Here is a 72089-nt window from a genome sequence, read left to right as displayed (position 1 = left end):
GGTTGTGGTGTCGAAGTAAAAAAAATCCTATCTGGGCTAAGCCCCGGATCTCCTACAATCCTAAATCCGCCCCTGCTCAAAAGGGCACTTAAGTGCGCGTTTTTCAACCGTGGGGGCACCAATAGGGCACATCGTCTAATTTATTTCACTCAAAAGGGCACTTTAGCGCACGTTTTTCAACCGTGGGGGCACCAATAGGGCACATCGTCTAATTTATTTCACTCAAAAGGGCACTTAAGCGCGCATTTTCGACCGTGGGGGCACCAATAGGGCACATCCTCTAATTTCTTTCACTCAAAAGGGCACTTAAGCGCGCGTTTTTCGACCGTGGGGGCACCAATTATTATTATTATTATTATTATTATTATTATTATTATTATTATTATTATTATTATTATTATTATTATTATTATTATTATTATTATTATTATTATTATTATTATTATTATTATTATTATTATTATTATTATTATTATTATTATTATTATTATTTTTTTTTTTTTTTTTTTTTTTTATTATTATTATTATTATTATTATTATTATTATTATTATTATTATTATTATTATTATTATTATTATTATTATTATTATTATTATTATTATTATTATTATTATTATTATTATTATTATTATTATTATTATTATTATTATATATATATATGTGTGTGTGTGTTTTTATAGTGATAGGTTGTATTCTCTGTGACTTGATTGATTGATTGAAAACGTTATTAACAGATTGCAGAATGGGTACAATACAGTACGGCTCAATGCACACAATTGTTAAGGGAATGCAGACCAGAGAAAGACTTTCGTCTTGTTTACATCAGGGTCCCCCATTTTCAATTCATCATGACATTTATGACATACACGACATACAGATAGATATACTGTTACATCCAGACATTTATGACATACAAGATATACAAATATACAGTAGATCAGTAGAAACAGAGATCCTAAAATAAAATATATGTTAGACTTCATTGAAGGAAATAGGAAATTAATTTGAGCTTGGTTTGTAATTACGATCAAATCAGTTTGAAATCAAACATATTTTGAAACCAATGCTTTAGAGCCCAAACAGTATTGATTCATGGTGTAAGATTGAAATGCACGGGCTCCAAGTTTTTAAGAGTACAAATACCTGACTCTTATCAGCAGGACAATCCCGTGTCCTATTGTGTAATTGCCATGGGTGTGTGTAACATCACGTCATATGATTACTGTCCATTATGTGTACTGCTGTACTGCTGTACTGCTCAACGTCATTGTAAATGAGAGCTTGCTTGATTGATTGATTGATTGATTGATTGAAAAGTTTATTAACAGATTGCAGAATGGGTACAGTACAGTACAGCTCAATACATACAATTGTTAAGAGGATGCAGACCTGAGAAAAACCTTCGTCTTGTTTCCATCAGTCAAGTCAAGTCAAGAGTTTTAATTGTCACGGCATACAGGTATACAATGAAATGCGGGTGGTCTTGCCCGCAACGATGTGCAATACAGTGGTACAACATATAATAGAATCAAAAATGAAAAAACAACATTGTGCAGTAACAGGTAACAGGTAACATGGAGTGACATCTCGGTGTCTGTACATAGAGGATGGACAGTTCGGTTCATCCATCGAGGAGATGTCGGCGGCCTGTAAAGCACAACTCCAAGCACTGCAAGACCCAGGCTTCCGCGCAACGTTCCACGCCCCGCAGCCAGAGGAAAGAGCACTGTCTCGTCAGCGTCTGCTGCAAGACCCTCGATCGGCGGCGCTAAGACCCCTGCCCCCAGGGCACCCAAGGGTGCAAGGTGCAAAGGAAGACGAGATGTGCAGTGGAGATCGGGGTAACACCCGTGTCCTCCACGTCTGTACAAATGTTTTATTTTCTGAAAAATAAGAAAATCCGTTCGGCCGAACGGCATTTGTGTTACAAACTAGCAGTCATTTCACGTCCTAATGTGTGCCCAAAATACAGACCCCGGCAAGTGTGTGTCTATGCAAACATGATGTGCATGGGTCTTAGGTCTTAGTGCGCGGGAGAGTAGATCAGCGCCTTCATTCCGCTGTGTCTGTTCATCGTTCATCCCCTAGTATTTTATACAATAAGGGCTCTGTTCTTCCTGTGGCACTGACGGGCCACGGTACTAACTCTGAAAGAAAACGTAGTAAGCTGCTCAATAAATCACCTCTCATGTCAGCAGGCCTTACACAGGTCCTTACGGGGACCCAGATAAAATCTGGTGACACCCCCCCCCCCCCCCCTCACCCCTTGTGAAGTTGAGTTGCAGTGGTTCTCGTGTCGGCTTGTTTGAACAGAACGTAGCCCGGGGACCACGACGACCGGCAAGTTCTGCGTCTGTTTTCAACGATAACATGCGCACTGTAACTGAGGGGTACAATTCCCTGACTGTATTAATAAGTATGGTATCATTAAACCACTACCGTCTTATGTACATTACTACTGGCCATACAGTACACGAGTATATGATGAGAACACCTCCACAATGATACGGTTCCACACAAATCTGGGTTAAGAATATTTATTAGCAGCAAGAATATATAATATACTTTACTTTCAATGCGCTTATAAGGCAAAGGAATGTGCGTAGGTAAATCAATAACGAATGTCCATTCTCATATTACGCATGAGATAATAATACAACCTGAATATTAGGAATTATATCTATGGTACTCTGGTAAGATAGCGGGAGATTCTGGTAGGGGGTTCCCACCGGTTGTAAGCCAGCAGGGGGAGGAAATGTTCGAATGCAAAGTCTGGATCAGCGGGGACTCAATAAGCTCCTGCTATGGGAGGCGGTATATTACTCCCTGATCGGCAGACGAAAAGCAGCAGCTGTAATCCCAGTATGCGTGCAGCACAGGTGAAAGCCGGCCAGCCTCTCCTTGAGACGGGCTCGAGTGATGTTCCTCACGTCACGGGAAATCCCACAGTAGTGGGGTGTAGACGATTCTTATCCGCTCCAACAGCCTGGTCCAAAGCAATATAATAATAATAATCCAGCCGGAAAGGGGCTCTGCATTCACCGTTGTAGATACTCCGGTGCGCGGTACTTCACATTAACTAGGTTGAACTTGACGTTATTCCACTAAGCTCTGACACTTTACTATCCTATTCGCACGCGGCTATAAGTGCTCTATTTAGACGCACGGTTGCTCACTTCACTTGGCCGTTGACTCGTGATGAAGGCTCCACTAGCAAGGAGCGAACGATACGTTGAACAAACGTATTAGGATAAGACAAGACTCTATTTTGGGGCAAAACGGGCCCTACTTCACCGCACGTCGTATCGTGGGTGAGGCTTCACTTGGGTAACTCGAACTACTTCTGTATTCACCTGCGCCATATTTATATGTTAGGCGAACAAATTAGTACCAGCCTTATTCCTGTCTCGTATTCTTGGGCAGAGCCGGGCATGTTCAGACAAGCCTTGACGGTGGCTTTGAACTCGACTCTGGGGGTATGGCACTGGCGCTGGTGGAACGCTATCCAATAAGAGAACGAAATATTATGGTCTGTACTAGGTTAAAGGGATATTCCGTGTATATGTACAAAGAATACACAAGGGATATCAGACGATATACAAATATTATGCAATATATATCAATCAATAAATATATATATTCGGTTTAATCTGACCCTTTGTAACACGCACTATGAGGCGCCGATTGGGACAAAAGCCTGTCGAATACAAGACACCACCTATCCAGTTGGTCCGCCCACGCCGCCCAGTTTTGGTCCGCGCGTGCCGCCCAGTTTCGGCGACCAGTGCGCTCAGGGAGTTTCATCCTCGCAGGTCGGTTACGGCGTGGGCCGTAATGCGCCGGCAGGATGGCATCTGCCCACTCCGTGGTCCCGCTCGACCTCCTCTTTATGAGGAAAATACAGTGAACCCTGTGAGAGGCAAGTGGAGGCGCCTGAGAGTCCCTATATCAGTAATAGGGGACGTCACCTCAACCACTGGAGGAAAGTGGGGACCATCACCAGAGGTGTCCCCATGGGCAGCATCACGTCTCACGTGACAGTCTTCTCCGATGCCTCCCTCACAGGCTGGGGGGGGGGGGGGGTAGGTCGGACCAACGCAGTAGGGGGCAGTTGGCCTGCTCTGTCTACCCTACATATCAATGTATTGGAACTGAAGGCAGTGCATTTGGTCCTCAGGGAGCTTATCACTCTCATGAGGAACAGGCATGTCCTGGTCGCGTGTAGTCTTTTACCAACAAACTTGCAGTTCCGCGTTCGGGTTCTGATTGGCCACTGACATACGCTCTCTCTACGCCCAAACAGCGCGTTACGCTAGTTCTGCCTCTAACCTCTAACAGCCTGCAGCCTGCTAGCATTATCCAATTCATATCAATCGAAATAACGTATTGTTTTCATGTTTTCATCGCTCTATATTAGCGTGATTCCATCAACACAACATAAATGTTCAAAACACAACAGTTTGCATCACTTCCCACGGTTCTCGGCACTTATTCTACCGGTAGTGCGGTAGTTGTTGCCATGGTATTGGGTCTTTGGGTGAATACTTCATTGGCGGGGAAGAAGAACACTGATAGCGGTGTGTGGACCGTCCTGCGAGCCCCAGGCCACCGTCCCGCGAGCCCCAGACCACCGCCCCGCGAGCCCCAGGCCACCGTCCCGCGAGCCCCAGACCACCGCCCCGCGAGCCCCAGGCCACCGTCCCGCGAGCCCCACGGGACAAGACCAGGTAGAATTTTAGGCGCACGGGAAACAAGTCTTGCAGGACGGTGGTCTGGGGCTCACGGGGCGGTGGTCTGGGGCTCGCGGGACGGTGGCCTGGGGCTCGCAGGACGGTCCACACACCACTATCAGTGTTCTTCTTCCCCGCTGTATTGGAGTCGGTATGTCGGGAACACAGGACTCTTATCCTGGTTGCGCCGGACCGGGGATCAGCCTGTTGGTCTCGGGGAGCCCTCTCTCAGGCACACGGCTCAGTGTTTCAGCCGCCTGTCCTGGGACAGCGTCTGATGGCCTGGCTGCTGAGAGGTTGAATTTGGAAAGGATACAGTAGGTATTAATGCCGCGGTTTACGCAGGGAAGTGGCGTATATTTCAAGAGCGGTGTCGGGCTGAGGGTCTGGATCCGATGTCATGTCCTCTAAACTCGGTTCTGTCCTTCCCTCAGTCTATCTTGGATAGGCTCTCGGCCTCAACAGTGAAGGTGTATGCTGCGGCTATATCCTCATGTCACATAGGCTTTGAGGGAAAGCCGCTATTCAGCCACACTCTTGTAAAACGTTTTCTGCTTGGTGCACAGCGTCTCAAGCCTGTTAAACTGAATTTGTCCCCAAGCTGGGACCTCCAATTAGTCCTGGTGAGACTTTTGGGTGCCCCTTTTGAACCTCTCAAGTGTGCGCCGTTGAATCAGCTGTCTTCCAAGACTGCGTTTCTCCTGGCCATCACCTCCGCCAGGGGTGCGTTGGTCATGGGACAGGGTTGCATGCCGTGCAACCGGGTCTGTGAGCAGAATCACGCGCGTGCACACAAGAATGCGCTGCACTCGACTGATGTGCCAACTCGCCAAGTACCCACCTGGCTACTTTGCATAACAGGTGTGTTCAAATACATCCTCAGATACATTCACACAAAACTTGTGAATGAAATGTGTTCCATTCCATTCCTAGAGGCAATTAGGCATTGTCTTTATTCTGTGTGCACGCGAGGGAACATTTATGCGCATGCGCGGGAGCGTGTGTGCACGTGGCATCATTAAAACACAGTGCAACCAGGTATGAAATCACCAACGAACCACTGACCTCCGCTAAACGTGTGGGTGAGTTATGCGCTCTTTCGGTTGCCTGTCTATACAGGGGGATAATAGCAGTGTTACTCTGAGGCCCAATCCAGCCTTTGTGCCGAAAAATATCCGGAACTCTTATCGCTCCAGGGATATTGTGCTAAAGGCTTTCCACCCTCCCCCTCACGCAGGTGAGGTGGAAAAGAGCCTTCACCTATTGTGTCCTATTCGTGCGCTTGCGATATATCTTAAGCACACACAGGACCTCAGGACTATCAGTCAACTATTTGTTTGTCACGGTGGCCCTAACAAAGGTAAGGAGCTGTCAAAACAACGCCTGTCACATTGGCTGTGCAAGGGCATTGCCCTTTGTTACACCTTGGCTGGACAGGTTCCCGCCGCAGGCGTCAGAGCGCATTCCACCCGTCCCGTGGTGTGGCGGTTTCTGCTGCCCTGCTTAGAGGGGTCTCGTGGAGGACATCTGCGCTGCGGCTTTGTTGTCCTCCCCGGGTCCCTTTGTCAGGTTCTATCTCATGGACATGACTGAGAGCTCTGTTGCGGTCCTTAGTGCTGGGACCTCTTCTGCATCCCGCTACTAGTGTGTTAGCGGGGAGGTGTGGTGATGTAGACGGTGGATTTTTACACACGGTGTTACAAAGGGTCAGATTAAACCGAATATATATATTTATTACTTGAGATATATTGTATAGTATTTGTATATCGTCTGATATCCCTTGTATATTCTTTGTACATATACACGGAATATCCCTTTACCTAGTACAGGCCAGACCATAATATTCGTTCTCCTATTGGACAGCGACCCCCTAGGCGCCACGGCCATACCCCCAATGTCTAGTTCAAAGTCACCGCTAAGACATGTCTCAACATGCCCAGATTTGCGCAGTAATACGAGACAGAAATAAGGCTGGTACTAGATTATTCACCTTACGTATAAATACGTTTCAGGTGGATACAGCAGTGTGTTACCCCAATAAGTTGAAGCCTTCACCACGATACAACGTGCTGTGAAGTGGGCCCGTTTTGCCCCGAAATAGAGCCTTGAGACCGCGTGCGAATTGATAGCTGAAGTGTCAGAGTTTAACGCTGTATCGTCGAGTTCGACCTATTCTATTATTAAGTAATAGTCTATTATGTATAGTGTATCGTGCGGCTACCGTTCTACAGTGACCAGCATTACCAACGTTTCATCGTACCGAGCTAGTGTGCTTATCCAGGCTGGGCGGCCTAACCTTGTGCCGTCATCCGAGGAGCCCTAGACGAGAACCGTGTGGATATGTACACTGGATAACCTACACCGACGACTACAGAGCCCGTTTCGGCTGGATTATATTGCTTTGGTCCTGTGGCTGCTGGAGCAGAGAATCGTCTACCCCCACTACCGTGTGGGATTTACCCTGTGAGGAGCACCGTCGAGCCCGCCTCTAGGACTCTGAGGCTGGCTAGCTTTCATCCATGCGGCAGTGCATACCGGAGAATAGCTGTTGCTTTGTCTACGGATCAAGGGATTATTGCACCGTCTCCTGTACCTGGAGTCTCCTTATTCCTCGTTGATCCAGACTTTTGCTACCGACAAATCCTCTCCCCTGCTGGCTTACAACCGGAGGGAACCCCCCTAGTATCTCCAGCTGACCTACGAGTGTACCTTATATAATTCTTATGCTACAGGTGGTATTAATTATCCTCTTTGTAATATGCTCATGGACTTACGCTCTTGACCTATTCATGCACATTCTTCGCCTTACAAGCGCAACTCTAATTCTTAATAAATGTAAGATAATCTTGGTGCTCTTCTAATAAATATTACAAACAGTACTTTCCTTGTTAAGCCGTGTTATTGTGTGGGTGTTCATCTCATATACATGTGTACTGTATGGCCAGTAGTAATGTACATAACTCAGTAGTGGTTTAATGATACCATACTTATTCAATACAGTCAGGGAATTGTACCCCTCAGTTACAATTGGTCCTTCGAGCCGGATGGGTAATTAGCGTAATATTAATATAATATTAATATTGACATGGCCAACGATGAACACTCCACAAACGGTTCTCCTAAGCTAGATCGCCCGCAGCGCAGACGGCAGCCACCTCCTTACCTAGAGGACTACGCTGCCAGTCTACTACCTAGCTTTATACAGACGTTAAACACGGAAAAAGCGGATAGTAAAAGTATGTCAAACCCTACCGACCAGGCGACCCTGCCAGTAGAGACCCTAGTGGGTTCTAACGTAACTGACCAAGCTCACGGGGGGGACCAGGAGGGACATGACATGACTTTACCCCCCGACAACGTCAATGGGATAGTCCCCGGAGAGCTCCAGGATAAAGAAAGCGCTCCAGGGACGGAACCCGACCCACCACCAGAAGAGACGCGCACCCAGGAGATGGACCTCCTCGGAGCGCGACAGGAGAACGGATCTCCAACGAGCACTGCCAGAAGCCGATCACCTCCATCAGTGTCTTCCCCCAACGAGGCGGACAAGATGCTGGCGCAGGCATTTATCGCCACCCTGGCAGCCTCCACTGAACGCGATCGACTCCAAGCACAGACGCTTAGCGAGCGCGAACATTCTTCCATGGAACAAGAGCGCCTCCGAGCGAAACACCAAAGTGAGCGCGAACACTCTACCATGGAAAGAGACCGCCTGCAGGCTCAACAACTGAGTGAGCGCGAACAATCTGCAGACCAAAGAGAATGCTTCCACGCGCAGCTCCAAGCGCAAGCCCTTAGTGAACGCGAACACTCTGCGACCCAGCGAGAGCGCTTCCAGGCGCAGCAAAGGAGTGAAGACGACCGCATACGCCTGGAGACCAGACGCCTCCAGACGGAAGAGAATATTGAAAGAGACCGCGCCGAAGCCCAGCGCGCCGCCGCCGATGCACAGCGCGAAGCCGCCAATGCACAGCGCGACGCAGCCCAAGCCCAGCGCGAAGCAGAGCGCAACCTTGCTCACATCAAGCGCGAAGCCGAGCGCGACCGATTACAAGCGCAGATAATGGAGCAACTGATTGCCAGGGCGACCCCCCCTCCCTCCACACGGAGCTCCAGGGCCTCGTCAAGACAAGGGTCTAGGGCACCCTCCCCTACCCGATCAAGCGACCCGGAGCCCGGCCAACAGAAAGAGCCTATACACGTCTCCGAACCCCCTCCCCGACCGGTCCATGCGAGACCTAGCAACAGGGAAGAACCGGCTTACGCCGCCGAGAGACTAAATAGACGATTACAGGATCTAGAAGACCTAGCAGAGGAAGAAGAAGAGGAAGAGGAGGAAGGTCAAGCCCACCAGCAGCATCGTACTCCACAGGACCAGGAGGTCCAGTACAGCCCAGACTTTACCCCCGAGGCCCTGCGTTACAGACCCCCGACTCAACTCAAGGGTGAGTTTGACGCACGACCAGCCCCGAGGAACAGCACCTGGGTACCCGGGCCTTGGTACCCACCAGGTACCAGCCCACAACGACACGGAAGGGGAGACTCGCCTAGGAGGCCTCTCCCCCAACGCTCACCGATGTGCCAGCCATCCATGGCATCGTACCTTGGCACACCGACGTTCCCGGATTTCACACACGAGGACAGAGCACAGTACACAGAGCTACGAATGTGCTTAGAGACAATGATGTCCGATGTCCCCGATGAAACGTACGAGTATGCTATCCTACTCAAGCACCTGAAGGTGCCCAGAGCGCATAATATAGCGCTGGCATATTCCAACTCAAGTACCCCATACACCGCGGCTCTAGTAGCCCTCAACCAACGTTATGGACGCATATGGGACTACGTAATACAAGAGATAAGGAATATTGACCGTCTACCCCCAGCCACAGACAATCGCTCATTAGATGACCTCTCTATCAAGGTACAATCCCTGGTAGGGATGCTGGGGGCACAAAAGGAAAAGGGTAGGCACGAACTGTACGCAAACTCTAATGTTGAAAGAATATTAGAGAAGCTTCCGCCCGCCCGACAAGAGCGCTTCAGGCGGCAAAGAGACCACCGTGATTCCAACGGTCCCGAGCCATCCCTCCTAGACCTAGCCGACTTCCTGGCGAGAGAAGTCAGCAGCCTACGACTGGATACGTTTGTGCGGAGTGTACCAAGCTCCAGAGAGGGACCTAGGAGATCAAACGATAACCGCAGGCTGGTGACCGTCATGCACCAAGCCGAATCAGTACCGCGTAACAAGAACCACAGCACCCCCTCGACGAAAGAGAAGTGGAAGATTGTATGCCAGTACTGCGAAAAGGAACACTGGCTGTCACACTGTGACACGTTCAAGAAGATGACCACCGACGAGGTGAGTCAATGGATAAAGTCCAACCGCCGCTGTTACCGCTGTGCGCGCAGTCACATGGCAGCCGAGTGCCTCTTAAAGAAGAGGTGTAGTCGGTGTGACGGAGCCCACTTGGACGTTTTACATGACAGTAACAGAAAAAAACCTGCACCCTCAAGCAGCACCAAAGCAAGCGTTATGTACATTGACCCCGCCAGCAGCGGGGGCGCCCGGGTGCTCTTGAAGGTGGTCCGCGTAACATTGAGCTACGAGGACAAGGTCATGGACACCTACGCCGTCCTTGACGAGTGGTCAGAAAAGACCCTCCTCCTCGCATCTGCTGCGGCCCAGCTAGGGCTGCGGGGGAGCGAAGAAACGATGACGATTCGGACTATAAGAAGAGACCTGAAGACGATCAAGGGTGAGAACGTCTCCTTCACTATCGCAGCAAGCGGGCAGCCAGAGAGACGGTATAGGATCACTAACGCTTTCACCAGCCAAGACATAGGCCTGTCGCGGTACACCTACCCCATCGCCAAGCTGATGGACAAATACGTGCACCTGCGTCAACTACCTATACCGCTCATAGACGGCGCCACCCCGACCCTGCTCATAGGATCCGACCACGCACACCTCATCGTCCCGATGGACCGGGTCCACACTGGGCCCAGAGGCTGTCCAGCAGCAGTCGAGACCCGCCTAGGATGGACACTACAAGGCCCCCTCTCCAGGTCTCCCAACCGAACAGCAGCCACTCGCTGCCTCCACTCCAGAGTGACAGAAGAAGACACCGCCCTCTTACAGCACGTCGAGAGGCTATGGACACTAGAGACAATGCCCTTTAAGAACGAAAAGAAACACATTCGTTCCAAGGAAGACATTTACGCCATAGCCCTCCTCGAGCAGGGGACAAAGAGAGTCAAAGTCAACGGAGTGATGAGATACGCAACTCCACTCCTGAGGCGAGAGGGTATGCCTACCTTCCACGCCCCAAAAGAAGCGACGGAGCGGTATCTACTGAACACAGAGCGGCGCCTAGCCAGAGACCCCGCTCAAGCTACTGTGTACCGCGCTGAGATTGACAAGCTAATCACAGCGGGACACATAAAGAGAATTGACATTAAAGAGGCCGATCAGACGACCGAATCATGGTACGTGCCGCACCACAAGGTCCACCACAACGGCAAGGATCGTATTGTGTTTAACTGCAGCTACCAGATCGGATCACAAAATCTGAATAAAGAGCTCTTGCCCGGCCCAACACTCGGCCCCTCTCTACTAGGCGTGTTGCTACGTTTCCGCCAGAACAAGGTGGCCAATAGCGGCGACATCAAAGGGATGTTCCTGCAGGTGCGACTAGTGGAAGAGGACAAGCCCCTGCTGCGGTTCTTATGGAGAGAGAGGATCGGGGATGAGCAACCATCCATCTATCAATGGGAAGTCCTCCCTTTCGGAACCACATGCAGCCCATGCTGTGCTACGTTCGCACTGCAAAAACATGTCACAGAGGACCCAGCAGCTGATGAGGAGGTCCGACAAAGTGTAGAAAAGAGTTTCTACGTGGACAACTGTCTGCAAAGCGTCTCGACGCCAGAAGAGGCCGAGGCCCTCCTACTCAAGCTCCACGCTTCCCTGATCAAAGGCGGCTTTGATCTCCGGCAGTGGGCCAGCAGCGACCCTCAAGTATTGCGCAGCCTCTCCCCAGAGGGCAAGGCAGCAAGCAGCGAGACCTGGATGGCGACCATCCCAGGTGAAGCCCAAGAAATGACATTGGGACTGGTCTGGCGTTTCAAAACAGACTCGCTCCATTATAGACACACACCCCTGACCAAGGAGCAGGGAAGGTCGATTTCACTACCGACCACAAGACGGAGTGTATACAGAACACTCGCCAGACAATATGACCCGTTGGGATGTATTCTACCTTACACCACCAGGGCAAAGATGATTGTACAAGCGCTATGGGACAAGGACCAGGGCTGGGACGACCCCATACCCGACCACCTTGCCTCCACATGGAGAGAGTGGGAGACAGAACTCAGCTCGCTCCCAGGTGTCAACATACGCCGCAGCTACTTCCCACCCACAGTGCGGCTGGAGACGTGTCAGATGGACCTGCACGTCTTCAGCGACGCCTCCGAAGTAGCCTACGGTTCGGTGGCCTACTTGCGGGCCCGAGAGGAGGGAGGAGAAATACATACTGCCTTCATCCTGGCTCGCTCAAGAATAGCCCCCCGCAAGCCACAATCGATCCCGCGTCTAGAGCTCTGCGCAGCCCTAGTAGGAGCGCAACTCGCCACGTTAATCCAACATGAACTCACCATCCCGGTGAAAAGAACAATCCTGTGGTCAGACTCCATGACCGTACTCACATGGATCCAGTCCGATTCGTGTAGATACAAGGTCTTCGTGGGAGTCAGAATCACAGAGATCCAAGATTTAACAGAAGCAGCATGCTGGAGGTATGTGGACACAAAACAGAACCCAGCAGATGTCATCACACGGGGAATGTCCCTGGATGACCTCACACGTCACAATCTCTATAGTGACGGTCCCGAGTTCCTCAAGCTCCCGGAAGAAGAGTGGCCTACACCCACCCCACGGGAGGCTAGTAAAGAGGAGGCAGAGATGAAGAAATCTATGTTCTGTGGGTTGACACACACACTAGTCCCCACAGATCCCAACATAGACGACTGCCCCACCCTTGAGAGTGCGCAGTTAAAGACATTCCTGTGGCACCACCCTGAGGTTCCCTCCACTACTGACATTAATGCAGCTAACTACGAAGAAGCAGAACTCCTTCTGCTACAGCGAGCCCAAAGAGACTCGTTCCCCGACGAGCTAGACTGTCTGCAGGGATCAAAGCCAGTCCCGTCAGACAGCAGACTGCTCCACTTGGCCCCTGAGAGCGACGCCCATAATCTCATCAGAGTGGGTGGTCGTCTGAGGAGGGCCCCAGACTTAACGGATGACGTCAAGTTCCCGATAGTCTTAAACAGCCGACACAAGGTCACAGAGCTCATCATAAAGAAATACGACAAGGACGTGCACCACGCCGGGGCAGAGAGAGTCTTCGCGGAGATCAGACGTCGCTATTGGATACTGCAAGGAAGAGAAGCAGTACGACGCTTCCAGCGGACCTGTCTAGAATGTCGCAAGTGGCGAGCACAGCCCAGTATACCCCGGATGGCTGACCTACCCCCCTGTCGCCTCCGACTCGGCGACAAGCCCTTTCACTCCACCGGTATGGACTGTTTCGGCCCGCTGTATGTGAAGAAAGGAAGAGGGACGGAGAAGCGGTGGGGTATTGTATTCAAATGCATGACCACCCGAGCGATACACATAGAACTCCTTCCAACCATGAGTACGGACTCATTCCTTATGGCCTTCCGGAGATTCACATCGCGGAAAGGAAAACCGTCTATATTATTGTCTGATCACGGGACAAACTTCAAAGGCGAAGAAAGAGAGCTGAGAGAGAGCTTCCAAGCTATGGGCCCAGAACTTAAGACCCACCTCGCTCCCTCTCAGATTGATTTCCAGTTTAACCCCCCGAATGCACCTCACTTCGGGGGAACTTGGGAACGAGAAGTACGTTCAATAAAGACAGCCCTGTACGCCGTGCTTGGGGCCCAGACCGTGGCGGAAGAAGTCCTCACGACAGTCCTCACGGAGATCGAGGGAGTATTGAACTCAAAGCCCCTCGGTTACGTCTCAAGTGATGTAGCAGATGTCGACCCAGTCACCCCAACACTCTCTTGATGGTGCGGCTGGACCCCGCGCTCCCACAGACAGTGTACAGACCTGAAGAAGCGAACGGCCGAAGAATGTGGAGGTACAGTCAAGTATTGGCTGACAAGTTTTGGAACAGTTTCCTCCTCCACTATCTACCGTCTCTACAGACCCGCCAGAAATGGGTAAAAGAAAGAGACAATTTGACGGAGGGCACAGTCGTCATGATTATCGACCAGTCACTACCCCGAGCTATGTGGCCGGCCGGCCGCGTAAGCAAAGTGATCACTGGTGCCGACGGAAAGGTCAGAGCGGCAGAAGTGCTCGTCCAGGGGCGGACATACACCCGACCCGTGGCGAGGCTGATAGAGTTGCCAAGGCTCCCCGACTCTCTTAATGACGACCATGACCCCCTGACTTTGTGAATTGCCCTACTCCTCACAACGGACATTGAGTAGTGGACAGTGCGGTTAATCTGTCTCTGCTTATCTAATTAGGTGCGGACTAATTAGGAGGCGGCTGTTACAAAGGGTCAGATTAAACCGAATATATATATTTATTACTTGAGATATATTGTATAGTATTTGTATATCGTCTGATATCCCTTGTATATTCTTTGTACATATACACGGAATATCCCTTTACCTAGTACAGGCCAGACCATAATATTCGTTCTCCTATTGGACAGCGACCCCCTAGGCGCCACGGCCATACCCCCAATGTCTAGTTCAAAGTCACCGCTAAGACATGTCTCAACATGCCCAGATTTGCGCAGTAATACGAGACAGAAATAAGGCTGGTACTAGATTATTCACCTTACGTATAAATACGTTGCAGGTGGATACAGCAGTGTGTTACCCCAATAAGTTGAAGCCTTCACCACGATACAACGTGCTGTGAAGTGGGCCCGTTTTTCCCCGAAATAGAGCATTGAGACCGCGTGCGAATTGATAGCTGAAGTGTCAGAGTTTAACGCTGTATCGTCGAGTTCGACCTATTCTATTATTAAGTAATAGTCTATTATGTATAGTGTATCGTGCGGCTACCGTTCTACAGTGACCAGCATTACCAACGTTTCATCGTACCGAGCTAGTGTGCTTATCCAGGCTGGGCGGCCTAACCTTGTGCCGTCATCCGAGGAGCCCTAGACGAGAACCGTGTGGATATGTACACTGGATAACCTACACCGACGACTACAGAGCCCTTTTCGGCTGGATTATATTGCTTTGGTCCTGTGGCTGCTGGAGCAGAGAATCGTCTACCCCCACTACCGTGTGGGATTTACCCTGTGAGGAGCACCGTCGAGTCCGCCTCTAGGACTCTGAGGCTGGCTAGCTTTCATCCATGCGGCAGTGCATACCGGAGAATAGCTGTTGCTTTGTCTACGGATCAAGGGATTATTGCACCGTCTCCTGTACCTGGAGTCTCCTTATTCCTCGTTGATCCAGATATTTGCTACCGACAAATCCTCTCCCCTGCTGGCTTACAACCGGAGGGAACCCCCCTAGTATCTCCAGCTGACCTATGAGTGTACCTTATATAATTCTTATGCTACAGGTGGTATTAATTATCCTCTTTGTAATATGCTCATGGACTTACGCTCTTGACCTATTCATGCACATTCTTCGCCTTACAAGCGCAACTCTAATTCTTAATAAATGTAAGATAATCTTGGTGCTCTTCTAATAAATATTACAAACAGTACTTTCCTTGTTAAGCCGTGTTATTGTGTGGGTGTTCATCTCATATACATGTGTACTGTATGGCCAGTAGTAATGTACATAACTCAGTAGTGGTTTAATGATACCATACTTATTCAATACAGTCAGGGAATTGTACCCCTCAGTTACACACGGTATACTGACGTTGTGCGTTTTAGGGAAGCTGCGCCCTATTACGCATAGTGTCGGAGTTCTATTCTTACACTCCTCGTTAGGATTAGTGTGGGGCTAGGACCCTCCCCGCTTTGGTGGTTGTGAGGGGACCTCAGGGGGTACATTTATCGGGGCTACGTATGAAATATAACGATGGTTATCCTATAACCCTTACCCTACTGTAGTTATAGATGAGGGTGGACGAGAGACTAACATGCAGTTTGATTAGGTTTTTAAAGAACATTTGTACCTTGGGTAAACCCACTCAATTGTATTCTATGCTTTTATCCACCAATGATAGACATGACCATAAATACCAGACATGCTTCAAGTAGTCGCTTCACCCTACCTCTGCCTAGAACCAATGCTCTAAAGAAAACTGCAATGTATAGAGCCATAACATACTGGAATAGGATCCCATTACATATTATACGGACGGAAAACAAGGACAGTTTCAAAAAGAAACTCAAAGGAGCCATAATCCGGAAGGAAATTAATATATGTCATGCATGAGTGTAGCTGCAGCCATGTTATCCAAAACTTCTTCTGATTACTTTGTGTGATTTTTTTTTCTTTTTTCTTTTTCTTTTTTTTATCCACTTTTTCTCCCATTTTTCTATATTTTCTCCCATCCCAATTTCGTATCATCCAATTCAACCCTCCCCTGTCACGGACGCTGTTTCTTGCCTCCCACAAGCCGGCTGCAATGTGGACTAAGTCATACATAGCACAAGTCCCCTCCGGTACTTGAGGTAACAGCAGTTGCATCTTTTCACCTGCGCAGCTCGATCTGTGGCGAGGAGTAACGCGTGGGAGGCTCACGCTGCCCCCGACACTTCCTGATTCTACTGCGCAGGCGCACCAACCGACCTGTAGGAGTCGCTGTCCACAACGCCCGATCCCCACCCATCAGTTTCCCACCCCCTAATACGGCCAATGTGTATTAGTACGGACGACCAGCTAAACTGAAAGCAAATGTGGAGCGCTGGGCTCGAACTGACGAGCCCAGCGTCTCCAGCATTTCGTGGCGAGTGCCTTGCCCACTACGCCACGTAGCCGCCCTGTTTCTTTTTCTTTTTAAAGGTATGGTGAAATTGATGTTTTAGTAACATTGATGAGCATTCTAAAAGCAATTCTTAAAAAGATTCAATTTTAAAAACAATCTTAAATTGTATTTAACACTGTATTTTGTATTTTGTTTTGTTTTGTTTTTTGTTTTCTGTTTCTTTGCTTGCATGTAATTTCAGCCATCTTAATTGTTAGTTTCATTGTGTATTGTATGTTGAGTACTGACTTTTAATAATTCTGTTTTGCAATAATTGTTTTTGTATGTTTTTTTGTGTGAACCCCAGGAAGACTAGCTGGTTGCCATGGCACCAGCTAATGGGGATCCGTAATAAAATCAAATAAAATCAAATGAAATATGATTACTGGCAAAGCATCTTGCTTTTCGGCCCTGAGGACTCCTGGCTGTTTTTCGTGTGAAATTCAGACTCTGAAGGGTGAGCATGGCCACTTCACCGGGTTATACTAACGGCAGTGGGCGTGGCTAATTATATGTAAAGTGCATGTAAAAGGTTTTTTCAACGTGCGCCATAGGCGCGAGCATATTCCAATAGGCGAAACAAGACGCTTTGCCAGTAATCATATAATTAGGATTATAGGATAACCTTTGTTTTCCAAGAGTGTCAGCCAGTCTGGACCAAGATATGATGGCGGAAATAGATCCCATCTCTATTGTTGTATCTGTATGTTAAAATTCTATATGAATTCCATATGGAGATGCAATAAAATTAAGTAAGAATAACAAAAACTCTTATAGTAACAATCTCAAACATTTCATGTAAATAAATGTATAAGTCTAAATAAGTCTATTTTGCCACTCTCTATCACCAATTGATATAACACTGGAATATATAACCATCAATTGTCGTCCTTTCTTCCTCCCGAGGGAGTTAACGGCGATCATCCTTGTAGGAGTGTATATTCCACCGCAAGCCAGTAACAACGTCGCGCTCTCCAGACTCCACGACGAGGTAAATAGAATACAAGCGGCGAACGTTAACGCCACCATTTTAGTGCTGGGTGATTTCAATAGCGCCAATCTGAGAAAGGTATTACCTGACTTCTATCAGCATGTGACTTGCAACACCAGAGGCGGTAACACCCTAGATCACTGTTACACGCAATTTAAAGGTGGCTACAAGGCTCATTCTGATAGTGGCTTTGGTAAATCAGATCACGCGTCCATCTTTCTTTCACCAATGTACAAACAGAGAATCAAAAGTACTCCTGTAGTCTCGCGAGAGGTGCAGAAATGGGATTTGACGTCAGAGGAGACGCTCCAGTCTGCGTTTGACTGCACAGACTGGAATGTGTTCCGCGACACAGATAACATTAATGTCTACACGGAGACAGTGCTGGACTATGTTTGTACTATGGTGGAAGAAACAATCCCCACTACCAAAATGAGAGTTTACCCAAATCAAAAACCCTGGGTAGACAAATCCGTCCGTGAAGCTCTGAGAGAGCGCACCAAAGCATACAACGACGGCCTAGTGGCAGGCAACATGAATGACCACAAGGTGGCGCGATACAACGTAAGGAGGACAGTGTCAGAGGCCAAACGGCACTACAGGGATAAAATTGAACTCCAGTTTGAACAAGCTGACTCTAGAGCTATGTGGCAGGGGCTCAAAACGATGACAGACTACAAAGACGCCTCCCTCAAACTGAACATTGACATCTCCTTAGCAAATGACCTCAATACCTTCTATGCGAGGTTTGATGCTGGTAATAACAACACCAGCTCACAAGCCACGGCAATGGGGGGGGGGGGGGGGGGGGGTCGGCTGCTGATGGAGGCGCAGTGTTCAGGGTAACAGAGCATGAGGTGAGGCGGACCTTTAAAAAAGTGAATATCAGGAAGGCAGCAGGTCCAGACGGCATCCCCGGCCGCGTCCTAAAAGTCTGTGCCGACCAACTGGCCCCAGTATTCACTGACATATTTAACCTGTCCTTAGAACAGGCTGTCATCCCCACCTGCCTGAAGAAGTCCACTATTATCCCTGTACCCAAAAAATCCAAGCCTGCTTGCCTCAACGACTACCGCCCTGTAGCTCTCACCTCCATAGCCATGAAGTGGTTTGAGAAGCTAGTAAAGGGCTACATCTGCTCCTCCCTCCCCATCAACATGGACCCCATGCCATTTGCATACCGCCCCAACAGGTCCACGGAGGACGCCATAGCCCATGTGCTGCACACAGCAGCATCACACCTGGACAAGAGGCAGGGGAACTATGTGAGAATGCTATTCATCGACTACAGCTCGGCATTCAATACCATAGTCCCCTCCATACTCATAGCCAAGCTCAGGGACCTGGGCTTGAACTATGACCTCTGCCAGTGGGTCTTGGACTTCCTGACTGGCAGACCCCAGGTGGTGAGAGCAGGCAACTGCACCTCCTCATCCATCACCCTCAACATAGGGGCCCCCCAGGGCTGTGTTCTGAGTCCCCTCCTCTACTCCCTGTACACACACGACTGTGTGGCTCAGCGGAGTAGCAATACAATCATCAAATTTGCTGACGACACAGTGGTGGTGGGCCTGATCTCTGCCAACGACGAGAGGGCCTACCTGGAAGAGGTCAAGGTCCTAGCGGGATGGTGCCAGGAAAACAGCCTCTCCCTGAACGTCAGTAAAACAAAGGAGATGATTGTGGACTTCAGGAGGTCGGGGGTCAAGGACTACAGCCCCCTCAGCATCGACGGGGCACCGGTTGAGAGAGTCAACAGCTTTAAGTACCTCAGAGCCTACATATCCGAGGACTTGACATGGACCACACACATTGACAGTGTTGTGAAGAAGGCACGACAACGCCTCTACTTCCTCAGGCGCCTAAGGAAGTTCCAAGTCAGTCAGAAGATCCTTAAGAACTTCTACTCATGTACAATAGAGAGCATCTTGACCGGCAACATCACCTCCTGGTTTGGGAATAGCACTGCACAAGACCGAAGCAGACTACAAAGAGTGACACGTTCAGCCGAACGCACAATTGGAGGGGGGCTCCCCACCCTCCAGAACATTTACAACAAGCGTTGCAAGGGCAAGGCTAAGAGAATCATTAAAGACTCCAGTCACCCGAACAACTGCCTCTTTGAACTGCTGCGGTCAGGCAAGCGATACCGGAGTCTCAAGGCGAGCACAGAAAGACTCAGAAGAAGCTTCTATCCCCAGGCCATCAGGCTGCTAAACGAACAATGAACACTACACAACAACAACCACCAAACGCACATAGCACACACATCCACACGTACACACTCACTTTAAACAAACACACTGTAGCACCCACTCCACACACTTTATAGCACACACCCACTTTAAACAAACACACTGTAGCACCCACTCCCACACTTTATATTTATTGATGAAGGATTGCACTACAACTCGTACACCTTACTGTAAATTGTACCTAAATTGTACCTCATCCCATTTCTGCTTTGCACTATATAGTACTGTACATTAGTACACTGCATAGTATTGTATATTATATGGTAACTCAGAACATTGTACATATGTCTATACCGAACACTGTGACCTCATTTTCTTCTTCTAAATTACATGCTATACTATGTTATTTGATACTATCTTGTCTAGCACAGTCTCTGGAGCGTAACAGTAAGAAGCATTTTGTATGAAAGTATTCTGTACTTCTGTATGACAACTATTAAAGAAACTTGAAACTTGAACTTAAATCATGGATTACAAGAACTTTTGGATTAACATTGGATTTATGCCTTTGATTAATGTGTAACTGAGTCACAACTATGAACCACTTGAACTATGTGTTGCAACTTGCATGATGTCTCTCCCACAGCTGTGCCCAGAACATTTGGACATTATTGACTAATTGATACGTGATTGGGCACAGCTGTGGACAAACGACCTGGACCTGGGGATTGGCTGACAACCAACCGCCCAGGTGCCCCACCTGCTCTCTTCTAGTTTGCTATACAGTAGGTATGTGAGACACTGTTCTTTATAATGGAAGCCCATGGTCACCATGGTAACTGAGTCACAACATGAACCACTTGAACTATGTTGCAACTTGCATGATTTCTCTCCCACAGCTGTGCCCAGAACATTTGGACATTATTGACTAATTGATACGTGATTGGGCACAGCTGTGGACAAACGACCTGGACCTGGGGATTGACTGACAACCAACCTCCCAGGTGCCCCACCTGCTCTCTTCCAGTTTGCTATACAGTAGGTATGTGAGACACACCTGGTCTTTATAATGGAAGCCCACGGTCACGATGGTGGACCATTCCTCGGCGGAAGTCTCCAGCTGCGTGTTACACATACTCCCTTACAACATTGGCTTCAGATGCATCCTCCAACTTCGTCCTCCATCCATCAATCATCTCCAATGTGGGCACAGATGTCTACTCCTCTGGGGGCTCCTCAACACACAACCTCCCCCGAGCTAAGTGCCTTTTGTTAACTCGCTGTGTGTAGTTGGATGTTAACACTTTGATCGCTGGGGTTAAATTCATAATTTACCATCCCTCGCCAGCCCTATTTAACATGGAGAAGTTCCCCTTCTTTGCAGGGCTATAACCTTTTAAGTTGTATTGCTAAATTGACATTACTATGGCCCATTCAACGTCCTATATCTATTGTTCAGGGTGTAGCAACGTTATACTTTTTCATTCACATATTCATACTAAAATACGGTCTAAAGTATAAGTATGTTTTTATCGTTTTCTGCAGCTTTCTCCAGAACTTGATTTATAGCCCCAAATGCATTATATTGATGATGAAATACAGTTTGATAGGAATCTGTGCGAGATAAAAAATGTCAACTGGACGTGCTTCTAGGAGTTACTAAGTATGATCTGATGTTGACCGGATGGGCAGGGGTCGTTTATAATTCCGTGGCCAACGTTATATCATTCATCTAGTGTGGGTGATATGATCATTAGAGCAGTTAGTACCGAACACGTTGAAAAATAATGCTGGATCTTACCGTATCTTCCTCGCGCCGTTGGACGATGAGCGTGGAACTGAAATATTCCTATTATGGGATGTAGAAATATCCGATCCATTTCCAGGTTGTATAATAGTATATACGTCCAAATCATGTTGTTTATCGAGTTATTTGCAATCGATCGATATCCAGTGTGTCAAGATGGAGTCTCGCTAACGATAGCGAGTGCCCGGACGAAATATGAGTGAGCACCACTTCATCCGCATCACTTCCTGTTTGGCCGATCGGCCGATCGGCCACCAGATGGCTCTCTTGAACCATTGGAGAGTTGAGAGGGGCTCACCAGTACATATAATGTCTCCGTGGGAAAAATATGATTTTGATCACAGATTTTTGAAATATTGATATCAAAGACGCTGTCCAGCGTCTTCGGCAGAATAAGCATGGCGGGGAAAGACGCTGCCCAGCGTCTTCGGCGATTAAAGTGTTAAACTGGAAACAGCAAACTACTGATAGACATTTCCTCTCCATTAGGGCCAGACGTGGACGTCACTTTTCTTGAACTGAGATTTTTTTTTATGAATGCACCACATTTCCTGAACTGAGATTTTTTTATGAATGCACCACATTTCCTGAACTGAGCATTTTTATGAATGCACCACATTTCCTGAACTGAGATTTTTTACGAATGCACCACATTTCCTGAACTGAGATTTTTTTTTACGAATGCACCACAACTGTCTGCCTTCTGGTCGGCACAATCCTGTGTTGGTTGGGCTTCATACCCGCAGGGCAGCGGCACACAGATCCCTCAGATCAAACAATCAATTAAAATCCCACACACAAGACTGGTGACTGGCACAAGCTCCCACTCAACTTCTACAAGGACTCTACGGACTTTTAAGGCCATGCTCAAAACCCACCTTTTTGCCATAATAAATTGTAGTATGACTGGTGTATTATGTCTGTCCGTTCTCTATCTGCTTTGTTGGCCTGCCTGTATTTTTTTCTCTTTTCGTATTTGTTCCTGTCTTTCTGTTTCTTTCTTTCCCGGGCTGCACCCCGGGTCGATGTAACTATTGGTTACATCAGCCTTTTATTTATTTAGTTGATTTTCCCCTTTCCCCACTCCCTAGGCTGTCTCCCCACGTCCGTCCCTTTCCTAATTACCCCAGCCCATCATTTAAAAAACATTTTGTACAGTAAGTTGTTGTTGGTATGTAGGTTATTTTAGTTAGTGTTTTCCTCTGTCTTCCCCCTTTCCTGGTCGTAGCAGCAGTGCCATGTGCTTCTCTTAACACCAGTTGCTGGGCAGAGCTTTGTGTTGCATGCCATTGTGTAATCACAGGCATTTAATTGAGTGCATTTTTAGCCATGCGACCAGAGTGTCGAATCTGAGTGGCTCATTAAGTGAGTAAGTTAGACATGGTATCCACTTGTGGATGGTGTTTTTCACACCCCAAACCATTGGGTGTTATTCTGTGTGGAAACATTTCGCCATTGTGGCAATTTATTATTGTTTACTATTACTCTTGCTCAGTGCATGTAGGCCAGGGTACCACCCCAACCATTCTACTGACTGCTACGGCCATGTGGGGGTTCCTTGCATAGATATATATAAAGACTAGATGACTCACCCGTGCTGCTGGTGAAGTTTCCTAATAAATGTAAGGAGCCATTTGGGCACATGTTGCTGAAGAAGAGGAAGAGATAGAATGTTACCCCCGCTCTCTTACCATGAAGTTTGAATGTCCAATACCATAATTCAACTTATTTCACATAGTGTATTTGATTGGAGAAAAGTCCCAGAGAGCATTTGAGAAAACATGAGGAATCAATGACAATTATGCATTAGTTGGTTATCAATGCTCATACATTATCCTGGTCCATTGCATTGACCTCACAGACTACTCAGAAATACACAAGTACTAAAATGTTCCATATGTAACCTTTAGCCTAACATTTAATAAATGCAAAAATACTCACATAACCATGGTTGTCATCGAAAATGGGAATTTGGAGGAGGTCAAAGCTCTGTTCGCCTTGCCTCCTTTGTTAACCTTGTGTTTAGATTTTTATACTGGTGATGATATTGTTTGATTGTATTGTATTGATTTTATTGTATTGTATTGATTTGTGTGGACCCCAGGCAGGGCCGCCTGGGAGAAATGCGAGGCCCTGTGCAAGATTTAAAAGCGAGGCCCCCCCCCCCCCTATAAGGTAAATATATATATATTTTTTTTCATACAGTCAACATATTCTTAAATAATAGCGCTGCCTGAGGCTGGGCATGATACAGTCAACATATAGCAAGAGAGAGAGAGAGAGCGAGAGAGAGCTCCCATTCTACAGTCAATATACAGTGTTATCGCTGCACAGACCCGGCAATGCCCCTGACCCTCCACCAGAGCAAGGCCAGAGAGAGAGAGAGAGAGAGAGAGAGAGAGAGAGAGAGAGAGCTCCCGTTCTACAAGAGAGGGAGAGAGAGAGAGAGAGCAAACAACCCAAAACCAGAGCAAATTGAAATGCTATTTCGCCCTAAACAGAGAGTACACAGTGGCAGAATACCTGAGCACTGTGACTGACCCAATACTAAGAAGATCCTTGACTAGGTACAGACTCAGCGAGCACAGCCTAGCCATCGAGAAAGGCAGACCTGGCTCCCAAGCGAAGACAGACCCACTGCACACAAGATGAGGTGGAAACCGAGCTCCACTTCTTAACAACCTGCCCACTATACCAAGACATATACTTCCCACAAATTGCAAACACCCAAAGAGACTTTGAAAACATGGACAATAACTCAAAACTCCCATACCTACTGGGAGAAATACAAGAATGTGAAATAAAGCCCATTTGAATTGAAGAGAGATAGATAGAGCATGTCTGTGTGTGTTAGATAGAGAGAGAGCATGTCTGTTTGTGTGTGTGTGTTAGAGCGAGAGCATGTATATGTGTGTTAGAAAGAGAGAAATATAGAGAGAGAGAGCATGTCATTTTGTGTGTTAGAAAGAGAGAGAGAGCTTGTGTGTTAGAGAGAGAGCATGTCTGTGTGTGTGTGTTAGAGAGAGAGCATGTATGAGAGAGATAAGCAAGACAGCTAAGATGAGCCCCTAAAGGATATTCAACTTTTAATGGAAGAACAAAACAGAAGGAAAACATAACTTCACAAAGGCAACATGAATATACATAGATCCAAAAGGACAAAGATCAACACTTAAATCCAAAGAGAAGAGGGTCTATACCAGAGAAAACAAAGTAGCAAGGAGCCAACGGCCGACATCAGCTAAATAGGCTAACTGCAAATAGAGTAGCCAGGTACTGACACCAGGTACACACCGTTAGCTACAACAGCTAGCCGGCCCGTTTGGCTCAATATAACGTTAGCTACGTTAGCTAGCCGGCCCGCTTTGGCTCAATATAACATTAGCTACAACAGCTAGCCGGCCCGTTTGGCTCAATATAACGTTAGCTACGTTAGCTAGCCGGCCCGCTTGGCTCAATATAACATTAGCTACAACAGCTAGCCGGCCCGTTTGGCTCAATATAACGTTAGCTACGTTAGCTAGCCGGCCCGCTTGGCTCAATATAACATTAGCTACAACAGCTAGCCGGCCCGTTTGGCTCAATATAACGTTAGCTACGTTAGCTAGCCGGCCCGCTTTGGCTCAATATAACATTAGCTACAACAGCTAGCCGGCCCGTTTGGCTCAATATAACGTTAGCTACGTTAGCTAGCCGGCCCGCTTGGCTCAACATAACGTTAGCCAACATAACGTTAGCCTTAGCCATGATAGCTAGCCGGCCCGAGAGAGAGAGAGAGAGAGAGATATATATCCACGGTGGGAATAGAATAGAGTGCATTAAAAACTCACCAAACGTCCAAGAGGATGGAGACAACCGCGTGGAGTTGACGAAGTTCATCTGCCGAACGACCATCCTCTTCATCTTGGCATAACAATGCTGCACGCGCTCTCTCTAGGTTAGCTAACGCTAGTTAGCCTTTAGCTAAGCTAGCTACTAGCCGACATGGCTATCCCGACTGAACCACACGTTAGCACTCGATATTATAACGTAGCTAAAGCTAACTAGCTGTCCCTGCCTTTAGCTAAGCCGACATGGCTAGCCTGACTGAACTGTCTAACATGCAACAACTTTCATCTTCAGTCCATCTGCCGAACGACCGTCCTCTTCGTCTTGGCTGGCATAACCTCCAATGCTGCACGCGTGAAATAGTCAAACGCAGCTGACACACGCCGGCCGACTGTACACATGTAACCCCTCCCTTCGTTGAAACCAATAGTGTCTGCTGCAGAGCCCCAGAGCCCCAGAGCTCCAATAGTGAGTATGTCTGCTGCAGAGCCTCAGAGCCAGGAACAAGTCGGACACATTCTACAAACGTGTCTAATGTGAAATATATAATCATATAAGCAAAACTAGATTTTAGGTCTGTGATGAAAAAGGGCCTCGCGGGAAGGGGGGCCTCACAAAAAAAATACAAAAAAATAATAAAAAAAGAAATAAATTAAAAATATATTTTTTTTATTTTTTTTTTATTTTTTGTGCGAGGCCCCCCTTCCCGCGAGGCCCTGTGCGACCGCACTGCTCGCACATCCCCTGAGGCGGCCCTGACCCCAGTAATAGTAGCCTATGCCTGTGGCAATTGGCTATTGGGGATCCAAATAAACTAAACTGGTCTGACTGTGGCTGGCCAATGAGACCCCATTCAAACATTACCGAATCATAGCCACGTTAATAACGTTTGTAATAAACCAAACCGTTTGTAAATCCGTCAAGATTTCAGCGAGTTAAGAGTATTTTTTGTTTGTGCAGATCACTCACCTTAAAGCAGCTACCATAATACGTACCAGAATAGTTAACTGTAGCAAGATGGCCGCCGGTGAACTCTAGTATGCAGGAGACTGTGCCTTGCGCCATCTAGTCTTTATATCTATGTTTCCTTGTCACCAGCAGGGGTGTAAAAAGTACCCAGAAATTATACTTAAGTGAAAGTATGGGTACCGTCTCAATATCTGACTCAAGTAAAAGTCAAAGTATCTGGCTAAAAACACACTTGAGTAAAAGTTAAAAAGTCCTACTTTTAAATGTAAAAGTTCATTTTTTTTTAAAGGGATAGACCAGGGGTCTCAAACTCATTCCACCGTGGGCCAAGTTTTCATTTTAACTATACATTGCACCAGGTGAGTTAGTTGAAGAGGTGAGCCAATTAGTGAAATCACCAGCTGGTGTTTAGGCAAGGCTGAAATGAAACCAAGCATATCTGCCAGTGCCCACAATGGAATGTGTTCTGCGATAGACAATGCTGAAATGAAAGAACAGAGGACACTTTTTTTTTGCATTAAAATTATTTAATGCACTTCTCCATTTAAGGTAAACTAACATGGATGGCATTCACATCACAGCATGAATAAGAAAACAGAATGGTGTATCCTGAATAATATCACAATATTAAAGGCAGAATACTGGAGTACCCTGAATAATATCGCAATATTAAAGACAGAATACTAGAGTACCCTGAATAATATCACAATATTAAAGACAGAATACTGGAGTATACCCTGAAAAATATCACAATATTAACCACAGCATAATGTGGATCTGACTGTCTATTCTTCTGATAGCAGGTGTTTAATCAAAGATCCACGCTTTCTAGTGTTGCACAAGGACCAATCAGCATGGGTATGGGCGGTGTTGTGAAGGATCAGATTAAACCGAATATATATATTTATTTATGGATATATATTTAATAGTACTTGTATATCGTTTGATATCCCTTGTATATTCCTTGTACATATACACTGAATATCCCTTTAGTCTACTAACAGCCCATAATAGTTTCATTCTCTCATTGGACAAGAACCTGGCGCCAGCAGCCAAGCCCCTTGGTTCAAGTTCAATCGTGCCGACGAACATGTCGTTACTAGCCCGGTTCCGCGTAGGAATACGAATGGTACTATTTGTTCACAGCGCATATATATATGGCGCAAGTAAAGTAGAACTTTCTTTTAGTCCTTTTAGCCCTTTAGTTCTTTACCCTCCAACCTAGTGGCAAGACGTTAAGCCTCACCCACGATACACGTGTGGTGCAGTATGGTCAACTTGGCCTCAGAATGGTATTGAGACATCGTGCGGATTAATAGTTGAATTGTCATAGTTTGGCACTATACCGTCGAGTGGGACGTATTTCTATTAAGTTAATAATAGTCTATTATGTATGGTGCATCGTTCGGTTAGAGTTATAAAGTGAGCAGTACCCCCATCGTTCCTCGCGTTATCTAGAGTCTTAACCAGGCTGGGCAGACCACGTGTGGTGCTTTCATCCGAGGAGTTCTGGGCCAGGACGAGTGGACCTGCACATTGGATTACTTTACCCGGACGACGGCGAGCCCTACACGGCTTGGATTATCTACTTGCTTTGGGTGCTTTGATTTATGCCATGGATAACAGCCAACACTAGTGAGTGTTGGAACTACCCCCCGAGAGGAGTCCAGGTGAGACGGCGCTCTACCCCGAGTGAGGTCGCCTCACGTCTCTTCGTTGTGGACCGGCAGCTACCGTCTACAAGAGGGCCCAGCTGTATTCATCTGTGGACCGAGGTTCTGTGGGCACCGTGTTCAGCACTCTGAATTCTCCCAAGAAATCGTTGGCCAGATGGGATATCGCCAGCGGCTCTCCTAACCCCCCCCCCCTACTGACTTACAACCAGCGGGACCCCCTTTTAGTGTATCCAGCTATAATCATTTAAGTACCATCGCTATAGTTCCCTAGAGAACCAGGTTGTATACTTGCTTCCTGCGTAACCAGAGATTGGACATTCAATGTTGATTTGCCTACGAATACTCATTTGCCTTACAAGTGCATTCAAATCATAAATGTCATTAAGTGAACGTTGTATATACCCTTTGCTATATAAAATATTCGATTTATACATTTGTGTGGACTTGGTTTCATCAGGTGGGAAAGTGTTCATCATATCTATATCATGTACTGTGTGGCCAGTAGTTAAAGTACATAATCGGTAGTGGTTTAATGATACCATACTTATCAATACAGTCAGGGAATTGTACCCCTCAGTTACAGGCAGGTTAATTTTCGGTTGCAGGATTAATAACGTTAACGTTAGTTTGGCCAGATAAACAATTAAAATATACTAATTAAAATGGTTGAACCTGTGAGATTTGTACTTTGTAGGTCTGCATTTTAAATGTAAGTAGTAAAAAGTATATATTTTTTCTCTGAAATGTAATGGAGTAAAAGTACAAAGTATAATAACCTAATAATACTAGAGTAAAGTACAAATCCCCCAAAACAGTACTTAAGTATTGTAACAAAGTACAATTACTCAAGTACTTTACACCCCTGGTCACCAGTCTGCGCTGTGTTCAGGCCACCAGCTAGCAGTCTCCAGATTATTCATTGTAATAAAATTTCCAAATAAAGATGGACCTCTGTTACACCTTCATCTGTTGTCTTGCTGTGTTGGGAATCTGTGGAAACGAGTCCAGGTGGATTTCCTCATGTGACACAAATCCTGGTGGTTCTGCTTCAGTTACCAGCTAACAGAGGAAATTGATGCAGTTGAATTTCCACATTAATAATTTCCACACCCATACTGTTGTATAAGAGAGGCTTGTGTGCTGCATTGAAATCCTAGGTACCAATTTGTTGGGGGAATACAACCTTTTTGTATCTTCCAGAGGGTTTGTCTACCTTGCCTACTCAATTTATACCTACCTAGTGCTTTAGTTGTCTACAACTGCCCTATACTGTAATCATAGTAATCATAATAATCCTAACTACCCACCCCACTCTAGTCTACCGTATGATAGCATGTACAACAGTGCTGTACATGTCACATATATACATTATATATTCATATTTACTGCATATATATCCATGTCTGTCGGCATATAATCCTCCTATATACCTACTTATACACCTACATATAACTCTGTATGATGGCATGTACAATAATGCTGTATATACCGTAATATGCAGTATATATATATATACTGTATCTACCTATCTGTAGATACTATATTATGTACATATCCCTTACTCTTACTAGTTACGCTGCTGGCCAGTATGACTTCTATGACCATACTGTCTTTATACCTGTATCACTGTACATATTGGTATTACAACTCTGTACATACATCTGATTAGCACTACACTCTGTAGTACTAATTGATATATTTTATAACCAGTTTAATCACCTGTACATTGTCTATTACTATTGCACGTTACTTTTACATTTGTACTCTGGTTGGATGCCAAACATCTTTTTGTTGTACTGTACTTGTGCTGTATAATGACAATAAAACTGATGAGCCGTTCTCACCCAAAGCAGCTAAGTCTAGCAGCACGGCTGCATTCAATTAATTTCCAATGTAGCCATGAGGTACTGTACTCACACACTGCATTATGCTCCACTACATCCTCTCCTGCTATTGGTGAGAACAGACCATAAGTGTAAGTGACAACGTACTACTACACACACATACATGAAGACATTATACATTTAATCTACATCTTGGACAGACCAAACCAGCTTCTGTTATTAGAATTTGATATATTGTCTTTAGGAATTTTGTTTACCCAATTTCCCTCCCAGCAGAACATGAGGGTTGTGCCACGCCACACAGAGAGTAATAGTAAGAGTGTATACAGTACATCATACAGCGGTGCATGGTGATGAAAGCGAATAGGGAAACTATAGGGTGAGAGTTGAGGCTGACTTTGGCCCGCTGGGTTGCAGCTGTATGCTAATTACCCGGCTCCTCTGTAGGGGCTGAGTGCTAAATGTCCCCAGTAGATGCTAATGAGCCTGTGGTTCACCTCAGCTCAACTCACTCTGGCTGAGTAATAATCAGACATCGGCTTTTACAGTAATCCTGTTGTTGGTTGAGGAGGGCTGTGTGATTATGATGGTCTGTTCATGATTATGATATACTACATGTCTAATAGGATATGTAGTGTATGTCAGATGGATGATAAAAGTGTAGCGGATAGTAGTAGTTAATATTCCAGGTTGATTTGCTGATTTACCAACTGTTTGTAATACTCTTTATTTGTTTACTTTAAACAACAGTAACTTTCTTCCAAACAAAATGTATTTTATTATTATTATGCTTGAGGCAATTATTTGATCAAGATCTGTCAACAAAGTCTCTGGACCTAGATCCTTTTTATTCGTTGTTGTTGTCATGTGGAGATGGATGACAGCTGAGAATCCATTTCTTATAATCACATCTTATTTCCATGACATACAGGTACTGTGTGTGTGTGTCTGTGTGTGTCAGAAGTATGACTGCGTATAGTCTGCATGTATGCATTATGTGTGTGCATGCTTGTATGCACAGGGCATCAGCTTTGGGAGGAGGGCTGTTATTAGGAATGCCTCACTCCCTTTCTGTTATTTCATTCTCAGCCACCCCACCCTCCCTCACTGTCCCGTGCATATAAGCGGGGTGTCCAGTTGCTGCTGGTTATTTTTGCACTGAACCCCCCCCCCCTCCTCTCCACAGTCTTCTCCAACTGCCCCACACACACTCTGCCCTGCCAGTGGAGTAGGTAAGGGGCAGCAGGCTCCTTCAATCAGACCCCCAAAATAGCCCTGTGCCTGTGGGGGTGTGTGGGAGGCTCCATAGCCCCACACAGGTCCCAGTGAGTCATGTGCACAGACAGCCCTGTCCTAATCTCCACACACACAGACTGAGGGGACAGGAGTGGAGACACCCGAGATCATCCTACTGTAGACAGAGAAGGGACCTATCTCGCTCCTTGGACATACGCGCTGCATGAAGAGGGATTGCGGTTTTGTAAGTTCTCACAAACAGACCTAGGCACAGAGAGTAGTTGGACAGCCAGCCTGCGTGTGTACAGTACATTGAGTGGCTGGTCCGTGGTCAGTCCTGCACGCTGAGTGTGTACATTGAGTGGCTGGTCTGTGGTCAGTCCTGCACGCCTGAGTGTGTACATTGGGTGGCTGAGTGGCTGGTCTGTGGTCAGTCCTGCACCATGAAGCTGAGCGTGGCTCTGTTCTTCGCGGGGCTCTTCGGGGCACTGGCGGCCGTGTTCGTCTTGCTCTCGTTCGGGACGGATTATTGGCTCCTGGCCTCTGAGACCTGTGGCCCTGAACCTGTTGAGACCGTTGGACCCGAGGGTGTCGTCATAAAGGTGAGTCGACGACGTGGAGCCTCAGGAGAACTCCCTAAAAAAAATACCAGTCTCATTTCAACACTTGCATTGTAGCCTGGAGCTGTTATGTTTCTGTAAAAAAAGGTTTCCTTAACCCTTTTACTGCCACACGACAGCAGGTTAACCCTTTCACTGCCGCACGACAGCAGGTTAACCCTTTCACTGCCACACGACAGCAGGTTGACCCTTTCACTGCCGCACTACAGAAGGTTAACCCTTTACTATCACACTACCGTAGTGTGATAGTAAAGGGTTAACCTTCTGTAGTGCGGCAGTGAAAGGGTTAAAAGAGGTTTCAGGTGGGTTAAGATAAGATTCCTTTATTGATCCCCTTGGGGAAATTCAGGCAGCATGGGGAGGGGGGAGGGGAGGTACAGGTAGTAGAAGACATGATACAGGTCATGGAATTATAGTACAGTGGAGAAGTAAACATTTAAATTGAATAAAAAAAGGCAGTGTAAACAATATAACAATATAATTAACTGTGGACATGCGCATTATGGGCAACAAGGTGCAAGATGAGGGGATGTGTTTTTCTTATTGAAAGGTGCAGCAGCCAGAGTCAATAAAAGGTCACCATGACTCCTAGACGTTGGGTTTTTACGACTATTCAGACGAACGGAGGACAGCAGGGTCTAGGATTTTGTTGTTGCCGCTCATCACTTTGGTGCACAAGGTGTGGTATAACGTTGCAGAGCAAACACAGGAGACTTTTACAAGGCAAGATATGTTCCATTTTTGGTAGCTTTTTTCCCCTCGGATGATTCGTTTTCTTCTCTCACAAGATGAGCCAGACATGCATCCCATCCCCTAGGAGCTGTTAGGGAAATCGGACACGGTTTAATGTAGTCCGTGTGCCGTTATGCAGTGACTGGCCCGCGCCATAGGTCCAGTAATAGTAATACAAACACCAGATATTCAGGGTGTGTGTGGTATGGCATTAAATGTCACCTACAAGAGCAAGATCTGGCTAGTAATGGAACTAGGATATAGTCTGCGTGATATCCACTCTATAAAATGAAAGAGATGCAGTGTATAGTATAACAATTGACGGGTTTGATTAGAATTACATTTAGATCACTAAAATAAAATTGAGTTGGATGAAGTTTGAAAAGAGGAAAAGTAGAGAATGAAAGATTCGGTACAATGAAAATTGTGTTTTTCAGTGTTGTATTTATATATATAATTTCTTTTTTTACAGAAGGTATGTTGATGTAACATTACCAAAAATGTTAAATGATCACTATCCTCCTGGATATCAACAGAATCAAACCATTTCAGATATCCAGTCTGCTTCCATGAAAACATTGCATAATCTATACTCGGGTTACCCTGATTGGCCCATTAGTCGGTCAGTTGTCAACAGTTGTATAGGATATCAGCTAGCTAGTCCGCAAACAGGTAATGAAACTAATTAGCTACAATTCAATTACAGTACTTTTCGTGGTTCAAAAATATCCACAGCAACTGGGATCATTTATTTATCACCTGTTAGCCAATGTTAATCTCCCATAGCAACACTGGTTCCATGAATTTGTTTACATTTGCAAGTTTCATGTATTATAACTAACTTGACATATCCTTTCAATGAGCAGAAGGCCACGCCCCCCTCAACATACTGAGAGCTGGCTGTGCTCAAAGAGGGTGCACTAAAACACTTATAACTAGAATGGTGCGCTATAAATCTTAACCAGCCGGCAGCCACACATTTCTTCTCACAGAGCAAACACACCTACAATATTTAACATATGCAGACTATATACTGTGTAATAGTGAAATAGCGTGTAATAGTGTGTAATAATGTGTTATACTGTGTAATAGTGTAATAGTATAAATGTGTAATGATTAGTAATGGTGTACTAGTGTGTATAGATGGTGTCTGCATTTGTTAAATATTGTAGGTGTGTTTGTTTGCTCTGTGAGAGAGAAGAAATGTGTTGGGCTCAGTAGTTCTGACTGGTTCTATAAAATGAAGGAGAATACTGGCCAACAGATTACTCCATTCAAAACATCCTGAAGAATCCAACAGGAACATCTTATTATTGGCTAATGTAAGAGAATCTATTGCATCTAACCCTAACGATCCTAGTGTTCCATAGAATGGCCAGTGTCTGGACTGCATGGAAACCGTATAGATCGGTCCCGAAGAAGAAATACAGGAAATTCCTATTGGATTGTATTCTTATATATTTTTTTGGAACTATATTGTTTTATTATTTGATTCCCACCTGATTTTTAGACTGACACAATGGTGGCAGAAAAGGGGGGGAGGGTAATAGTAGTCTGAATGGGAAGCGTCTGGGCCTATGTGCAGGTTGGACACAGTCCTACTCAAACCCACAGGAAGTTGAATGGTGCTCATTTAGCTTGGCCCTGAGTTAGCTATTTAGGATCACAGGAAGGGGAACACCACCTAAATCAAGAATTCCATGTTATGGAATGTTCAATCAATATTTGTGAACATATTTGTGAGCTACTCTCTCCCAAAGCCAGAAACCCGAGAAGTATGACTCAAACCTGTGATGTCATCAAGTATAAAGCCGCTCCAATGTTGGCATGGGATAATTGATTTTGTGTTCTCAGTTCTGAAACAGAAAATGTACCCATGTCACCTTTACCATCTCTCCCAATTCATTGTCTATGGAGGAGTTTCAGACTTTATACCTGAGGACATCACACATTTTTAGTTTTAGCACTCTAGTCTTTGGATTTGGATGAGAGTTGTTTGTGTTCACTAATATATTTGAACAGTCTTTGTAGGAATAACATGCATGAATTCTGAAAATGGGCGTAGTTCCCCTTTAAAGATATCATCCAACCGTAATGATGCCAATGCCCTATGTCATTTGGCTGTGCTCTAAGAAATAAGAACCGTATTGTGAAATGTAACTGACCAGTTTGCCATGAAAAAGTCAGTAATAGGGGTGAAACACCCACACACACACACACACACACACACACACACACACACACACACACACACACACACACGCATATATACTGTATATATTTAGATGCACACAACTTGGTTTGGTTCAGAAAAATACAAAATGTATTTCAAAGTCATAAACAATGAAAATGAGATATAGCTACTGTACCACCAGTTAACTGAGATTTGTATTAAAAAAAATAGAGGCCTAGGCAAGAGAACAAGAGGAGAATCATCAATACGGTTTCAAATTAAGATAAACTGTATTGAACGTACATATATATACAGTATATCCTTTTTTTGCTCTCATTTTCAATTCTGTATTGCGGTCGTTACACCCCTAGTCGGTAACATCTGAGGTCAGGAGTAGAGGCTGTGGTAGTAAGACATGTAGGCTGCCTTTCATCGCCTGTCTGTCCACAGAGCGTGAACACCACCACCCTCTACCACGAGGGCTTCTTCTGGAGATGCTCGTTTGGGGCCGAGGGCAACGCCGATGACAGCGACCTTCTGTGGAAGCTGTGGTTCAGTAAGTGAGACAGGCATGTTGTTTTGTCCTAATAGCAACACTAGCATGCAACCTAACATGCATAACTCCAGTAGGACATCACTTCATATCGACTTTTATTTATATAACACTGACTTTCTCTACCAGAAGATATAGATATCTTTACCAGTATATCGCTCTAGGTATTCAAATTATAAGGCTCTACTATTGAGCTCATGTCTCTTTAAACACTGACTTAAGCTTGTCTGTCAAGCCCATTGGTAACACCTGCTAATTGTCTCTAAGTAGGGGTGTGTTTGTCTGTACAGGCAGTACAGTGTTGATGAAAACATGTTTTTAAATAGCACATGTGCATTTTTTATACTCACTTGGAGCATGGTTGTAATTACATTTTAAAAAAGTAATAAGAATATTTTCCTCATATTCTGCAGTGTGTGTGTTCACCTTTCAAAATAGGTTATAAAACACATAAAGGGCCAGAAATCAGTGTTGCAAGAAGTACACAGTTCCTTTACTTAAATAAAATGGAAACACTCAGATAAAATGGTACTCTGGTAAAATAGTCCCCTTATCAAAAGTACACATTATATATGATTGTGTATTCCAGTGCTGTGTTGACCTCTAAAGGTTGTGTTAATGTGGTCCAGTTATACTGCTCTGATTACATCCTATTGGGGTTGGCAGGCTTCACAATTTTGAAGTAGATTACCTTCCACTACATTTTTGTATAACGCCATGTTTTCTATGCTAAATCTTTTTCTTCAAAGTAACCAGTAACTGATGTGTTCAGATGGATGTAGTGGAGTAAAGATTACAATATTTCCATTGAAATGTAGTGGAGTAAAAGGACAAAGTCAAATACTCAAGTAAAGTACAAGCACCTCAAAGTTGTACTTTGGTACAGTTGCTTTTCAATACTGCCAAAAACGGATCATAGATTAAAACGGATAATAAAATAACAAATAATCATGACGTGTGATGAGATCAACTCTCCACATTAGTCTACATAAATATAACTATGTCCTTGGTTTTCTTTGATGCTCTATATTAAAAATACATCACTGTAACCGCCTCCAATCAGGTGACTATTGTGAGACCATGACATGTGATGTTATTCTGGTCATTTAAAAAATATTATTATTCTGGTCTACTAAAAAAATGGTTGAAGACCAACCAGTCATGTGACCACATGTGACGTATCTCTAGCCAATAGTATTTTTATGTATTGCTGCTATGTATTTGTAAATGTTTTACTGTTTTTATGTGTCCTGTTTTTATGTATTTGTACATTCTTACTGTTTTTATGAGTCCTGTTTTAATGTCTGGGGACAATGGATGGAAATTAGCCTCGTGCTAAATCCGGCAATTTTTACACTCCACGTGTTCATAAATTTTGCATTGTCCCATCCAAATAAAGTAAAAAGAATTGTTAGATGGTTGTTTGTGTTGTTGTTTTTGTACCATCTATTCCCTGATGGTGGACTGCACTCTCATAGTGGGTGACTTGTCACAAACCCCCCTGGAGCTCAGGGGAAGAACCTGGCACTGGGCTGCTGAATTTCACAGTGGTGGAAGAGAAGACAGCCGTGGCAGGAAACAAAGAATAGTGGGAACACATGTGTAAACAAACGGTATGAAGGAGAAATGTATGAAATTGAAAAGATTAAAATAAATACATTAAAATATTTTTTCGAATGTGCTGATCTCACATCGTCTTAACTGCAGACTCATAACGGTGTGACTGAGCAGACCATTGGAGCCATTCTGTTGTGTTCTTAGTTTATTTATTTTTTATTTACATTTGTCTTTTGTACTGTACCTCTGCAGCCATCTACCCCACCCCAACATCCAAAGTTTGGTAGTGCACATTGAGGGTGGGGGGCGGGGGCTTTTACATCTCAGGTGGCTCAATGGCCAGGGCAGAGAAGGCCTAGAGCAGGGGTCGGCAACCTGCGGCTCCGGAGCCGCATGCGGCTCTTTAGCCAATCAGATGCGGCTCCCTGGCCCAAAAAAAAAAAAAAAAAAAAAAAAATGCTTGGGGATATATAAAACGTTATACACTGTGTTATCTTCATTTTAAGGCTAAATCGGTTGTGCGGCTCCCTAAGCATTTTATTTTGTGGGAGGGGGGAAAAGTGGCTCTTTTGATAGTAAAGGTTGCTGACCCCTGGCCTAGAGCATGGTTAACGCTTTCACTACCACACTACAGAATGTTAACCCTTTCACTACCGCACTACAAAGGGTTAACGCTTTCACTACCGCACTACAAAGGGTTAACGCTTTCACTACCGCACTACAAAGGGTTAACGCTTTCACTACCAAATCACAGAAGGTTAACCTTTCACTACCACACTACAAAGGCTTAACGCTTTCACTACCACACTACAGAAGGTTAACCCTTTCACTACCACACTACAAAGGCTTAACGCTTTCACTACCACACTACAGAAGGTTAACCCTTTCACTACCACACTACAAAGGGTAAATGCTTTCACTACCACACTACAGACAGTTAACCGTCGGTAGTGTGGTAGTGAAAGGGTCATCAGTGTGAGAATCCTGTTATTTTTGGAGTATTGGAATCTTTATTTTGATCAGCCCAGTTCCTTTCATGTTTGAAGATTCTTCAAAATAAACCTATAATTTAATTAATTATACCCTGGATTTCTTTTGGATGTGCGCGTTGAAGACACTACCTGGTTAGCAGAACAAAAAGCCAATACAGAGACAGACAGCTGAGTTAACAGTTGGAGAACAAAGAGGTTAACAATTTACAAATGGAACGTGAAGAGGGAGAGAATAAGGTTGTAGGGATTCATTCATAAAAATTCATTAAAAAAAAAGTCTGATCGTGGTCATAGGACTAGGTCGACCTCTAGAGAGGATTGCGAGGTGCAGCGCCGACACACCACTTTCGGTCCGAATGTATTGTCAGTGCAGGGAAGTATGTTGTGGAACAGTTTACCTACCACCATTCGAGAATGTCCAACTTGTACTACTTTAAACAAAAAAATTCTAGAACACCAATTGGTAAGCATGTGACCATATATAGGACTTTTATGGTCTTGGTCCTTTTAGCTTTGTAGCCATGTATTTGTAAATTATTGTTTTGTTTTAACATGTTTTTATATTGCTCTGTTTTTGTATTTTATTTGTTTTATGTTTGGGGACTAAGGATGAAAATTAGCATCCCTTGCTAAATCCTGTGTATTTACAGTGCATTATATATGTATTGTCCATTAATACATGCTGTCCCTTCCAAATAAACGAATGAATGAACTTAATGAGATGAATGTTGCAGACATGTTTACAGACAGACAGAAAGAATCAGGTTGTAGGGACTCTACTCCAGTCTGACCTCATCATCCCCCGTCTGTTCCAGACTCATGCAGACGTGTTGACAGACAGACAGACATCGTGAGTGATTGTTTGACCGAACACTGACAAGAAAAGCATTCTGACAAGGACACATCAATAATCCAATCCAATCCAACTTTATTTATAAAGCGCTTTAACAGCCACAGGGGCACAAAGTGCTGTACAGAGGGAGCATATAAAAAAACTATAAGCAGCACTAAAAATAGATACAAAAACAAAAAACATGAGTACCAAAAAGAGAAAAAAAAGGGGTAAACATAGGCAGCAATAAAAATTTAAATAGATCAGAGTACTTAAAAAAGATTTAAAAGCAAAGGACACAGTAACAAAACGATACAATATATAATGGCTGAAGGGAGACGTTCCGAGCCACATGGAAGGGAACAGTAGATCCAGCTGGTGCTCTCGGAGTAGGGCAATCTGGGAAAACTTCAGAGATTTTGTCCAAACTAGAACACTGGAGTGCACGATATAAGGCAATAAACATTTTTATTAATGACTGATGTGTCAACGCAGGCAGGGGCGGACCTAGCACATTTGGCGCCCTAGGCGAGATTCACCACTGCGCCGCCCCCCCCCCCCCCCCCCCCCCCAAAAAAAGAAAAGATTTTTTTTTGTTTGTAATTTTTTTGTGGCTTTTGCCTCTTCGTAGTTCTCTAACGTTAGTCTTTCTTTCCTCCCATGCTCAATTCTATAAACACTTGACCGATACCCATCAATGCACAGCGCTCTAGCATGTTCTGACTGTGAACACCTAAAGCTGAGGCTCAGACCGACCGACTGTTTTAGATTTTTGGCTCATTTCCCCTTATGTTAGAATTTTTTTTATGTAAAAATAATGGTTGCAGATATAGAGGGGGGCGCCAAAACTGCACAAAAAAAAAAAAATAAAAAAAATAAATAAAAAAAAAAATAAAAAAATATATTTTTTTTTGTTTTTTGTTTGTTTTTGGCGCCCCCCTCTGGGTGGCGCTCTAGGCCAGTGGCGGCTCTACCACTAGGGGCGCTAGGGCGCCGACCCACCTGCTGGCCAGCTGCTGTTAAATCAGAGAAGACAATAAAACTTTTTCGTTTTTGTGTTTTATAGCCCTATAAATAATATAAACATGTTTAAAATTAATAATATTTACTCATTTTAAGTATGTTTGTATTTCCAATGCACAATATAACATTATTATCTAAATTAAAAAAACATCGGTTTCATGGGCAGGAAGTGACGTTTTTTTTTATTTTTTCGTATTTCTCGCCCGGGCAAGAAGCGATAGCGCTCTGCGTGCGCGTCACAGTTTGATCGCTGTCTCCGTCACAGCCAATCAGTGCATACAGCGTTGTGCGTTGAAATATGACTATTATGTTGGAATCCGAGCGCGATTTGAAGCGGTCTAGCCAGCAGCGTGTGAACTTCCGTGAAGAATTTCCATAGCCGCATTTCGCGAAGACGCTCTCTGATTGGCCGACGCGATGCCAGTTTTTTTCCATTGCCGCATTTCTCGGGTTGGTTAGAGAGAGAATGCAACTCAGTCGACTCGTCAACAACAACAGCAACTGTTACTACACTGAGCTTAGGCACTCTTTCAAAGTTGGTTAAGGTTAGAGTTTGTCTTAGAGCATGGCGATAGAACGCCAGGTAGTTTGCAGGCTGTTCGAGGCGGAAATGGACAAAGACACAGCTCTTGGCTAACTAACAACAAGCTATATTATGGAGGCAGTGTGGAGGGACATGTATGGACAATGGATGGACATCAACACAGGCTGGATGGACAATGCCATGGAGTGGATATACTTTATCAACAAGCCAACAACAAGGTAGATTAGCGATCTTAACTCTAGTTTAATACATGATACGTTGTCTACTGATGCCGCATAACGTTGTACTGCTAGCTGTTAGCTCCGTTAGCTTAGCTGGCCACTTAGTGCATGGAACGGAGTAACGTTAACGTTTAAACGTTATGTCGAGGTCATACAATACTACAGTCGACATAAGGTTAACGTTACCCCGTTTCCATGAAGTGTTTAAATAGCAGCAATCTTGTTGAAAATGTAACTACTAAAATGCTCTCTGATGCTGCTGATGCATAATGAATGAATGGTGAGTTGTTTAAAATGACAACATACATGTGTTAATTATTTGATTTGATTGATCCGAGAGACAGAGAGATCGTCTATGTTTGAATGAATGAATGAATGAGAACTTTATTAACAGATTGCAGAATGGGTACAATACAGTACGGCTCAATACACACAATTGTTAAGGGGATGCAGACCAGAGAAAGACGTTTGTCTTGTTTACATCAGGGTCCCAGATTTTCGATTCATATCGATAGTTTAATAGCTAGCCTTGGCTCGTTTAACAATATGCAAAATATGTGTACAGCCCTGTACTCATACTGAAGTTATTCTTGGTATATAATAGGTCTGATTGTGTAACGAATCGATTCCACGTCGCGCTGTGTGTGAGAGAGAGAAGGAGAGAGGGAGAGATCTGCCTGTGTTTGTAGACGGGCGAGTTTTGTTTCTAACTTTTCTATTTATATATTGTGTTTCAAGTTGTGAATTAGAGTCTAGACTATACTTTATTTGACTGGTTGTGTGTTGTTGTAGTAACAGCTGAGCGACTCGTTCATAAGAGCCGATTCATTGCCGTGAGCGTGAGTCGAATCGCTCACGTCTTGCCATGAGTGTTGCGTGGTACTGTACTGTACTGTACAAAATATTTGGTATAGCGCCCCTAGTGGCGAATACCCACCGGCCGCCACTGCTCTAGGCGACTGCCTATATCGCCTGTAGGAAGGTCCGCCCCTGAACGCAGGGTGCATCTTCAATTGACGACGACCATTTGTACAACACAGTGATGATAGTTCTCTCATAATTGTTGTCGTCTAGTCGCGTAATGTGTTTAAGCTGCCCGCACGGTCGTTCCATGTGATTTGCATTTTTTCTCACCAGCAAACCAGCCCCACTCAAAGGAGTGCATGCCTGCCTACCTCTTCCCGTTTCCCGTGTCTCAGCACACCCACAATGCCACAGAATATGACAATGCCATAAGTAAGTCTGTGTGTGTGTGTACACATTAAAGGTATAATCTGTAATGTTATCAAACAGTGACCTCTAGGCAAAATATGACAACATGGTTTACATTTTTTGGGTTGGATTTCAGACCTCTACCAAGAGAGGTCTGGAGAAATTCACAGTATACCTACTGTAGTAAGTTAACTCAACTCCAACCCATACATCAGACCCAAACAAAAAAAGGAAAACAAAGCATAATATAAGCGGGGCTCTTTTGACTAGAGGTCGTTTGATGGCATTGTAGATTTTACCTGATTGAATTGATTGATTGATTGAACATTTTATTAACAGATTGCAGAATGGGTACAATACAGTACGGCTCAATACACACAATTGTTAAGGGGATGTAGACCAGAGAAAGACTTTTGTCTTGTTTACATCAGGGTCCCCCATTTTCAATTCATCATAACATATATGACATACCACGTGACATACAGATAGACAGTACTGCTACATCTATACATTTATGACATACCAGATTTACAAATACTGTACTGTTTGTGATACAAAAAGAGTCTAAAAAAGAGAGTATATACATTTGACGAAGAAACTGTACATTGGAGGAGGTTGGGTAGGTGGGGTGGGGGGTTGGGTAGGCGGGGTGGGAGGGGGGGGTAACTGTACATTGGAGGGGGTTGGGTTAGGACATTTACTGTACATTGGAGGGGGTTGGGTTAGGACATTTACAGGAGCCAGTTTCAAATTGTGTAATACATTTTCATATTCTTTCTGTAGCTGTCAATGCAAATAACCAAAATGTCTGTTGTGCAGTTTACAGAAGTTTCTGGAGCGTGTTCATGCTGATTGGCGTCGCTGCTGTGGTGCTCGGTGGGTTCGTCATCATCTGCGCTGCTCCGTTTGCCAGTTACCGCTTGTATAAAGCAGGGGGCGGGCTCTTCCTAGTATCTGGTGAGTTATAAAGTTAATCCATACTACGAAACAATTCTAAACAATACCGTATGGTTATATTTCATATGGCTTTACGCTCTGCTCTATTGGAACTGTCCCTTTATGCTATCATGAAACAGTTCAATCACATGCTTGCACCTACACCTGCCTGGCCATGCCCACATCCGCTCACATATAAGCGGGGCCATGGCCATACTACCAGCTCCTTCCCTACTTTCACCACCTGGAAGTACGTGCAGGGCACCTCTTCAGATCAGTGCTGAAGTAGTTGGTTAGTTATAGGAGCTGTGTTGGCATTGTCTTTTGTTTTTCCCTCTCTCACTAATTTACGGGAGAAAGAAAGAATAATGTCGTCACCACCGGAGAGTCTAGAGGATTATTCTGACCTCCACCGGCGCTTCACATTCGGGCTTCCTCGGGGCGTAGTGGGGCTTTCCTGCTCCACGTTTGTGGCAGGCAGGTGAGCCTCAGCGGCGCCCGGAGGGGAGTGCGCGTTGCTGGGCAGTTCCCCCGCCAGCGTTGCTCTCCGGCTGTGCAGCTGGATACTATTGTCGCGGGAGGCAGTCGGCTGGTCCGACGGTCTCTCTGGTGGGTGGTGTCTTGCGGCACGGGCTCTCCGCCTCTGCTCGCTCACGTCAATTGGTGGTGAGCGGCGGGGGCGGACGGTCTAAACGGATGTGTCAGTTGTGCGGGGTCGGCTGCTCAGGCATATGGCCCCGCAGAACAACCGGCTCCAGGCGAGGATTCCTCCGTTACCTCTCCATCGCGTCCGATACAGCTACAGTAGCTAGCCGTTAGCCTGTAGCTAACCATTAGCCGGTAGCTAACCGTTGGCCTATAGCTAGCCGTTAGCCTGTAGCTAGCCGTTAGCCTGTAGCGTCCGATGGACAATTAGGATTACATGGAGGGGGCGGGGAGTTCTTGTTTGATGCCCCACGAAGGCAGAGCTCTCTCCCCTCGGGCAGAGTGTGCTTTGTTTTCCTGGGAGCCCCGTACTCCGAGTCTGGGTTCAAGTCCCACCTCCGAGAAGGGATGCCCTACTGCCATCTGCACTGGACGTTGGCTCCCGCTTTTCAGAAAGAGAAAGTGAGTTGAGCCTCCCGCCGCGAGGGATGCGAGCGAGACAGAGGAAAGTACGCAAGGGGCGGGATGCGCGACAGAGTAGTCGCGGGCTCTTCTAAACAAAGGTAAGTCCCACGGTCTGCTCACCCTGTGCGTTTGAGGTACTGTTCCCTCTTTGCACAGTCGGGTCCGGTCTCCCTCCCATCCCTCACTAGGGGGGGGGGCGGGGGGGCCTGGATCCTCCCCGGTATTCTGATGGTTGTAGGGGACCTCAGCGGGTACATCTGTCGGGCTCTCCGCTCTGCTCCGCTCTGCTCTTGTGTTCCAATAGAGCAGAGCGTAAAGCCATATGAAATATAATGAAGGTTATCCTATAACCCTAGTTATATGAATATGGCGAGCGCTCTGCTCTGACTCACTGAGGACCCCATGTGTCTTCCGTTTCGGCGGTGAAAGACTGGGGAAGGAGCTGGTAGTATGGCCATGGCCCCCCTTATATGTGAGCGGATGTGGGCGTGGCCAGGCAGGTGTAGGTGCATGCATGTGGTTGAACATTTTCATGATAGCATATGATTAAAGGGACAGTTCCAATAGAGCAGAGCGCTCGCCATATTCATATAACTAGGGTTATAGGATAACCTTCGTTTTAGGCCCTTAATTATTGGGTGCCACGCCCCTTTGCCGAGATAACCCCTTGAGTGCCAGCGCTTTAGTCAATGGGAGGTCGGGGATATTTGCGAACGCTTAAACTATATCTTAAATTATGGCTATGGGTCTAAAACACCCCTCGCTTATCAATGACTTGCTTGCAGTCAACATGTACGAAACGGATTGTTTTTTCATTGGTACATTTCCGTTTTATACCGTTTTTAATACGAGTATAGTTTCGGAGAGTTCTAGTAATTTCAGAGAAATTCAGCAATAATAGCCCTTTAGTGGAATACACAAAACACATTGTCATTTTTCGGCTGATTTATTTTATCGTTTTCAAATAAACGCTAGATTATCGATAGTATACATGTACTTATGCACGCTAGAGAAGCGGGCTGAAAAATCTATTATCCATGACCTGGTCAGCGCTAACGTCATACACGCACACACACACACAGACACGTTGTGATCGCTATGAAAAAAACATCTGATTAACCCAATACTGGTAAAATAGAGTCCTTACCTCACATCAGATGTTCTGCAAAAAGATGAATCCAATTCCTGATCGCCATTCCAAATATTGATCGCGTTTATTGATCCAACGTTATAGTCCGAAACGCATAATCGAAAGCTGCTCCGAGCCTCCCCAGTGAATGTGGTAACAGACACTGCTTGCCAGAGATGGGGAAACCCTGGACCGGAGTTTTTTTCTGATGCACATGGCCACTCAATCCAATCCAATGATGTGCATTACCATCCGGGAGACGATAGGTGGCGGTAATTGCCCTTTTCGAGCTCAGAGCCATTCCCAATGATAACGTCAGGCTGGATGGATGAAAAATGAATGGATATCACTAATAAAAGAAATAACGGTTAAATAACGAGATCTCGTCATTGGCACTCAACGCATGGCGAGTTAGGATGAGAAATCTCGTCGTTGGCACTCAAAGTGTTAAGTCAAATAACAAGTGTTGTCTGATTTTTCCCTCCCCCCCATGCTGCTCTGATGCCTGAATTTCCCCAAGGGGATCAATAAAGGAATATCTTATCTTATCTTATCTTATTTTAAAATATTTTCAAACCTATTTATCTAAGGATGGTAAGTGGGAGTGTATACGCTCTAAAAACAGTAGTTTCAAGTTTCTTTATTAGTTGTCATACAAAAATACAGAATACTTTTATATGAAATGCTTGTTTCTGTTTTTCTCCTGAGAGTGTGCTAGATAAAAATAGATAAGTATAAAATAGAAAGTCAAAAGAGTTCAATATACATATATACAATATACAATACAGAGTAAACTTTTTTTTTAAACTGAGTTACAATATACAGTACAATGCATAAATGGGATGAGGTACGACTTAGAGTAAGGTGCAATGAGGTATGAGTTGTAGTGCAAATCTCTTTACCAATAAATATAAAGTGTGTTAAAAGTGTCTAAAGTGGGTAAAGTGGGTGCTACAGTGAGTTGTTTATTTAAAGTGTGTGTGTACGTGTGGATGTGTGTGCTGTGAGTGTATTTGATGGTTGGTTACATAGTGTTATTGTCGTTGACAGGGCTGCCTCAGGGTGTGTGCGAGCAGTGCGGTCGCACAGGGCCTCGCGGGAAGGGGGGCCTCGCAAATTTTTCATTTTTTTTCATCACATACCTAAAATCTAGTTTTGCTTATATGCTTATATATTTCACATTAGACACGTTTGTAGAATGTGTCTGACTTGTTCCGGGCTCTGCGGCTCTGCAGATATACTATTGGAGCTCTGTGGCTCTGCATACACTATTGGAGCTCTGCGGCTCTGCAGCAGATATACTATTGTTTCAACGAGGGGAGGGGTTACAGGTAAGGTAGTCGGCCGGCGTGCGTCTGTCTGACTATTTCCACAGGAGCGCGTGCAGCATTGGAGGTTATGCCAGCCAAGACGAAGAGGACGGTCGTTCGGCAGATGGACTGAAGATGAAAGTTGTTGCATGTTAGAAAGTTCAGTCAGGCTAGCCATGTCGGCTTAGCTAAAGGCAGGGACAGCTAGTTAGCTTTAGCTATGTTATCGAGTGCTAACGTGTGGTTCATTCGGGCTAGCCATGTCGGCTAGTAGCTTAGCTAAAGGCTAACTAGTGTTAGCTAACGCTAGCTAGCTCTCTTTCTCTCTCGCCCTCTCTCTCTCTCTCTCTCTTCAAATGGGCTTTATTGACATGGGAAACATACGTTTACATTGCCAAAGCCAAACAAAACAAAACAATCAAACAGGTAAAACAGAAATCATTACATTACAGAAGGAATTTATTGTACAGTCTTTATGGTGGTTGTATTCCGTTGGATGTCCTTTTCTTGCCACAGCAGCTCACAAATCTGGCTGCTGTGTTTGCACATTCTTGTATTTCTCCCAGTAGGTATGGGAGTTTTGAGTTATTGTCCATGTTTTTAAAGTCTCTTTGGGTGTTTGCAATTTGTGGGAAGTATATGTCTCTGATGTCTTGGTATAGTGGGCAGGTTGTTAAGAAGTGGAGCTCGGTTTCCACCTCATCTTGTGTGCAGTGGGTGCATAGTCTCTCTTCGCTTGGGAGCCAGGTCTGCCTATGGCGGCCTTTCTCGATGGCTAGGCTGTGCTCACTGAGTCTGTACCTAGTCCTGTGTTCTGAGCTGTGTGCTGAGCTGTGTTCTGCATGTGTTCTGTGTTCTGAGCTGTGTTCTGAGATGTGTTCTGAGCTGTGTTCTGTGTTCTGAGCTGTGTTCTGAGCTGTGTGCTGAGCTGTGTTCTGTGTTCTGAGCTGTGTTCTGAGCTGTGTGCTGAGCTGGGGATCATCCCTATGTTCCCCGGGTCCTATGTTCCCCGGGTTCTATGTTCCCCGCTTTGATTGATTAATAGATTGAAAATTTTATAAATCTTTATTATTTTATTAATTATTAATGTCCGCCTTGTTTCGAACAGTTAAGCTTAGGCCCTCGTTCGAACTGGTTAAGGTTAGAGTTTGGAATCAGGGCTGGTGGTCTAAAATTTTCAATCTATCAATCAATCAAAGCGGGGAACATAGAACCCGGGGAACATAGGACCCGGGGAACATAGACATGCTCCCCTGAGCTGTGTTCTGCATGTGTTCTGAGGTGTCCTGTGTTCTGAGCTGTGTTCTGAGCTGTGTTCTGCATGTGTTCTGTGTTTAATAATAATGCAGGACCTGCTCAGAGGTCTTTAATTGGCATGCAATTATCCTCAACACACACACACACACACCGGAACACACACGCATGCATTGTCTCTGTAGGATCGCCGATGCGATTTGTCTCTGCGATTAACCCATCCCGTCGTCCTTTCCCCCCCAAGGGTAGCCGGGAGCAGACAGGCGTCAACGTGAGCCGCGCCAGGGGACCAATCCAAGTGCTCCTGTCCGTCTTTGTCAAGGACGCCACAGTGTTAGCGATCTGTTGTTGTGCATGTTTTTCCATTGGGTTTATCTTATCGGGGGGTAAACCCTTGCGAGCACGGGGAGAACATGCAAACTCCACACAGAAAGGCCTGGGAGATACCCCACCTGGGTACCTGACATCATGGAAACCTGGTCCCCAAGTGGGAATCGAACCCTGGACCTTCTTGCTGTGAGGCGACAGTGTTAACCACTACACCACCGTGTTCTGTGCTGTGTTCTGAGATGTGTTCTGTGTTCTGAGCTGTGTTCTGAGCTGTGTTCTGTGCTGTGTTCTGAGATGTGTTCTGTGTTCTGAGCTGTGTTCTAAGCTGTGTTGTGTTCTGAGCTGTGTTCTGAGCTTATATAGTGCTTTTACTAACTATATTATATTTCTCTCTCCTCTGGTCAGGGGCATTGCCGGGTCTGTACAGCGATAACACTGTATATTGACTGTAGAAGGGAGCTCTCTCTCGCTCTCTTGCTCTCTCTCTCTCTTGCTATATGTTGACTGTATCATGCCCAGCCTTGGGCAGCGCTATTATTTAAGAATATGTTGACTGTATAAAAAAAATTAAAATATTTTAAATCTCTTTAAATCTCGCACATGGCCTCGCATTTCTCCCAGGCGGCCCTGGTCGTTGAGCATCCTGATGGCCTGGGGATAGAAGCTCCTTCTGAGTCTCTCTGTGCTGGCCATGAGACTCTGGTATCGCTTGCCTGACCGCAGCAGTTCAAAGAAGCAGTTGTTTGGGTGACTAGAGTCTTTGATTATTCTCTTAGCCTTACCCCTGCAACGCTTGTTGTAAATGTCTTGGAGAGTGGGAAGCCCACCTCCAATTGTGCGTTTGGCTGAACGGGCCACTCTCTGTATTCTGCTACAGTCTTGTGCGGTGCTATTCTTAAACAAGGAGGTGATATTGCCACTCAGGATGCTCTCTATTGTGCATGAGTAGAAGTTCTTAAGGATTTTCAGACTCTTTGAACATCCTTAGGCGCCTAAGGAAGTAGAGGTGTTGCCGTGCCTTCTTGACTACACTGTCAATGTGTGTGGTCCATGTCAAGTCCTCGGATATGTGGACTCCGAGGTACTTGAAACTGTTCACTCTCTCGACCGGTGCCCCATCGATGCTGAGGGGGCTGTAGTCCCTGACCCCCAACCTCCTAAAGTCCACAATCATCTCTTTTGTTTTGCTGACGTTCAGGGAGAGGCAGTTATCCTGACACCACCGCGCCAAATCCTCTACCTCTTCCAGGTAGGCCCTCTCATCGTTTGCAGAGATCAGGCCCACCACTACTGTGTCGTCAGCAAATTTGATGATGGTGTTGTTGTTCCGCTGTGCCACACAGTCATGTGTGTACAGTGAGTAGAGGAGGGGACTCAGAACACAGCCCTGGGGGGCCCCTATGTTGAGGGTGATGGATGAGGAGGTGCAGTTGCCTGCTCTCACCACCTTGGGTCTTCCCGTCAGGAAGTCCAAGACCCACTGGCAGAGGTCATAGTTCAAGCCCAGGTCCCTGAGCTTGGCTACGAGTTTGGAGGGGACTATGGTATTGAATGCTGAGCTGTAGTCGATGAATAGCATTCTCATAGTTCCCCTGCCTCTTGTCCAAATGTGATGCTGCTGTGTGCAGCACATGGGCTATGGCGTCCTCCGTGGCCCTGTTGGGGCGATATGCAAATTGCAGGGGGTCCAGGTTGATGGGGAGGGAGGAACAGATGTAGCCCTTCTCAAAGCACTTCATGGCTATGGAGGTGAGAGTTACAGGGCGATAGTCGTTGAGGCAAGCGGGCGTGGATTTTTTGGGTGCAGGGATAATGGTGGACTTCTTCAGACAGTTGGGGATGACAGCCTGTTCTAAGGACAGGTTGAATATGTCAGTGAATACCGGGGTCAATTGGTCGGCACAGACTTTTAGGATGCGGCCGGGGATACCGGTGAGAGGGTGAGAATTGTATTTAATTTCAAACCTTAATTTAAACTTGAAAGGCAACTGAGGTTTCCCTCATTTACAGTCACGTCGAGTGTACATACAGAAATAAGCAAAAAAAAGGCATATCAAATCACACAGCATATAAAATCATAACAATAGGACAACAAGGCGAGACAAAAGTAAAGATAACAAATAAATTAAAACAACTTGATCGACATGGTTTTAAATTCTGCAACAGGGAAGTACAGTATCTCAAGCTTTAAGGACGGTTGGAGTTGATTCCATGAGCTAGGGGCCATCATAGCAAAATTCAGATTTACCCAGTTCCGAACAAACTCAAGGGACCTTAATAAGGGCCAGCCAGTCACTAGAACGGCTTCCATAGGTTCCAAAATTCCATTCCAATAATGATGTAGTACAAGTGATTTATCACATTCACACTCGGATTGACTTTACAACTACTACTGTATGTGGTTCTTGGTCTGAAGGGTTCAAATGAACAGTTCCTTGAACCAGACAGAAGTAGATCCCACCTCACCTCTTCTCTCTCCTTCTCCCAGGTTTCTTCCTGCTGTTTGTGGTGGTGATGTTCGTGTTGTGGGTGGATGTGTTGACCGTGGTGAGTCTCTACGTGGACCACCAGCGCGCCGTCGAGTGTCCCGGGTTCCAGCTGTCCATCAACTACGGCCTGTCCTTCATGTTCGCTCCCGTCGGCATCTTCTTCTGCCTCCTGGCCGGCCTCCTCTTCCTCCTCATCGGTCGATCGATCCAGATTCACTACCACTGAGTCTAGTCGTAATGACCCGTGGCAGTTTGAAGGCAACGTGGGGACTCGAAGCTTCCGAACCGCCAGTTCTCTTTTACTTCCAGAACGTGGTGATACTTTTGTATTCCATAAGTCAGCCTTATATCAGATTCTGTAAGTATACTGTGGCAGTTTGGTTCTAACTGGTTTGACAGGCTCCCACCAGATTGTTCCAGGATCAAAAGTTTCAGAAATGACAGCTTAATCACCACCACCTGAGCTATTTTGACAAGAGCGACAGTAATATTCTGGGCTTCGGTCGGAAATAGTGCACTACATGGCGAATAGGTTGCCATTTGGGAAGAAGCCAAACCCTCAATAAGACAATGCTATTCACGATTTGTTCCATGCCTGTGGGATGCGTTTGGTTGAATCCTGGATGTTGACAGATAAGCGATGCAGTATTATATAATATATATATATATATATATGTGTGTGTGTGTGGTTCACGGAATGGCAAATTGCACCAGAAATCAATGTTGATTTTGTTCATTGTGGTTTTAAAACATTTTGTATGTGTTCAGTTGAGAGTTTTTGTTAGATATATTGGGCTAATTGTGCTGCAATTGACAAGCACTGTAGAATATTAAGTCTCATAAAACTAGTCCTAGCCAACGGCAAGACGATCTGACCAGCAGAAGTGACATGAGTCTAGTTGGAGACTATCACATGTTTAGAGATTCCTGGATAGATCATACTCAATATATACTTGGCTTTTATATGAACACTTTGAAATATGTACCCAGTCAGTCTGAAACTATTATATATATATAAAGATGATATTCCATCCTTGCTCTGAACTATTATAGATGATCGGTTCATCAGTTAGACATGACATGTTTTTATTTGTAAATAACGAAGCTTGCAGCACAAATAAAAATAAAAATAAAAACAGGTTCCCTCTTTATTTAGATGTTCTGCTTTTACTAGGTTTGCTCCTTCGTGAGTTGCTCATCACTTTTGGATTGTTAAAGGAACACGCCAACATTTTGGGAAATTAGCTTATCGTCTTCTCCAGAGACAAGATAGATACCAGTTTTTTCTCTGTGCGTTCAGTAGAAAGCTACCTGGCTGCACATTAGCCTAGCTTAGCACAATGAATGGAAGCGGACATGGCCTGTTAGCCTTCGGGAGAGGTGTTAGTTGGACAATCCCTAGGCCTAGAGGAAAGAAAACGCTGATGACAAATCAACTATTTATGATTGCACCGTGGGTATATTTGAAGGGTATGCATCATGGAATATGGGTTTCGCCCAGTGTTTGTTGGGATTTGGCAGTCTGAAATGTTATTCAGCCATTGAGGGAAAAATGCATTAATTCATTCAATCTTTATTTAATCTCAAAGGATCATTGAGAGCTATATTGATAAAGAAAACAATATAGAAACAACGTCAAACATTTAAAATAATTAAAAACAACTGCAGACTGTGGTGAAGCGGTTTGTTATTAATGATTTAAACTGACCAATAGATACTAATGAATTTAGCTTTAAAGTGCATTGCAAAACATTTCCAATCCAGCAATGAGGTGATGTAGGGTAGATCACCAATGATGGCCTTATACAGAAACCGATGCCAATGCAAGGTATGTCTCTCTGCCAGAGAGGACCACCCAACCTTAGCAATAGCATATAGGATACAATGATGGATACACAACTGTCACCAGTTGACATACTATAGGTAGTACTTGCCGTTTGGCCAGAGTGCAGTCTTCAGATTAAAGCGGAATGCCACCCGTTTTAAGAATTCACATACCTTATGTTCGTCCTGTGTCCCAGGACATTTCAGTCAGTGTTTTTGAACACACACCGTTCTCTCCTAAAGCTATAAATCGGAGAGAGAACCCTCCAAATTGGTGATATATGGGGGCGTAACATATGGGGCTGCTCCATAGACAATGAATGGGGCTCTGACTTTATGAAGCCATAAATGTTCTTCATAAAAGTGTGCTCTTACACCCTCTTACATGGCTCAACCGCAGAAAAAAACTCCTTTGGATGGGAGCTCACATAAATATTTGTTTTGTGTCGTGGATGTTTAAAATGTTAGTTTCATGGCCTCCTGTGCTGCCTGTCTGAAGCTTGGCAGTTCACATCTTAAAAGGACCCACATTTATTTCCTGTTGATATATATTTATTTCCTGTTTATATATGTTTGTGAATGCAATAGTTGACAGGAAATACATTTGGGTCCAAACTGTTCCATAGCAGCAGAATTCCAGTGAAACTGTCTATAGAATTGTTGAAAAGATACATATATCCCCTTTAAAATAAATACTGGTTCACATGGAAACCACAAGAGGGCATGTTTGCCCTACTTGACTTCACTGCACATTGAGCCCCCCCCCCCCCCCCTCATAGAAAACAGAAATCTTATTTTGCTTATCTGTGAAGTATGGAGCCTATGTGTTATGTATTTAATCACAAATTCAGAGCTGGGATCTGCAGATGAAAGTATTCACACCTTGGATGACAGACGGATGGTAATTTCACTCATGAATGGAGCATTTGATCAGGATCTGAATGGACTCCTGTGTCGGTTCTCATGAGCCTGTATCCACTCGGTGCCTTCGAGCATCATAATATAACTACCCTACCACAAGGAGACAAAAAGTGTCTGAGGTTTTCCACAGCAGCGTGCGGGGAGGAGGAGGAGTGACACAATATAATTCAGTTATTATTCGCAGGGAGAATGATTGCGCCTCCACAGACGACGGCCCTATGATGGAGGTGTCATCATTTCCAAATTCTGTCTATCACTTCATTATAGGTTTTCGGAGCCCATGGGATGGAAGCAAAACAAAAATGTCTCCACATAGAAATCATAGGACATCCCCTCTTGAGGTACTGCAGGTCACACAGAGAGGGTGCATACTTTAAAATAGGGGACTTGAATACAGTAGGGACATAAAAAATCACAGGGTTTGTCCTGCTATGTCCTCTGGGAAAGAGATTCCTTATCTCTATGGACTTCCTGGTTTAAATACAATTATATATATATATATATATATATATATAAGTTGAATTATGCCTCGATTCCTATTGGAGTGGATGTATGTGTGTGTATGGGAAGGGGGAGGGTAAGGAAGGAGAGCGAGAGAGGAGAGAAGATAAATAGAAGGAGGAGAAAGAGGGGTAGGAGAGAGAGAGAGACAGGGGGGAGAGAGAGAGACAGGGGGGAGAGAAAGAGCGAGTGGTAGAAGAGTGAGAGGGGTGGGGGAGAGAAAGAAAGAGGATGAGAGAGAGAGAGAGAGAGAGAGAGAGAGAGAGAGAGAGAGAGAGAGAGAGAGAGAGAGAGAGAGAGAGAGAGCGGTAGGGAGACAGTGTGCCTGGATGCAGGTGTGAAGCCCTGAGCCAGGCCCTGCAGACAGTAATGCCATCAGAGCAGGAGTCCCTGCAGAATTCAGCACTGTTCTGCATGATTGCCCATGATAATTGTGTGTTGATAGGGAGCGCGGGAGATGGAGTGTAATTTCCACCGAGAGATTCCTAAACAAATACCTGTGCTCAGCAGAGGGACGGGGAGGAGCAGGGGGTGAGGGAGAGAATAGAGGATGAGGGAGATAGGGGAATGAGTGAGAGGAGGGCAGGAGGAGGAGGAGGAGGGGTCCAGAGGATCAGGGATAGGAGGAGAGCCAGTGGTCACAGAGCACACACACAGAACAGACCTAGGACTAGAGCAAGGCATGAGGAAGCATTTCAGTGAGCTGAGATTCAAATGAAATAGTTGTCATGCAGCTCAGTGGGTAGAGCGAACACAGCCTTCTTGTCCCATACATACATGCTATATACATACTGTACAAGTGTAACGGAGGTACCGCGTGTCTATCCACAGTCACGATGGACAGTGTTATGAAGTGGCTGTGGACGTTAAGCGGTACTGCAAGTAAACTCACTCCCCAGAGGCATCCCGACACATTACCAGGAGGTGAGTTCACCTCTTGGTATAGTGGTCGGCTATGTCCCCCGCGGTGCGGGAGACCGGGGTTCAACTCCCACTCGGGGCATGTCAAAATAAGACCGGTTACACATACACATACTGTATACACTCATGATATTGTATGGTGCTTTGGATACAAGTGTCCACCTAATGGCATGTTATGTTGTATGTGTATGAGTGTACAAAACAGATACTAAACTGAAATTATGATCTCTGCATCCAAATCCAACACATAAGTATTTTTTTCAGGGCTGTAGTGTGGTGTGGGAATAATGTTATGTGGAAAATGTCCATATGGTATCAGTACACTAATACTGTGTTATGTGCATCAGAAGCAGCTGTTTCATCCATGTGTAGTAGCCTACACAAAACAGATTCTGAAACCGAAAGTAAATAAATTAAAAGCAAAGTCTGAAATGAAGGTGAAAATGTTGAACTAACTAGCTAAATTGAAATCCAAAAACAAATGGAAAATGCAAAACTCTAACCTTGGTCTCTGTGTGTGTGTGTGTGTGTGTGTGTGTGTGTGTGTGTGTGTGTGTGTGTGTGTGTGTGTGTGTGTGTGTGTGTGTGTGTGTGTGTGTGTGTGTGTGTGTGTGTGTGTGTGTGTGTGTGTGTGTGTGTGTGTGTGTGTGTGTGTGTGTGTGTGTGTGTGTGTGTGTGTGTGCGTGCGTGCGTGCGTGCGTGCGTGCGTGCGTGCGTGCGTGCGTGCGTGCGTGCGTGCGTGCGTTTGTGTATATGTAGGAATCTCTGCTCCTATCTAAGGGGAAACTGACATGATACGAGTAGAGAAACATATAGGCTGTGGATGGCAGCCAGCAAACCATGCAAGTCAATTACACAGTGAGTTGTCTGTGTCCTTCATTTTCATTGCGAATCACTAACGTGTTGTTGTGTCAGGAGAGAGGGAGACGGGTCAGGTCGCAGGCAAAAACGACTATACAGCCGAGTCGACCCGTGGTGTACTGTATTATATCTAACCTTGATGGAGGTTTCAGTTAATTGGAAAACACGGTTTGCCTGAGCGAGCTTACCTCATGACCAGGCCCGGACTGGCCATCGGGAGCACCGGGAGTTTTCCCGGTGGCCTGGCCTGTACAGATAAAAAAAAAAAATAATGATTATAATTTTTTTTTTTTTAAATTTGCCAGGCCATTGTTTCTAGTTGTGGCGGCGGCGCGATAGTTAGATAACCTAGGTGGGTGGGGAACAACCAGGATTTCACTGTCTGCGACAGAGTTGGAGAACTATCTGACTCTCTCTCCCTCACGCGGATCACACACACACACAATGGAGCCGTGCTGCCGCTTGTGATTGGTGGAGGCGGGACCAGGCGATACAACTGATTGACAGCGGAGGCGGCGAATGGAATGGCAGACGGCACTCAGATGCAGAATAACAGCCAGGCAATGAGCCAGGTAGTGAGGGACTCGGGAGAGATACAGTAGAGCGAAAGTCAATTAACGTTGATGTCAAGATGGACAGTGGAAGAAAGAGAGGGTGGAGGAGAGAGGGATAAAACAAAAAAAAGAAAGGCCCTTTCAGGAAAGAGTGGTTAACTGTATTATAATAGTAAATAGAAAAATATGTTGTGCTCTTGCTTTTTTCTTTTTGAAGGTGGAGAGAGTAGCATTGCTAGTGCCACAACAGTTTTATTTGAGGTCCATAACAGTACATTGTACTAAGCAATTGTTGGCTCATTAGTTTGTGATTCACATGCACTCAAATTCACCAGAATGCAGGAAATTAAGTCTTTGTAACAAATAAAATTCCTGGTGGGGGACCCCCAGACCCCCCGCTTAAAAAGTGGCCTGATTGGGGCTATATTTCGCGCTATATCTCCCGGTATGAATTATTTCCCCAGTCCGGCCCTGCTCATGACTCATCTACAGCACTTATCTACAGGTTATCTTCCAAGCGCATCATAATCCCATGCGACATTCAAAGTCGGATTTCATTTCAATCTGATTAATTTCCGACTCTCAAGAAATGGGTGGTATTTGAATTGCATGAACAGTATGGCAAGTCATATTACACGCTGCTTTCCTCTTTAGAGAGAGTTTTACATAATTTCAGAATCGTTTGGAAATAATGAATAGACAATGGGCCGGTATAATTATGAGGATTTATAATTCAGAATACTAGATGGTATAATCACTGCGCATAATTCAGGATGTCAAGCGCACAGGTCACTGGTGCTAATAGCACAAAAAAAAGTTATTTAAAACCGCCAAAATACATAATGGGTATGTTAAGATAATTAACTACCCATGAGCTTGGAATATCCAAGTCAGTATGTTTCATTAGAATAATAAAAGGATTATAACAAGTACATCCATGGGGTCAACGAGTAGCCTATACCTCAATACAAAGAATACTGTACAACTCCATTTGAGGTTTTCAGAGGATGTTTTCAAACTTTATTATCTAAATCTGGCAAGTTAGAATGTTGTGTTCATTCATAGAGAATCAAGAATCAAGAATCAAGAGGTTTATTTGTCACATACATACTAGGGCATACAGTGAAATGCGGGTGGTCATGCAGTAGAGACAGTAGATGTTGAGTACTTTTTTGTGATACATTCACACTCCAAGTGCTTTGGATTGACTTCATAACTGCAGTACAACTACAGTAGGCCTACAAGGGCTGTCCAAAGAAATATAAAAAATGGAGTTACATGTTTTTTTCAGTGCTAGGGATCAAATACCAGTGTGGTCCAAGACTGAGACTTTCCATCGTTTTCGTAGAGTAGGCCTACCTACTTAAGTCCAGGGAGCCTAAATGGCGTATAAAGGGTGGCTGTGTTGTTAGCTGAGTTAAAGGAACACGCCAACTTATTGGGAAATTCGCTTATTTGCCATCTACCCTGGAGTTAGCCAAGCAGATACATACCCTTTTCTTCTCTATGCATGCATTAGGCTTAGGGAACAGCCGCACCGTTAGCCTAGCTTAGTGTCATTCACTGGAAGTAGGTAAGTAAGTAAGTAAGTAAGTATTTATAAAGCACCTTTCATACATGTCATGTAGCTCAAAGTGCTGTACACAATTATAGGCATATATAACGATAAAAGCAATAAAGTCATAGTGATCAGTTAAGATCAATGTAAAAAAAAAAAAAAAAAATAATAATAATAGTAACGTAAAAATGAAAATAACGTAAAAACAGTCAGTTGCTTACCAGTTTGGGAGAACAGGTCCGCACAAACATTTCCGCTCAGTGGCAACCGGAAGTGCACTAAACCAATGCACTTGTATGGTAGGTAGCAATGTTTAGGTCTTATAATGCTAGTGTAGTTACGTTTTTATCAGTGGTCATAGTTGGGTCCATAGTGCTCTACCAAGTCCCATGGATCCATCAGTGGCCGTGTATTGTGTGCGTATGTACCCGTTCGCTCATGTGGTCAGTGGCCAGAGTTGGGTCCACAGGACTTATCCAAGTCCCATGGACCCATCAGTGGCCGCGTCTTGTGGTAGAAAGAAAGAAAAAGAAAAACATATAAAGAAAACAGTCTAACGTTTGAAAGTTTGGGAGGTCCGCAAAAACACGCCTTCAGCTCAGAAGCTGAGGCGTGTCAAAAACTTTTGAAAAACTGGAGCCGTGTCTCCTATTGTACCCATTCCTTCATCTAAGAAGTTTGAAAGTTTGGGAGGTCCGCAAAAACACGCCTTCAGCTCAGAAGCTGAGGCGTGTCAAAAACTTTTGAAAAACTGGAGGCGTGTCTCCTATTGTACCCATTCCTTCATCTAAAAAGTTTGAAAGTTTGGGAGGTCCGCAAAAACACGCCTTCAGCTCAGAAGCTGAGGCGTGTCAAAAACTTTTGAAAAACTGGAGGCGTGTCTCCTATTGTACCCATTCCTTCATCTAAAAAGTTTGAAAGTTTGGGAGGTCCGCAAAAACACGCCTTCAGCTCAGAAGCTGAGGCGTGTCAAAAACTTTTGAAAAACTGGAGGCGTGTCTCCTATGTACCCGTTCCTTCATCTAAAAAGTTGGGTCCACAAGGCTTATCCTAGCCTCATGGATCCATCAGGTTTTTCCAAGCCATAACTATTTGTAAGCTAGACTGTATAGGTACGTTTTTAATTTTCCTTTAAAAATGTGTATAGAGCTGGCGTTTCTGATGTGTGTTGGTAGTGTGTTCCATAGTTTTGGGGCATAGTTGGCAAATGCCATACTTCCTATCCTTTTTTGGTTTCTGGGCGTGTCTAGTAAACCTGTAGTGGATGACCGTAGCGTTCTTGAGGGCAGATAACTAACTAGGGAATTTGCTATGTATTTTGGGCCTTGCTCATTAAGAGCTTTATATGTTAGGAAAAGGACCTTAAAATCAATTCTATGAGTTATTGGAAGCCAGTGCAGAGTGGCCAGGACTGGAGTGATATGTTCTCTTCTCCTTGTATGAGTTAGTAATCGAGCTGCAGAGTTTTGGATAAGCTGAAGCTTCCCAATGGTTGCTTTGGGAAGACCAGTGAACAGTGCATTACAATAGTCAAGCCGACTTGATACAAAAGCATGAATAAGTTTCTCTGCATCCTTTTTATTTACGAAAGGTCTTACTTTCGCTATGTTTCTTAGGTGGAAGAATGACGTTTTCATGGCCTTATTTATATGAGACTTAAAGGTCAGGTCTGAGTCCAAGATGACACCTAGGCTTGTAACCTCAGTCTTTACATAGGATGACAGACTCCCCAGGTTTTTACAAAGCACTTCCCTTTTCGCTTTTGGGCCGATCAATAGGATTTCGGTCTTGCTTTCGTTTAATTTTAGGAAGTTATTGTTCATCCACTTGTTTATTGCTAACAGACAATTTGTAATGGACTGTATGGCTGTAGTGTTATTTGGTTCTGCGGAGATATATAGTTGTGTATCATCAGCATAACTATGGAAGCATACATTGTGGTCTCGAATGATGTCCCCGAGGGGCAGCATATATAGTGAGAAGAGTAATGGACCAAGGCAGCTTCCTTGTGCGACTCCAAAATTGCTGTTATGTTCCTCGGATACATTGTCTCCAAGCTTAACATAGAACCTTCTCCCCTTAATGTATGTTATGAGCCAATTTAGTACATGATCGGAAAAGCCAACCAGTCTTTCTAGACGACTGATCAAGATATTATGGTCAATCGTATCGAACTAAGGTCCAATAGGACAAGAATTGAGACTTTGCCAGCATCGGAGTTTAGCCTGAGGTTGCTAACTATTTTGGTAAGGGCAGTTTCAGTGCTGTGATTTGTTCTGAAACCTGATTGTAGTTCCTCCATGATGTTATTATCTTTGAGAAAGGAGTTTATTTGTACTGAGACTATCTTTTCTAATATCTTGCTGATAAATGGAAGGTTCGATATTGGCCTATAGCTTTTTAGTTCGTTTACATCTAAGTTTGTTTTCTTTAGTAGTGGTTTTACTACAGCTGTTTTAAATGCATCTGGAAAAGTGCCTGTTTGAAGAGACATATTTATGATTTCAAGGACATGATTTGAGACACTATCAAACACCCGCTTGAGAAATGCTGTTGGTATAGGATCGAGGCAGGAGGTGGCGGAATTACACTCAGAGACAATCTTACAGAGGTCAGGTAATGTAATACATGTGAATTCCCCCATAGTTATCTCAGGTGGGGTTTCACTCATAGCCAGATCTATATCAGCGGTAATGCTTGCTCTAATCAATGATATTTTTTCATTAAAGAAAACTGCGAACTCTTCACATTTTGTGGCTGATTGCTGCGGTATATGGGGGGGTGGTATGTTAATCAGCCGGTCAATGGTGGAAAAAAGTACCCTGGAGTTACCCATATTTTCTGAGATCATTTTGGAAAAATATTCCTTTCTCGCAAGTTGTATTGCCTTATTGTATGCGCCCATGGCGTCTTTGTATAAATTAAAGTGAGCTGTGAGTTTGAGTTTCCTCCATTTTCGCTCGGCTATCCTACATTTTCTCTTGTTATCTTTAACATTGGTTTTATTTAGCCATGGAGAGATTCTATCAGTTTTTACCTTTTTAACCTTTAGAGGGGCAACAGTATCTAACACAGTTGACAAGGTGCTGTGGAAGTTTTGCACTTGCTGATTTAAGGAGGATTCACTGCATTGGTCGTATGATTTCATCATACTAGAGAATTTTGCTTCAGCTCTAGCGTCCAGAAGCCTTCTGTGAACTAGGAATTCGCTTCTGGTCTTATGTAATATTAGGCTTGTACCATAGAACACACAATAATGGTCAGAAATTGGAATTTGTTTTACTGATATATTCTCAATGTTTAGCCCTGTTGTTATTAGTAGGTCCAGAGTGTTGCCATGTTGGTGGGTGGCCTCGTGAACATGTTGCATCAGTCCAAAACTGTCCAGTAGGTTCAGAAACTCACAACCCCTGGGGTCATCCTTTTTGTTGATATGAATATTTAGATCTCCATTAAGAATGATTCTATCATACCTGGTAATGCAGATCGATATGAGTTCTGAAAATTCCTGTATGAAGAGTGGCGAGTACCTTGGTGGTCGATACAATGTCACACATATTACTGGCATTTCTGTTTTCAATACAATAGCAAGGTATTCAAATGATAAAAATGTTCCCAGGTCAATATCATTGCACACAAATTGAGTGGAGATGATTGCTGCTATTCCTCCTCCCCTGTGCCAGTGTAGCCTAGTTCCCAACAGTCACCAAATACAACTCCTAAACGTTCCTGTAAACATGTTGTGACATGTGTATTTACCACATGGATAAATAAAAATGTAAATATAGTCGGAAATAAATAATTTTTGCCGAACCACTGCTGCCTGGGTGCAGTGATTTCATCACCTCAAAAGCCCTGTCCATAAGCCTAATGCATGCACAGAGAAGAAAATGGTATATGTATCTGCTTGTCTAACTCCAGGGTAGATGGCAAATTTCCCCAAAAGTTGGCATGTTCCTTTAAGGCAGTGGTCACCAACCTTTATAAGCCCAAGATCACTTTTTATTTTTTTGGTGAAGGCAAGATCTACCTATTGAAGCGTTGAGAGAAAAAGACAGCCAAGATTGTACTTTAAACTAAATGACTTTTATTTGCCTGTATTCTAATTACATGCAATGCTTTGGTCCAACATTAAAACGTCAAAGTAGAACTATTATGTACTTTCTCAGTCAGTGCTAAGTGCAGTCATATTATGCAGCATCACTTTTCACATCAAAACAAAAGTAGAACTGTAATGTGGACTTTCTCATATTATTAACATTGACAAACATATTTACAATTGGCATTTTATAAAGTAGAACTGTAATGTGTACTTTCTCAGTCAGTGCTAAATGCAGCATTACTTTTCACATCAAAACAAAAGTAGAACTTGTCGTATATTATCTAGATAAAACATGTAAAATATCAATGAAAATGTACATGTGCAGGACGAAAATACTTGGTAAGTTGGATTACAGAAGGAATAAAAAATCAGCAGGCTGTCTCCTCAGCAAAGGAGCCAGATTCAAGCAAACAGCTGTTAACAGTCACCATCCCTCGTCAAAATAGGGTCTAAAAGGCCTTAGAGATCAGATAGGTAACACCAGACCACTTGGCATCTCCCCTTACAACCGATTTGACTGACGTTTAGGACATACATTAACAGCCTCAAGGCTATTTGAATTTAAGCAGAATGTCACCAGTCACACATTAACTATAGAACAGATAGACTGGATGGTTGTAGACCTTGAGGAAATAGGTAAAACTGATGGCTTTGTCAGATAGATTAGTTAGATGGCCTCAGGTTAAACATTGCAACACACATTTACTAAAAGCAAAGCAAGGACCATTAGTTTAAAACTAAACAAAATACTTAGTGTTTCATAAAACTAAAAGAAAGGTTATTACTAAGAGAATAGACATACCATCAGTAGGATGTAACATTAAATAAATTACATAAGTAACATGGGCATAACTCGTAAAACTATTAGGAAACGGTAGTCACAATAAAGCATAACTTATGACACAGGACTCCTTATCGGTTAATCAGAGACCACGTATTCTATTTTCTGTTGAAGGACAAATGCTATTCTCTGTGCCCGGAGAGCCATGTAGACACTTCCCAAATAAGGTAAAAGGAGTAAATAGAAATAGGCTGTAGAAAGTAGGAGTCTCCCCATTTTAGACTGCATCAGGGTCACTGTGTAACGTTGTCTCACAAGACCAGATGACGTGTCACTCACAAAAGGAATTCCTGCTAGAAGGAATTTGGCCAATGGGAAAGCCCGATCTCTGGAGTGACGTCACATGACAGGCAGGGAAAAGGGTATTTTCTCTCTGCTTAAATTTCAGGACTGGTGGAGAAAGGAGACTCGAGCGCTCAGAGCCGGAGACGCACAGAGCCACTGACACCAGATGACAGAGGATCGCCTCATAGCAGGGATCCACCGAGCCGAGACGAAATCAAGCGCTCCCAAAACTCCGAGGATCCGAAACCAGAGTTGCCTTGGCAACCAGCACCAAACTAAGAAGGCCTCGGGTTGCCGAGACAAGCAGTACCACACCGGGGAGCGTGCTGATCGGCCGCAGCTGATCAGATCATGGACCGAATGCTCCACCAAAGAGACGATTAGATATACAATGAAGACCCTGTACTTGTTTGATTCAAAGATGTGTTTTATTAAGAATGGAATAAACACCCCAGTTGTTTGATTCAGACCACCTCGTCTGCGTTTCCTTCCTGCAACCGAACCACATTGAAAATGCGAACAATGGAGAGTAGAAGGGTACAAACTATACGATCACAGAGACTAGAATGAACAAAAGACACTTCAAATGGTCCCGTGACCCGTGCTGTATTCGACCAAAGCCGGTTGAAGACGACGACAGCCACTTCTCAAGGAGACCGAGAGATTCTCTCCCCATCATCGATGACTCGACTGTTAAATCTTCGCCTCATCAGCCGAGGACAGCGGGTTTATAGGCAAGTAATGATAGTGCGTCTAAAATTGGTAGCGGTCGAGCAGTTTCGAACAGGGTTTTGATATGAGTAAGAGGTAAATGCTATGCTGGACCAAAAATGGGTTGATGTCGGAAGGCACCAGAGACCAGAATTCACAACCTGTCTCTGGTCTCGGCCGCACCAACAGCACTTGATAGGATAGGGAATTAAGGAGGGGCGCGCGATCGGATTGAACAGTACAGAGTTGCGGGGGAAGAGTAGAATATATAAGCGACTAGAAGCGCTATAAATAGGGATAATTGTGCAGGGGACAATTGAGAGTCTGGTAGTGAACGATTTTTGGTTGATGGATGGGTTAAATGAGGCGCTGTTTTCACTCGTCAAACCGGGCCCCGATCTGGGAACGGCTGACGGAGGGGAAGAGCGGTACCATTTGTGGATTTTACAAGCCCTTCATTGGTCAATATTATGACTGCCAGTATCGAAAGGTTTAAACTGGTCTGTATTTGGTTCAGGTCGCGCGCAGCCAGGGGGATATAGGGACTCGGGCCAGGTTACTTAAAGGACGACTCCACTTTTTTTGGAAATTAGCTTATTTAACATCTTCCCTGGAGTTAGACAAGAAGATGCATACCTTTTTTGTCTCTGTGCGTGCATTTTAGCTTTGGGAATAGACGCTCCGTTAGCATAGCTTAGCTTCATCACTGGAAGTGGGGGAGGACAGTAGCCTTACAGTGCCTTACAGTGTATTGCAAGGTCTGACATTGACCAAACTTGATATGCATGACCTTGGTGGGCTCTAGGTCAACTCCTGAAAAGGGGGTCAATGTCAGACCTTGCAATCAAAAGTTAGGGGGCGCACTGAAATTATGGCAAGGGTTATTAGCCCCCTAACTTTGATTGCAAAGTCTGACATTGACCCCCTTTTCAGGAGTTGACCTAGAGCCCACCAAGGTCATGCATATCAAGTTTGGTCAATGTCAGACCTTGCAATACACTGTAAGGCACTGTAAGGCTACTGTCCTCCCCCACTTCCAGTGATGAAGCTAAGCTATGCTAACGGAGCGTCTATTCCCAAAGCTAAAATGCACGCACAGAGACAAAAAAGGTATGCATCTTCTTGTCTAACTCCAGGGAAGATGTTAAATAAGCTAATTTCCAAAAAAAGTGGAGTCGTCCTTTAACAGATTTCTTTCATAGAATCGGTATGCTGGCAGTTAACGTTGGGAGACGTTTCATACGTGAAGCTGAAAAGACAAATCCGACATCATACAAGCTTGGGTTCACCTTTTGTTGAATCTGAGAAATATCAAGCTCGTGGAGGAAGGATACTGTAGGAAATAGTTGGTTTGTGGTTAAACTAAGAGCACAGATTTGGCCGCCAAACGCCATTCAAGCCGTCAGGGGGCTCCTGCGAATGTACTCTCTGCGAGCTACTTAGGGGCATGTTAGACACAGTGTTTTTGTGCTCGTTTTTATACGTTTTTGAATACGTTTCGTGTCCCTTTTACACAGAAATGCGTTTTTTGGCGTTTTTTTGTGGATACGGCTGAAACGCTAAATTGTGTTTGCGTTTTGGAGAACCCCTAAAAAACGCGCCGACAACAGCCGTGTAGTCTGCACGGAGCCGTTGTTGCGAAAACGCCCATGCGCAGTAGATACCATCGCGTGCCCTCACCAATGTCCGGTGACGACGTTGTAGAGAACCGGAAGAGAACAGGATCCAGTCATATTTTTTCAGCACTGGATAACTCAACATGAACGACCAGGTAGCTCAGGTGTTTATGCTTGTACAATCGCTATTCAGGATGTTGATGTCACAGCGCGCTGCTATAACAGCACGCGCTATAGCAAGAGATGCAAGAAGAGATGATATAGAAAGACATGCTAGAAGTGCTAGAACAATACGTGCTATAACAAGACGTGCTATAACAAGCCTCGCTATAGCAAGCCGCTGCGCTATCAGCCAGTTGGGAATGTTGCACACACACGAAAATCCCCGTCTCCGGGTTCAGCAATATCGGACCTACGTGGAGCGCCGGTTCTGGATGAGGCCGGGGAGAACGGGACTATGGTGGACGAATTTAGTCGACGGAATTACACTTCCTGAGGAGTGGCGTGAGAACTTTAGAATGTCGAGATTGTCTTTGATCGACCTCAGCGAGAGACTCCGTCCGCATTTGGAAGGAATCACAACCGCGATGCGGGCTCCCGTGGATGTGCTCACAAAGGTAGCTTGCACATTGTATTACCTGAGCGACGGTGGCAGACAAAGAAAAGTCGCAAATGCATTTGGAATATCTCGACCATCTGTTTCCATCATAGTCCGACAAGTCTGTGAGGCCATCACCACCTACCTGGGCCCAGAGTACATCAGAATACCGAGAACAGAGGCTGAGGTGAAGCAGCATGTCGCCAGGTTCTATGAAGCACACAGAATGCCTCAATGTCTAGGTGCGATCGACTGCACACACATAGATATCAAAAGACCCCGAGGTCGTTCCACAGCCTACGTCAACAGAAAGGGGAGACACTCGTTCAATGTACAAGCGCTGTGTGACTCGAACTACTGTTTTATGGATGTTGTTGTCATGTGGCCTGGTAGTGTACACGACGCTCGCATCTTTGCTAACTCGCCATTTTGCACTGCCCTAACCGATGGGACAATCCCCCCCTGCCCTAAAGAGCTGGTGCCGGGAGAAGATCCTGTTTCTATCTTTATTCTGGGCGATCCGGCATATCCACTGATGCCATATCTGATGAAGGAATACCCTGGTGCTGGCAATACCGTACCGGAACAGTATTACGGGCTACAGCTTTGCAAGGCGCGCATGGTGATCGAGCATTTGGACGTCTGAAGGCGCGCTTTGCGATGCTCCGGAGAGCTATGGACATAAACACAGAGGACCTCCCTACTGTGATCTACGTTTGCTTTGTGCTGCACAATTACTGCGAAGTGCACAAAGAAGCTGTAAGCGACCTGTCTGTCCATGCTGCTCGCAATTACGAGAGGGAGTTCCAGCCACCACCATGCAGAGCTACTAATGCAAGAACGGACAACAATGAGATGGAGGGAAAGCGTGTGAGGAGTGTGTTGACCTCTTTTTTTGATAGTGGGTAGTATTCATACTTGCTAGTAACGTGGACATTGTGTTTTGTGTAGTCATCAAGGTTGAGTCCACTCCACAGATGTCTGTTGAAGTTTGAGGTCTTCTCTTCAATAGTTTGTTTTACATATGGAACATCTAGCAGTGTTCTTGCTGGAATATGATGTAGGTAGAACAATCACTATGTGCTCAGAACAATAAACAATTTTTTTTTACCAAGTACCCAACCTCTACTGTCTTTATATATGAATCTATAAATGAATCTATTATAAATGCTTATGTCATAATGAATACGTACTTGCAGTAAGCTGTACTTATTGTGTGGGAAAAAGGTGTGGCAGAATAAAATGCATTATGGAATATGATATGACTATAATGAATAAGTACATGAGGTCTTCTCTTCAATAGTTTGTTTACATATGGAACATCTAGCAGTGTTCTTGCTGGAATATGATGTAGGTAGAACAATCACTATGTGCTCAGAACAATAATAAATTTTTTTTTTACCAAGTACCCAACCTCTACTGTCTTTATATATGAATCTATAAATGAATCTATTATAAATGCTTATGTCATAATGAATACGTACTTGCAGTAAGCTGTACTTATTGTGTGGGAGAAAGGTGTGGCAGAATAAAATGCATTATGGAATATGATATGACTATAATGAATAAGTACATTATAAGCATCTATATATAATCGATATATAAACACACCATCTTTAGATAATAAAGTACCCAACCTCTGTCTTTATATATGAATCTAAACTATAGATTCTATAGCACATGCATCTTATATGTATATTGCCACACAATACTGTCTGGCTTTGCAGACACCTATTTACACCTCAAAAGAATGCATGCCCACACTAATATAAATATAAAAGGATTGCATTCACTATGCACCAACATTCCTGAATATTCAAATCTTATAGTCACACTGCCTACTTGACTTGAAAAGTGGCCATTTTCTTTTACTTGAACTTGAGATATTGACTGCATAGTTTGAAGAAAGGGGGTCTGGACATGGTTGCAGCCATTTTGTTTTATTATTCATTTACCTTTGGAACATCACACAACTCAAGTAATAAAAAAAAAACACACATTCTTTTTGCTCTCTTCTTCCTCAGGATGCTGCACATAACACCCAAAATGTTACAGGTTTTCGTAGTGCACATCATCATCCTCATCATCATCACGAGCCGGTTCTCTGCTGTGCTGGCCACGTGTTGGTGCAAGCAACGACCTTCTTGTCACGAACAGGCCAGAGGGCTGGCGAGGTCTGTGGGTTGACACCAAGGGTGAACGTGGCTCGACCGGCTGGTGGCCGTAGTAGGGGGAGGGTGGTCTGTGGGTTGGCACCAAGGGTGAGTGTGGTTCCATGGGCTGGTGGCCGTAGTAGGGGGAGGGTGGCACCATGGCACCACGCTGCATGAATTGTGCAAAGATGGCGGCGATTGTGTTGAAAGAGGCAACAAGAGCCTCCGAAGCCTCTGTGTCCTTCTGTCTGTGTCCTTCTGCCACTCTGTCCCTCTCTATGTCCCTCTCTATGTCCCTCTCTCTGTCCTCTCTGTCCCTCTCTCTGTCCCTCTCTCTGTCCTCTCTGTCCCTCAGGTCCCTATCCAGGGCTTGTTGCTTTCTCCAGGCCATGTCATCACGCTGTAAGGACAGAGACTGGTCAATGGCGGACAGCTTTCTCTTCAGTTTGTCTCTTCTGTGGCTACTCAAGGTAGCGGTCAGTAAATGACGTCGCTCCGGCATCAACGCAACCTCAGGAGAGGAGACTCCATTGCTCTCCTCATGTCCCTGTGTTGATGTTGCCATGGATTTGTCCAGGCTGTCGTCAAGGAGGCCCATGTCAGTGTTGATGGACTGCACACCGTACACAAAGTGTATGGTGAAAGACTCTGGAGTAAGTAAGCCGAATCTCAAACCTTGGTATATAGAGCACTTTTTTATTTTTTTTGGGAAATTGAAAAGGACTTGCACTTATGATTAAGACAAGTTAGGAAATGCGCTGAGGACGGATGTGGCCAAATTAATGGTATGTTTATAAATAGGACAATGTTTTGCTAAATATATATGGTTGGATGAATGTCTGTTAGAGGTTATGAGTGGATGCCAGTGAATTTTTTGTATCATTATAAGACTCTAGTGACCAAATCGGCCGCGGAGAAACCATAACACTGTCCGTTGGATAAAGACTCGGTTAGCGTGATAGTTAGCCGCGAGGACGACAATCATTAAATATGGACGCTGCATTGCGTTATCAAGGGTATTGAGTGAATGGCGAGAGTGATGGAACCAAAATGATGTGTGAGATTCGTTGAAATTTTTTGAATCAGTGGTATTAAGTCGTAGTTTAATGTAGTAGGGATCAAAAGTAGCGATCTTTTGGGGACTGATGACGTCACTAGTGACGTCTGCTCGGAGGGGGCTTTGGGAGCGTTGGATTTAAAATACTGTGTATTTCGGCCAGGCGGGGCCAAACGGGCGAGCGAACTAATATAAAGATAATAATATATGATCTGTAAACTAGCGCTTAATAAGATTAAAGTTATGATGCGGGGGTATGACTGTGTTGCGCAAACGTTGCGATGTGTTGTGCCGCTCGAATCAACAGGATAATGGGCCGTATAGGAGAAGTTATGATGGATGCTAAGCTAAGCTAACTAGCCGTGCTAGGCTAAGCGGGCGATAACATGGTTGAGCTAACGAAGCTAAAATGCTAAGCTACCTGTGCTAACAATGTAGCATGATTGAACTCTCGGGGAATATCGCGTGTTGCTATTCTTGGTGGCTGGTACGGGACCGAGGCGCGGACAGTAACTTCCGGTATAAAGGGATTCTGGGGATTGTGGTTTATTATTGAGTAAAGACGTCGATTTGACGTCGGGTGGTGATGTGCTGCGTGATGACGCACTTGTGGTGGGAGGGTGTTGACGCCTCCTGCAGGACGTTGTGGGTATTGTAGTACAATAGGTGTGATGGACGAACGTTACAGCAGGGGGTGATGTTGGACAGGACGAGTTGGAATACACAGCGACGTTGTGTGCTGTGACGGGACTTGCGTGAACCCCCCCCACCCCTACTCCTCTGTGTCTCTTTCTCCCTCCCTCCCTCTCTCCCTCCCTCCCTGCCTTCCTCCCTCCCTCCCTCCTTCCCTGCCTCTCCCCCCTCATCCCTCTCTCCCCCCCTACTCCCTCTCTATCCCTCTCTCCCAGCTTGACTCTGTTGAAGTAACAGGTTCTCAAAAGGAGTTATTCAAGTTAGATTGCCTTTATGGTAAGGCTTAACGCATTGGTTATATTAATGTAGTGTTTACTTTCTAAATTAGGATTACATAAGGATAAGTTAATATTCATGGTCATTTGGGAGGCCCCCCCCCTCTCCTCTTCCTTCTGTATGTCTCTCCCCCCTCCTCCCTCCCACTCTCTCTCCCTCTCACTCCCACAATCCTTCTGTCTGTCTTTCCCTCCCTCTCTCCCTCCCTCCCGGTATATCCCCCTCCCTTTGCTTCCTCTCTCCCTGCTTGACTCTGTAGAGCTGCCAGGTTTTCAAAGGTGTTTTAATTCAAGTTAGTATGCCTTTTCGGTAAGGTTTAAAGTATAGTGTTGGATATTAGGAACTCCATGCAGACTCCTTTAGTCTGGTTAAAGTAGGGTTTGTTTAAGTTAAGGTTAGGCAGCAGATGCTGAGGGTAGTGTTTAAAGCCCTGTGGGTTAACTGGACCAGGCAATACGGTAAGAGCTGCTAGTTAATTCTAAGACGTTTTTGATGAAGTTAATGTTCAATTGGGAGCCCCCCCTCCTCCGTCTCTCTATCCCTCTCTCTCTTCCCTCCTTCCTCTGTCTCCCCCCTCCGTCCCTCCATCCCTCTCCCCCTCTTCCCCTCCCTCCCTTTCCCCTTCCCTCCCCCCCCCCTCTGTCTCTCCTTGTATTTCTCCCTGTGTCTCTCCTTCCCTCCCTCCCTTCCTTTCTCCATGCGCCCCCCCCCTCAATAGCTTGCCTGCGAATGGATTATGGGTATGTTGCAGACCATTGCTAGTTTAGGTGGTGGGCTGCTGGGTTGAGTTTAGGATTTCTTTCCATTTAGGGGTCCCTCCATCTCCCTGACTGGCCTGTGTATGTTTCGAATGGATGTGTGAAGTCCAGAAGCGTTTGTTATGAAGGGAATGGGTTTTACATTAGGTTGGTTTTGTTTAGGGACGGTTGAGGTGTAGGAATGGGGCGTGTTTTTTTTCATTTTTAGACAAGGTGTCAGTCCCCTAGTTCCCCCTTCTGTTAGGGTCCTTGGGAACGGGGTTGGCTTTGCGTTATGTTGTGTGTTATTAGTTGGGTGTTTGTTTTGAACTGCGGTGCTATTATGTATGTGAAGTAGGTACCGGATGAGCGCTGGCCTGTCTAGGTACAGGTAATGGTAGGACGAGTTGTAATATTCCTTGAAAAAGGGGCTTGGGGTGTTTCCGTTCGGGTTCGAAACTGAAGGGAAAACGCTTTGGGCTGTGAAATGGCGGGTCTTTGTGAATTCAAGGATCTGGGAGGATATTGCTGCAGATATAGTGCTGGTGTCCATGAGTTTAATGACATGAGCAACGGGGCTATGTGACGGTCAAGGGTTTAGTGATCTAAGTTGCTAAAAATTTATTTTTTCCCTTGATAGCAGTTGGAAGCGGAGACAACACCAAAAGATTTTTTGGTGTTGTGAGGGGGAAGTGTGTAAGTGTGTAAGTGTGTGAAAAAATAAATGAAAATGATGTTGTATGAAGGATGTGAGGCGAAGTTAATATTACATTTATACATAGTCAATACGCTAAGCGGTCATTTAAAGTATAAAATGAGATCGGAATGACGGATTCATCAAAGCAAAAAGAAATTGGAACAGATGAAGGACCAGATTTACCAAGATTATTAGACAATTGATAGGCTGTGTGGAACTAATGATTGTGTTCCCCAGAGAATCATGTGAAAGGAACACACAAAGGATTGGAACCTCCAGTTGTCCGGTTGGACGAACGGACAAAAACAAGCTAAGGCCGTATCGTTATATTCAAATAAATCACACCAAATCTCTCTAGAAATATTAGTATAGGGATGCCCGACATTTCCAATGCGTAAATATTGAGGAAATGAAAAGGGAAATACCACTGAGGTTAAGTGTATGTTTTTGCTTTCTTTCTGCACAGGCTCGGCGAGGACAGGTGGGGCTCTGACGATTTCAATACCAACTGGGGAAACGGCTATATAAGCCTTGGTATAAGTATGAATGATAAGCCATTTATCAATCCCTGTCTGCACCAAAAAAAATCTGATAGTGTGAGTGAGTTTTAACTCAAGTAGGTAAAAATAGTTTAGACAACAGAGAAACTTGTTCTTTCAAACGGTAATTGCAGGAGTGTTTGAAAGTGGTGAGAATGTCAGTTACACAGGAAGTTCACCTTAGTGGAACATTGATAGAAACAACTGAAGGTTTAGAAGCAATAACAATAGCAAAAGTAGACAATCTGTCTATTTCAATAACTGGAAATGTCACAGTAGAAGTGAAGAAGCCATGGCCAAAGATATTCAGGCCTTTACAAAACCTTGTATTTAAGTATAAGAAAGGAGGCCGTTATAGATT

The 72089-nt window shown here is 44.9% G+C and overlaps 1 protein-coding gene across 1 annotated transcript; it reads left to right on the top strand.

Annotated features, from left to right (window-relative positions):
- The first annotated feature begins 31456 nt into the window (after positions 1-31456).
- tmem182a (transmembrane protein 182a) lies at positions 31457-51356 on the top strand. Its single transcript, XM_084314794.1, has 5 exons — positions 31457-31868; positions 35242-35347; positions 41651-41749; positions 42545-42682; positions 50283-51356. The coding sequence occupies exons 1-5, from the start codon at positions 31710-31712 to the stop codon at positions 50507-50509; spliced, it is 729 nt and encodes a 242-aa protein (XP_084170920.1). The 5' UTR covers positions 31457-31709; the 3' UTR covers positions 50510-51356.
- The last annotated feature ends 20733 nt before the right edge of the window (positions 51357-72089 follow it).

This window comes from Notolepis coatsorum (assembly GCF_963971535.1).
Source record: "Notolepis coatsorum genome assembly, chromosome: 5".
Classification (NCBI taxonomy): Eukaryota; Metazoa; Chordata; class Actinopteri; order Aulopiformes; family Paralepididae; genus Notolepis; species Notolepis coatsorum.
Note: the sequence above shows the minus strand (reverse complement) of the source record. Positions and strands in the feature narration are given on the sequence as shown.

Bases quoted from the DNA above. Each gene is read 5' to 3' on its own strand.
- tmem182a (XM_084314794.1), top strand. From the start codon at position 31,710: ATGAAGCTGAGCGTGGCTCTGTTCTTCGCGGGGCTCTTCGGGGCACTG. The intron at 41,750-42,544 runs GTAAGTCTGTGT...TCTGTTGTGCAG, and splicing joins AGAATATGACAATGCCATAA to TTTACAGAAGTTTCTGGAGC. The intron at 42,683-50,282 runs GTGAGTTATAAA...TCCTTCTCCCAG, and splicing joins CGGGCTCTTCCTAGTATCTG to GTTTCTTCCTGCTGTTTGTG.